The sequence below is a fragment of the Thamnophis sirtalis genome, unplaced genomic scaffold, assembly GCF_051295495.1.
Source record: "Thamnophis sirtalis isolate CommonGarterSnake01/CBP01778 unplaced genomic scaffold, rThaSir2_p1.2 scaffold_3, whole genome shotgun sequence".
NCBI lineage: Eukaryota > Metazoa > Chordata > Lepidosauria > Squamata > Natricidae > Thamnophis > Thamnophis sirtalis.
Window position 1 is genome coordinate 57023527 of NW_028261383.1, and position 72089 is coordinate 57095615.

The 72089-nt window shown below is 38.4% G+C and overlaps 2 protein-coding genes across 6 annotated transcripts in view; both read right to left on the reverse strand.

Moving 5' to 3' along the window:
• Window positions 1-6770: 6770 nt before the first annotated feature.
• On the reverse strand, window positions 6771-40903 carry LOC106555675 (protein SSUH2 homolog). 3 transcript variants are annotated; one of them, XM_087708912.1, is made up of 13 exons: window positions 40735-40903; window positions 38092-38150; window positions 33188-33289; window positions 31638-31698; window positions 28917-29046; window positions 26904-26964; window positions 22969-23093; window positions 20650-20712; window positions 18914-18999; window positions 15328-15420; window positions 13799-13904; window positions 12390-12500; window positions 6771-8185 (listed from the first exon to the last, which is right to left on the reverse strand). In XM_087708912.1, exons 1-13 carry the CDS (start codon window positions 40755-40757, stop codon window positions 8045-8047), a joined length of 1161 nt encoding a protein of 386 aa, XP_087565038.1. In that variant the 5' UTR covers window positions 40758-40903; the 3' UTR covers window positions 6771-8044. The 3 variants fall into 3 exon arrangements, with proteins under 3 accessions (XP_087565038.1, XP_087565039.1, XP_087565040.1); XM_087708913.1 differs by lacking the exon at window positions 40735-40903 and adding an exon at window positions 33873-34007; XM_087708914.1 differs by lacking the exons at window positions 38092-38150; window positions 40735-40903 and adding exons at window positions 33873-34007; window positions 38011-38075.
• A 24473-nt stretch (window positions 40904-65376) lies between these two features.
• Window positions 65377-72089, reverse strand: part of LOC106553488 (protein SSUH2 homolog) — a 50017-nt gene continuing 43304 nt past the window's right edge. For all 3 annotated transcript variants that reach the window (XM_087708916.1, XM_087708917.1, XM_087708918.1), the window contains 2 exons: window positions 69202-69309; window positions 65377-67220 (listed from right to left, as the gene is read on the reverse strand). In XM_087708916.1, coding sequence (XP_087565042.1) covers window positions 67080-67220; window positions 69202-69309 — 249 coding nt within the window. In that variant the 3' untranslated portion in view covers window positions 65377-67079. The remainder of the gene's footprint in view (window positions 67221-69201; window positions 69310-72089) is intronic.

A 72089-nucleotide genomic window follows, 5' to 3' on the forward strand; every position in this document is an offset into this window, starting at 1 on the left:
GGTTCCTGGCATCATTCAGTGCATTTGGCCATTTAGATCTAAAAATAAGCAAAAGCATTAACTTCGTATAAATTCATGTTTTCTACTCGATAAGGGACAGCAGGAGCAAAGGACAGCGGATGATAAAAGATGTATAATGACATTTGCATCTCACACAGGCAAGAATATAATTGTAGGATTTGTGATAATGTCATTAAATGTGTATCATTTTAACAATGTAACAGTTTGCTGATTTACAAGATTAAATAGCAAGATTATATCATTTTGATTTATGTAGTCTTAAGAAAGCTTCAGTGCCTATTCTCTACCTTTGATACTCATACTTTGCTAAGGTCAACTTTCCCTCTGCTCACTCACTTTCTCACTCTTCTTTTTACATCTATTCCTACTTCTTCCCTTTATTTTTTCTCCTAACTACTCCATGGTCCTCATCTGAACTATCAGTTTATATCCTTTGATTCCTTCCTTGTCATTTCTGTCCATCATGTTTCCAGCAAATTCATATCTCTCTTTCTGTCTGATTCTTCTTTAATGTGTCCAATCATGCAATACTACCCCAGCTTTAAGAAATATCTTCATCTCATTTAGTTATTTGTAAAATGTATTGATAGCCCATCTAATCACAGGGTAACTATCTTCGTCCCATTTTCCCTCTCCAGGTAGTTTCAATTTTCTTTTGCTTTTCATTTTTGATGCTTGTTATTTACTCATACCAATACCATCTCAACTTTTTATTCTCTAGGTTCAATTATGATTCTATCTAATGGCATTTCCGCATCTCTGAATTCTTCTTAATCTGCCACCACAATTCAATAATGAGTTGTAATTTCACTACATCTAAGAAACCTTCTACTAATCATTATTTTTATGCCGTAAGTTTCTGTATTCATGTTTTGAATTAGTTCTTCTGCTTATTGGACTGCATTCAAAATCTTTCTTCAGTTCAACTCTTTAAGCAGTGGATGTATTTATCATGGCTTCACTCTTGGCTTTCTGCACTTTTTCTTTACTTTCTGTCCTTATCATTACATTATTCCCTCTTCTATATAAATATGTTGGTCTAGCCTTCTATAATCCATTTCCATACCTCTAACTGCTTTCTTAGCATTTCTGTACATGCTTTATGATCTTCAATTTATTTATTTATTGTACTTAGAAATCACCCATCTCCCTCATCAAATCACTCTATAGTAATAAGGAAAAATTGAATCTCTCCTCCTCCAGAGCTCCCTTCTTCTCATTCAGGGGTGAAATCTGCTTACCTTCACTACCAGTTCGCAAATGTGAGCTTTTCTCGCCTATACCACCTCTGTGCATGCACAGGCCCTTCCATGCATTTGGAGAGCATCAAAAACAGACATGATGATGTCCAGGTGGGTGGGTGGAGCCTGCTACCAAGCATGCCTGCTATGGTAAGTAGTACAGTGAGGGGGGAATCCGCTGGAAATCCTGCTTTCTAGCTAATATAAATTGCGTGTCACAGCTGATCATTGGAAATACCGGTTCGCCTGAACAGGTAGTATTTTTTACTCTTGGTTCAGGCAAACCAGTCCAAACCAGTAGCATTTCACCCCTACTCTGATTATATATTGACAACATCAGTACCAACCCATGAATTTAAGTTTTTTCTCTTCCTTAATCCACACATTCAATTTGTAGGCAATTTGTAATGCTGTTCTCTTAACATCATGGAAAAAGTATGAGAATTACTTAAGTGTATGAAAAACCATGCTTTTTAATGCCTACCTCATCCAGCTAAAAGTAGTGAATAAACCCTTTCTCCTGTTTGTAATCCCTGGTACTGGTATTTAAGATATACAGATTCTGAAAGTGGGGGTAGTAGCTCAGAGCTGCTACTCATGGGCAATCTTATATTCCATTAAGTAGTTGATTTTTTTAAGCCACTAGCACCATCACCACCATTCACCAGTAGCAAATTTTATGAGACACAAAACACTACACTGAATCTCATTGCAATCTATTTCACTGGTTTATCTCAAAAGTATAAAAAGATAAAATGGAAAGCAGATTGGTAGCAATTGTTTTTTCTGCAGATCTAATTATCCATTGAGGTCTGTGTTTGTCCTGTTTTGCAGAGCCAAACCAGACAGTTATGGAGGTGCAGATGACAGACTCAATAATTCCTCTGTAGAACTGCATCAGCAGCTCTTTGGGCAGTTTGATCTTTCTGAGTTAGATCTACAGAAAAAATAATTGCTACCAATCTGCCTTCCATTGGATGTACTACACGAGTCAAAAAGAGGGCTTTGAAAATATCTACAGACTCCTCACATCCTGGACATAAATTGTTTCAACTTCTGCCCTCAAAACAACACTATAGGACACTACACACCAGAACAAGGACAGTTTTTTTCTTGAATGCCATCATTCTACTTAACAACTAATTCCCACAACACTGTCAAATAATTTTCTAAGACTGTATTACTATTATTCTTCTCTTCCTTGCTAGTTTCGATCTCTTCCCACTTATGACTATAGCCATGTTGCTTGTATCTTTCAATTTATATTGTGTTATTTGTTTACTGGTACAATTTGATAGCTTATTAGTAACCTTTAGTACCACTAAGTGTTGTATCTTATGATTCTTTTTTTTATGTTCAAAAGTTTTATTTCTTTTAAAACAAACATTTCATCATTCCTCAATCAGTAAGACATCGAAGTACATTTTTTATATGTCAAAATAATTCTAGTTTACCACCAAATTCTTGTCTAACCTAATGCATACTCCTCCCTCCCTCCCCCTCCCCCCCACAGCCCCTCCTCCTTCCCCCCCGACTTCCCAGAACCCGTATACGGTATGGATTTTTAACAAACACAGTCTAAAATCTATTGAAAAAAAGAAATGAAGAAATTAATGACATTCTACATTGACTCTAGCTTCTTCTTGCTGAACTAACTTTAAACAATTTAAATCATTTCTGATCTTAAGCATAGGCCAACTGGAATTTCTTGGTCCCGTATTTATTTTGTATATAGTCAATCCATTTTTTTCAGTCTCGTTTATATCTCTCATTTGAGTGATCTTTAATATATGCCGATATTTTAGCCATCTCGGCTAAGTTTGTAACTTTCAATGTCCATTCTGGAGTTGTAGCCAAGTCTTCCTTCTTCCAGTATTGCGCCACCAACAGTCTTGCTGCCGTTATTAGGTGCAGAATCAAGTTACTCTCTACCAAAATCAGTACATATACCTAATAAGAATAACTGAGGAGTAAACTTTATCCTTCTTTTAAAGATATTTTGCATAATCCACCATATTTTTATCCAGAATGCCTTAACCTTTTATGATTCTTGATGAATGTTTTTTTTATTCTCCTTATGTACACTGAGAGCATATGCACCAAAGACAAATTCCTTGTGTGTCCAATCACATTTGTCCACATTTGTCCAATAAAGTATTATACTTGGGGCAAAAAAGTGAAGCTTAAACAACAACTTCTCAGTGATATGAGCAGTGTCTGCTGTATAAACATCCTTGGATGCATTGCAGTTTGACTATACTTAACATTGTAAAGTTAAGATGGGGAAAATATATGCCCATCATCCAGTCTGTACATCTGAATTTCCTCAAAGAAAAGTGTCATTTGCTATTTTTAATCCTAGCTTAGAATTTTATGGATGCTATTGCTGCTATCAGTGATTGCATTATACATAAGTATACCCCTTATATTCTCCTGTTTTGGGATAATCAATTTTATGCAAGACAGAGAAAAACAGTTAGATATAGGAGAAAAAAAGAGATTAATTACAGAGAGAGGAGAGAAGAAAAAAAGCAATCTAAGTAAATCTAATTATGGATTGGGATATTATTATTATTGTTGTATTTTGGAAGACCAAATTCATCTTGTAAAACTTAAGAAATAAGTTTTTTATTATTATAAGAATCAATACATTGTTCAAACCTTACCACCAAAATGTGCAAAATGAAAGGAAATTATAACCGTGACTTTGTCAATAGCTATAACTCCATTGCCAGATTTGCTGCAGTTTCTCATGTAGAAATTGTATCTGAATAACCAGAGTGGCTTCTGGCATCCCAACAGCATTTCAGTAAACAATAGCATCTGGTCCTCCTAGCAGTAATGCTTTCATTAATGCACCCTTTATTATTTGTCATCATTAATATGTATGACTTATACCGTACTCTTAGGGGGACAATTTGACACCACACTTCATTTTACTGTTTATCTTTGTTTGTAGGTACCCTGGCACCAGGGCTGTGATTGACATCTGTAGGAGAGGAGAACATTATATGGTATTAGCAGACTTTGGAATTATGCACTCACATGACTTGCACATCATTCATTGAATCTTATTTAATGCTGTGGCAATGGAAAATCAACACAAATATAGGTTCAAGGGCTACTTTTTCAAGGAACATTATAAAGAGTATTGTGCAATCCAAGTTAGTCTATCCACCAAGGAGGTGAAATAAATATTGAATAGTTGCATTGATTGGTTGGTGGGTTGCAAATCCTGGCACTACTGGTTCGCTTGGGCATGTGCGACGCTTCTGCACATCTGGGTGGGTGGGCAGAGCCTCCCACTGCTGCCACTACTGGTTTGCCAAATCTGGCCCGAACCAGAAGCAACCCACCTCTAATCTCAAACAAGGTAATGTTTCTAAGCCTGTCATTCAGGCTCAGATTGATGGATTCAGCTTGTCCAGTGGATGGACTCCCATCCTGTTCATGTTGGAGCCACCATTTAAGGCAAATTCCAGGTTGAAAGGATTAGCCAGTAACATCACTGCTGCTCAGGGGATGTCTATGGGGGCTCCTTTTACATCCCCATCAGGGAACTGGAATGAATGACAGGAGCTCACCCTGCCATACAGCAGCACTCGAGTCTTGAACACAGGCTTGCTAGCCTACAACCCAATTTTTTAGCCCACTTTTACTTTTTGCCAAACTCAAGGCTGTGAACATGCTTCTTGCTCATGCTTCCTATTTTCCCCACATCAACAACCCTGTAAATTAATGGGGATGAAATGACTGGCCCCAAATCACCCAGCCATCTTTCATGACCAAGGGAAGACTTTAGCTTATGGTCATTTTCTATCCCAGCACCTTAGACACTACATGTAGTTGTTATCTGGCAACTGCATTGTTTAGTAACTGTTTACATTTATAACTGTGATGAAAAAATAACTTTATGACCACTTCTCATATTTAACACATTTAAAGGTCTATAAAACAGGTCTATAACACAAAAGAAAACCGAAATAAGATTATTAGCACAGTTCCTTTTTCACTGAGCTTTGCTTAATGACCAAGTTGCTGGTCCTACTTGTAGTAATTAAATGTCGTAAAATGTGGTTGTAAGTTGAGGACAACCTGTAATACCATTTATCATATGATTGTATTTTTAAAAAATGCAAAATTCCTATGAATTTGCCTCTTTCAAAGACTAAAAAGGCCTCTTTCTCCGATTCTGATCAAGTTATTTATGTCTTCTGTGTCAAATTATCCACATTTTATTATTGTGTGTCAAATGCTGTTAAAAATGTTACTTGTAAATGTCAGAAAAGTGCCACAAATTGTTCTTTTATGTTACTTATCAGAAATTGTATTGGATTATTGCAATTGTGAAAACTTGACATAAAAGGAAGAATATAAATGCTTTAACAGAAATAATACATTTGAATTTACCACATTGCCATCAAATATACATGGCTGTCAAATACCATAAAAAACTATACATGCCATGAAATATTATTTCACTGTGTGTTACTATGAAAAGAAGTAGCAATAATTCCCAAATGCAAGTAGTCCTTGACTTATGACCAATACTGGGGTCTGAATTTCTTTTGCTAATCAAGGCAAGTGTTCAGTGAGTTGCATCCAATTTTACAAGCTTTTTTTGCCAGTTGTAAAGTGAATCACAGCAGTTTAGTGAATCCCATGGTTGTTAAGCGAATCTGGATTCCCCCATTGACTTTACTTGTCTGAAGCAAGCAGGGAGGATATATAACCTATACCAGGATAAACATTGAGCTAGAGATATTTAAAGAGCTTCATGGTAGAGTGAGGATTTAAGCCAGGATCTCCCCAAGTACTTAAAACATTGGATATTTAAAGAGTGTATTTATTTTATTGAATCATTTTTGTATCAAATTTTGAAACCACCCATCTCACTCATATAATACTTTTCAACTAGTACATCTGCAAATGATTTTCTGGAATTAAGACCTGCAATCATAGGGTTTTTTTTTTTCTCCTTTGAAAACCTGATTAAGCAATTATGCTCACATCCTTAAACTTGTTCTAACAGTGCTATATAAATAGAACAAAACAAAGCAGCCTGTTACTTTCTGATAACATTGTCTTCTATTTATCTACTTCAGAAAAAGAGCAACATTTGGGGAAAACATTATTATTGCACCGTAAAATAATAAAGCATAAATAAAAATAACCAGACAAATAACATTTTTAAAAAGTAAGAAACAAGATGCCACGTTTTATCAAAACAGTGCTGAGATCTTTATTCATGGGATAAATGGGAGCTAACAAATAAACAGTGGAAAATGTTTGCTTTATTATAATAAATGTTCCGATATAAATCACAGCTCTTCACTGAGCTAGTGTTGACATAGAGAGGGTGTTGTGATTTATAGTTTGTTTAGTTTTAGAGTACTGCAACTGAAATACCATCTGGCCTTAAACAGAGAAAACCCACAGAGAAGATCTTTTGACATGATTCCACATGGACTTACAAAACATGTAGCCTTCTTATGGTAAGTCGGGATCTTGAAAAAATAGAATGTTTAATAAAATACAGGGATTATCAAGTACAGATTTTAAATTTACAATACAATTGGAAAGAGGGGGAAAGGAAAGGCCATATAGCCTAGAGAGTACAGAAGTACAATCCTATATATCTAGAGACACCAATTTAGGAAAGGCAACATAACATTCAATTGCCCTATTTTTTAAAAAAAGAAGATATACAGTACATATGATGGTATGTGCATTGATTTCTGAGATGCAGACACCACAATGCTGACTGGTGTAGAAGCCTGCCTATACAGCTATTTGTGGGAAAGCTTGCCTCTTACACACAACTCCGATGAGCAGCATCATTGGAACGCACAACTTATCCAGTGAATGCTCTGGGTAGAAAAATGACTGAATGGGGTTCACGAAAAGTACCATATTTTTCAGAGTATAAGACGCTCCGGAGTGTAAGACGTACCTTAGTTTTTGGAGAGGAAAATAATAAGAAGAAAAAATTCTGCCTCTGCCTACCAGCATCCATGGTATTCAGCTGACACATGGTAACAAGGTCAGCCAATGAATAGGCATAGCAACTAAGTCTAATGAGAGCTATTTGGACTCTGAAATTTGCTGTGTGAGCAACAAGGAGACAGGAAGGAGCCTGGCTTAGCCCAGAACTGAAAGTGAAGCTTCTTGTGTTTTGCTTGTATTTACTGCTACTTTGGAAAATCTGCTTTTGGTAATGTATTGTATATTATTATTATTTTGAATCCTGCTTAAACTGTTACTGTGCTTTCTGAATGTGATTGCTGCTGCAGTCTCTGACCACCCAGGTCAGCTTCAACATTTATTGCAGCCTGATTCAGCACAGCTGATTGGCGGATAGATCAGACTGCCAGAATACCCTCAATCAGCTGTTCTAGGCTGCAGGGATTGCCACAGACCATCCCTGCCTCCATATCTCACATTTTTGGCCTCTGGTGGTGGTGGTGGGGTTACATTCAGTATATAAGATGCACCCAAATTTTCATCCTCTTTTTGGAGGGAAAAAGGTGTGTCTTACACTCCGAAAAATACGGTAAATATTTGAACTACAAATATGCTATTTCAAGGTGCATTAGAACTACTAGTTTCCTTCACTTTTCATTTGATTAATGGATTAGAGACACATTCTTTTGGAGCAAATAGTAACATCCTTTCTTGCATAGTCCCTGCCCAAAAAGAATTCAGAGAGATGCTGTAGAGATTAAAAACAGGGAACAGCTTTTGTAGTTTGATAGGGGACTGTCACTAAAACTTGTTCTTTTTCACAAGATTGAGCAGCAGCATTTTGCAGGGTAGTCTTCGCTGTAGACTTTATTCTCGTTGCCAAAGACATAAAAGGAGTAAGGTTTGCCTTTCCATTCGTATTTAACTTTTGTGAGTGGCACCAGCTCAACCGTTTGTCTCTGCAAAAGGGAAAAGAAAAGAGTTATATTTCTGAGATCATTTATACCCTCTTCAAATATGAACTCTACAATTTAGGTACTAGACATAAGATTGGCAATTAACAGAAAATAAAAAAAAAGTTTATGTTTTCAGACCACTTTTGTCAAAACAACCAAGGGTTGGCTTCAAAAATTTTAGCAAGGGGTTCTCTGCCAGGTTGCTAGGTGGGTGTGGCCATGGTGGATGAGGCCTAGTCAGCCTCCTGCACCATGGTGGGGGGCATTTTTGCCCTCCCCGGGCTCCGGAGGTTTTCCTCAAGCCTCCGGGAGGGCGAAAATGGCCTCCCCGGGGTCTGGAGGCCCTATGGAAGACAGAAATGGGCCCATTTCTGGCCTTCCCAAACTTCCAGTAATCCCGTTTTTTGCCATACCCATGCCTCTGCATGAGCCCTGCACTTACCTGCATCCAAAACGGGCCATGTGGGGACTCCTGGCAGGGGAGGGGTGGACAGGGCCAGCCAGGAGTGGGATTTGGGGGTTCTCTGAACTGCACAGAATCTTAGTTAGAGGTTCTTCTGAACCCCTGTGGACCTCCAGCAGCCCAGCCATGAAAACAACAATTCTGATGTGGATATGACACCTGTTTACAACTCATCTTGTTTTCTTTGGAACATCACCTTGAGAGGACATTACTTGTTTAGAACACATTGAAATAAAAAAGCAGCAAAGTATTAGCCCAGTGTATGAGTGCTGTTCTCTGCATATTTCCTTTTCCTTAGGAAACACATACAAAATAATTGGAATTTGATGTACATGATGAGATATAGGTCATTTCATTCCCTTAGCATCCTATATCTAGCTGGAGGAAGAGGAGAAAGGGAACTAATGGTTTGCAAACTCTGTGTTAATCCCAGAACCACGCCTCCCCATCATCCCAAAACTCAGATGTACTGAAATGAAATTCAAAATTGAGGATGGAAAAGTGTGATGAAATGCTGTCCAGAGGAAGGGAGTGCATTCCAGAGGAGCAAAAGACAACACAGTTTAGATAGTTTGTGTGAGAGAAAGGGTGAAGATGGCTCCTGCCTAGTAGTTCCCAGGATATGTTTTATGGTACAGGTAGTCTGCTTTTGTTTCGCAAGATATGTGAGGAATAATAAATAAATCTGTTTAGAAGAGTCACAATTTCTTTGTTTTGGGGAACCTGACAGAAGGGGAAGAGGAGGCCAATCCTCGCAAACAAGCCATTTGTAGCCTAGTTTTTATTTTTATTTTTTTTAAGAGAAAATAGAATGGAAAGCCGCATGGTGCTCCTTAGGGGTTCTTCAAATAGTATCTCAGCAAGGCTCCTTCCTATCTTGATCCTTCACTTCTTCACATCTGGAAGCTTGGTGCCAGTTTTCAATGGTTATGGTTTTAACAGATTTTTTTTAAGCAGATTAACAGAGTTGGAAGGGACTTTGTAGGTCATCTAGTACAACCCCCCGCTCAAGCAGAAGACTCTACACCATTTCTGTCAAATAGCAGTCCAATCTCTTCTTGAAAGCCTCCAGTGATGAAGCTCCCACAACTTCTGAGGGCAAGCTGTTCCATTGATTGATTGCTCTCACTGTCAGAAAATGTATCCTTATTTCTAGGTTGAATCTCTCCTTGATCAGTTTCCATCCATTATTCATTGCCTGGCCTTCAGGTGCTTTGGAAAATAGCTTGACCCTCCCCCCCCCCTGTGTCAGGCCCTCAAATATTGGAACCCTGCTATCTTTTAATAGATATATGCATAATTTGTTTTATTATTGTTGTTTTAACTGTTGATTCGGAGCCACCCAGAGTTTGAACTAAGATGGACAGTTATATAAATGTTTTCAATAAATAATGCTGGCTGAAATCATTCCCACATTACAAGGGGAGCTTTTGTAAGCCTGTGGAAAGAAGAGAGATAGAAGAACAATCCCTAATTCCTAGACAGAGAAACCTGATGAATATATCTACAACCTCCAATTTTGCTTCCAGGAAATCAGTTCCAGTCAGTTCCCTGACCAAGCGGCTCTTTCACTATACATGGATGCAAGTATTATAAATTTAGAATCTTTGTCAGTGTGTAATCTTTGCAACATACATCAGTTGAAATATTATCTCAGAAAAACATGCTGGTGGAAAACTCTAGTTTCTTTTGTTTTGTTTTTAATTCTCATTGGTCCCCTCCTTTCCTTTCTACTTGTTGTTTAATAAAGGCAAAAATAAGAAAGAACAACAAATTTCTGTTTCCATACATAATTCACAAGCATGTAACTTAACTCTGCCAAAAACAGTTGGAACAAGTGTGCCTATTTTTGGGGGAGGGAGATGTGTTTATATCGAATGTCTCTATAATATAAACACAATTGAGAAATTAATGTAACGTTATTTAGAAGAAAGAACAGCATGCCATTGTTTTAGTCCTTCAACAATCTTTAGCTCAGACCACTACAATTTGTGAAATGAAGAATTCAAAGAACATTTGAAAATTTACATTTTGGGATATTTTCAGGAGAATAGCTTTCACAAAAATTCAGGCCAACTTGTGGATTGTGACTTTCAGGTGCATTTTAAAATAAATATCAATAATACATTAATGATGTTATCTAATTTATGTAATCAAGCACTGCTAGAAAACAACCAAGCTCAGAGAGCACCAAGGACCGCTCATATTCTGAGCGACAAATATTCTCCTTTATTGGAGAAATAATTTCTTGATGTTTAGCACTATTAAAAGTGTGTCCTTCGCACTTCAGGGAAAAGGGCTTAAATAATAACTAAACATTATTTCTGTGTTATCTAAGGCTGACTGTGCCATGAGAAAAAGATGGAAATTTCCCAATTCCCTATCAAAGTCTTACGGAAATACCATGTTTCCCTGAAAAAAAGACAGTGTCTTATTTTCTTTTGACCTCCAAAATAAGTGCCTGGCCTTATTTTCAGGGACGTCTTATTATTTTTGAGGTGCAGGAGGCGGTGAGCGTGGTCACCTCATGGCTGCTGCTTTGTTGCAATATTTTCAGGGTGGGCTTCTTTTTGGGAGAGGGCTTATCTTAGCGCATGCGCTCAAAAGTCCTATTGGGCTTATTATCCAGGGAGGTCTTATTTTGGGAAAATGAGGGTAAGTTTTCATTTTAGTTTTTTTTTTTTAAGAGGAAGTCTTTTGCCTCAAAAGTTAGCTTGGTTCTAGAGCATCATGTTGTCTTAGAATAAAATATTGGTAGTGATACATTATTTATTTTTATTTTTATTGATTGATTGCTGGACAATGACATCTTTTTGTAAAGGAGTATGGTTTTAAATGCATAGGTGGCGCAGTGGGTAGAGTCAGTACTGCAGGCCACTTCAGCTGACTGCTAGATCAGCAGTTCAGCGGTTCAAATCTCACCGGCTCAGGGTTGACTCAGCCTTCCATCCTTCCGAGGTGGGTAAAATGAGGACCCTAATTGTTGTTGGGGGCAATATGCTGACTCTGTAAACCACTTAGAGAGGGCTGAAAGCCCTGTGAAGCGGTATATAAAAATCTGCTATTGCTATTGCTAAATGCAGACTTTAAATGCAATGGACAAAATTTGCATCCAGACAGCTCCTGAAATAATTCATTGTATATGAAGTAATCTGAATAGTTCATTAGACCTGCATTATTTCTATCACTTTCCATTATATATGTCTTATTATGAAGTAAACAAATGTTGTTATTTATGTAATTTGTAGTAACTTGTGTCATTACATAAGTACATTATGCAAGTGACATAAACTGCCATAAATTGAGGCATATAATATAAAGTTAGATTATATGGATATTTGAGGGTTAAAAATACCCTATTTCTTAATGGTCCCTTAAAGTAAGATTTTGCTTTATTGTTAAATTGTAGCAGTTAAAAATAAAAAAGGATAAGAAAACTACACTTTGAAAAATGCAAAAAAAAAAAAAAATCTGATTGCAAAACATCCTGCAAAAGGAAAAGGAAAAATAATCTAACTCAGAATAATCTAAGATAAATTATTAGATAAATCTAAGAGAAATTCTTCATCAACTTGAAATATCTCCTCACACAAATGTTTTCAAATCATATTGGGGGAAGGGGGACACCAAAAAAGCTGCTTAGTAAGTCAAGAAGGTTTTTAAATAAAGTAAACATGAAAATAAGAAATGAAAATGAAAATAATGCTTCATTTTTTAAATGCAGTTGTTCTCTTTGGCACTCACCTGTTTTAAGATCCGATGCTCACCTGAAGCAAACATCATTTTGTGTTGAGCAATGCTTGACCTTGAATAGTCTTTAATGGATAATTCTGGGAACTCAATTATGGGGCGTACCTGGTATGCAGAGAAAGGCCACAGAACACACTTTTGCATTAGATTATTTAGCACTTTTGACAAAACTACTGTACATGACTGCATAGAACCATCAACTTTCTCTCGGTAAATGGTTGGAATTGTATACTAAAAAGCATACATCCATCACTAAAAATTTAAGAAAATGTAGCTGTGATTGTCTTATCTTTTTGTACAGAGGACATGAGTAGTCTAATTCAGTGTTTGTTATTTTTGGCAACTTTACATATGTTGGATAGGGAATTCTGGCAGTTGAAGTCCATACATTTTAAAGTTGCCAAGGTTGAGAAACACTGGTCTAAATGATTGCATGCAAAATTAAAGTATGCTTTTGGCCAGAAGCATGCAAATGTTTCCAGATTTAATCGTCAACATCTTCCAATCAGACTAGAAAAATTATCTCTGAAACATTGGAGCTTAGAGCTCAGAGTTGGGAATGTTGAGCTAAATGACTTACTATTATACATATGGAAAAACTCTATAATGGACTAGAGAGATCTGTTTTGGGGTGCTTTAATAGATTCTTGAACTGAACAAGGGATTGAATGACTAATAAGAGCACTTTAGCACTATGTTCTAGCATTCTAGAGCAGTCTACATTCTATCTTCCAGTATTCTTTTATAAATACAGGTAATCCTCCTTTAGCAACTGCCCTGTTTAGTGAGTAACCGGAGTGACTCTTTGCAGTTATGACAATGATGAAAAAAAATCACTTCACAACCAATCCTCACATTACAATGATGAAAAATAATTTTATGACCAATTCTCATATTTATGACCTTTTTAGGTCTGTAAAGCAAAAGAACACTGTGATAAGATCATAAGCACTTTCACAGTTTTACGTAACTGTCAGAGTGCACACAGCTTTATGATGTGAGACAACCCAGGAGCAATAACAACAAACAGAGGTTTCTAAGAAATAGTTGTTTTATCTACAAAAGAATATATACTATACATATACGTACTATAGGCAGAACTCAATCAGTAAATTAAAGCAGGGAAGATCACATGGCAAGAGAGAGATGCCCTAATAGGGCCTCTTCTTATTATACAGGCTCTTAAAGGGATAACAATAAAAAAAAACCTGCTGACTCATTCCCATCATTACATCAGTGCATCATTGCATCATCGTAGCAGCTGGTTAGCTCTTACATCACTACTCTGACAATAACAATCAATTTCCTTAACAACCAACTTGCTAGTCTCATTTATGGTTGCTGGATAAGAACCACCTATATATTCTTCCAGTAATCTTTGCATATGTATTTGTGGATCTTACCAAGTTATGTTCATCACTAAGTATTTTTCTTCCAGTTACTTCCTGCAGATGGTAAACTGGGAGTTCAGATTTGTTGTCTGCTGTGTATTCTAAAATATTGTTCACCCTATGAGGGAGAAAAAGTGATATTTGCTTGTTAGGATGTCAATTTAAAGGTGAAATTGACTTAGTACACATAAAAAAGTTTGACAAGATAAGATATAACTTTAATCTCATGTATATTTTCTAGATTTTATAGAGACATGTTGCAGATAAGTGCCTGACAGAAGTCCACTCTTGGGCTGTAATCCCCTAATTCAATTACTGGCAGTAAACCTCAATTAATTTAAAATTAGGGCAAGGGGATTGTGTCTGGGTAAATAATGTTCAGTAAACAAACATTCAGCTTGCATTTTGAATCCATTCCACAATGCATTTAGTTAAATGCCTGAATATATTTTTCTTCCAATGATTAAAAGTCAGATAAATAAAGAAAAAAATGGTATTCCAAACTCTACTGAGGCATATTCAAGGAGGTATGTTAAAATATCAGAGTGTACAGAAGTAAACCACAAGGTCTGACTTAGTATTGGAACAGTTCCCCATTTTACAAAAAGAACATTAAACAGAAATCCTAATGTTATAATTTGTTTTGATTTAAAGTGGCCTTACTTTAAGTCATAAAGGAATGCTATAAATTGGAATCTTTCCTAGTAGCAAATTACATGTGCAAAATACTCTGTAGTAAATAAACAAAATGGTTTATTAGAACATAGAATCATAGGGCTGGAAGGGACCTCAAAGGTCTTCTAGTCCAACCCTCTGCGCAAGGCTGGAAACCTCATATCATCCCAGTCACATGGTTGTCCAGTCAGCCTTCCATCCTTCCGAGGTGGGTGAAATGAGGACCCGGATTGTTGTTGGGGGCAATATGCTGACTCTGTAAACCGCTTAGAGAGGGCTGAAAGCCCTATGAAGCGGTATATAAGTCTAACTGCTATTGCTATTGCTATTGCTATTTTTTAAAACTTCCAGTGATGGAGCACAATTCTTGGAGGCAAACTATTCCTCTGATAATTGCTCAGAAAATGTCTCCTTACTTCTAGGTTGGGGCTCTCATTATCAAGCATTCACCCATTTTTCTTGTCTGCCCTCAGTTGCTTTGGAAGATAAGTATGGTAAGTCCCCTCTTCTCCGTGACAGCCCCTTAATTATTAGAAGACACTTATCTCGTGGCCCAGACATCAAAAGTTTTGTGAAATATAGTCTTAACCCTACTCTTAACAATTTTCAAAGACATAAAACTTAGATGAAGGGAGAAACTACATATGTAAGAGCTTATGAAATAGTTTTGCTTCTCCACTCTGGTAAAATATGTGTAATCCAAAATCTTATGCACCCAAGTATCCATAACAGGGGTGGTCATATTGGGGAATATATTACTGGAACAAAAAAGAGACATGTGGCCCTTAAAGGCCTTCTTTCACGTACTTTTTCCTCCAGATGACCAAAGAGATTTACAACATCCTTTCTTTTGCTTTACATCTTACCATGTGATTGAAAGTTCCGTATGATATAGCAATACGCCTTTCCAATCGCAACGGTAACACATGTCCCGCCCATTGCCACGGCATCTGAAGCAACTGTGAAAGAGAGATCAATGTTTGAATTAGACCCTATGATATTATAAGTTTTCCTCACTTGGCAAACCGTAAATTAAATATCATCAACTTCGTCATTATCACCATAATTTTATTTCACTCACAGAGTAATCTAGAATAATGCAAAACTAAATTTTCCATCCGTAATTAGATCAATGTAGAGTATAAAAGTGCAAAAGTTAAAGGTATTGGTGTCTATCACTATCTATCAATATCACAAACATCTAGAAGAGCCGAGGTGGCGCAGTGGGTAGAGTGCAGTACTGCAGGCCACTTCAGCTGACTGCTAGATCAGCAGTTCAGCGGTTCAAATCTCACCGGCTCAGGGTTGACTCAGCCTTCCATCCTTCCGAGGTGGGTAAAATGAGGACCCGGATTGTTGTTGGGGGCAATATGCTGACTCTGTAAACCGCTTAGAGAGGGCTGAAAGCCCTATGAAGCGGTATATAAAAATCTGCTATTGCTATTGCTAATATTCTTAAATAGTATGGCTCAGTGATGGGATTCAAAAAAAATTACTACCGGTTCTGCATGGTGGCCATGGCATGGTTTGGTGGGTGTGGCTTGGTGGGCGTGGCAGGGGAAGGATACTGTAAAATCTCCATTCCCTCCCCACTCCAAGGGAAGGTTACTGCAAAATCCCCATTTCCTCCAACTCAGGAGATAGAGAATAGATGGGGGCAGGGCCAGTCAGAGATGGTATTTACCGGTTTTCCAAACTACTCAAAATTTCTGCTACCAGTTCTTCAGAACTGGTCAGAACCTGCTGAATACCACCTCTGATATGGCTATTTAGAAAAGAAAAGATACAATGTAAAATATAAAGTGTGGCAAATATGATAGATTTAACTTAAAAATACTGAAAAATATAAGAAATAATAAAAGCTTAGCATTAGTAATAAAACTATGAACATTATACCTTTTTGTTGTCGATGTAAAGACTCACCTTATTTTCTATTAGAAATAAAATCAAAATCTCTAATCAGGACTTATGGGGTGTAAATGAGATTTAATTCAGTTATTTAAATTCATGTAACCCTATCACTTTCTTTTCAATCATCTTATCAAAAAGAATTCTTTTATAATTATGCTTAAAAAAAAGGACCACTTTCCATTTTAGATAGCTGCCAAAGAACTTGATAAATATGGCACACATGCTGGGTTCATACAATGGTCAATCCTGCTTGTAAAATTTTGTATTATCTATATTTCTGGAACAGAAAGAAATATTTCCTGCTAAATTTAAGGCTTTTTTCCACCTATGGCTTTTAAATTAGAATTTTTGTAAAAAAAAATGGCCTACAGATAATTTGATTTCAACTACTGCTGTCTACTCTTTCATGCAGCTGCCATATTGGTTCAGCAAATTTCCCAGGTGAAAGTTAGCCCTCCTTTAAATCATTTTCACTAGGACATGATACAATCACCCCATTTTCCCAAACCAAAGTGATAGCTTTCCCTATCTGCAACAGCAGCAGGGTGCAAAGCAGTGGTGGGATTCAAATTTTTTACTACCGGTTCTGTGGGCATGGCTTGGTGGGCGTGGCATGGCTTGGTGAGCATGGCAAGGGAAGGATACTCCATTCCCTCCCCACTCCAGGGGAAGGTTACTGCAAAATCCCCATTTCCTCCAGATCAGCTGGGACTCAGGAGGCAGAGAATAGATGGGGGCTGGGCCAGTCAGAGGTGGTAGCCCCATGTAGAGCGTGTTACAGTAGTAGATCATATATATATACATATATATATATATCGAGCTCTGTAGCTCAGTGGTTAACACATCTGCCTAAGTGGTTAACACATCTGCCTAAGAGGCAGTACAGCACAGGCTCGATTCTCAGTAAGGGTATGGCTAGCTGATGAGAGCCAAATAGCTTGAAATAGATCTATACTAGTCTCCCTTTATTTATTTATCAACACAAATATAACAAATGTAACAAAAAGGCAACAGTAAAAAATATTGGGTTTCTGTCTGGATGGTCTCTTGTGACGAGCCGAAGGACAGAGAATGGAAGTAGTGATCTTCCTCCCATATTTGGGCATACCAGGGGTTGTGACTTTAAATATATACCTTTCACCCTGGCTTGGCTGATAAGGAGTCGAGCTCTGTAGCTCAGTGGTTAACACATCTGCCTAAGAGGCAATACAGCACAGGCTCGATTCCCAGTAATGGTATGGCTAGCTGATGAGAGCTAAATAGCTTGAAATAGATCTATACTAGTCTCCCTTTATTTATTTATCAGCACAAATATAACTATAACTATAACTATAACTATAACTATAACTATAACTATAACTATAACTATAACTATAACTATAACTATAACTATAACTATAACTATAACTATAACTATAACTATAACTATAACTATAACTATAACTATAACTATAACTATAACTATAACTATAACTATATATATATATGTGTGTGTGTGTGTGTGTGTGTGTGTGTGTGTGTGTGTGTGCGCGCGCGCGCGCACGCGCGCGCGCATGCGTACATATGTACATACGTACATACGTACATATATATATAATCACCATCATCATCATTTTAATCATTATCTATCAACTGCAGGATAAGTAACTCTTCCACATATTTCCAAGCAATACCGCCCTGAGCTTTCTTTTGCCAATTGGGTCTGCAATACTTGTTGAAGCCATCTTGTTTTATTAGGTCTCTTTTGTGGATGCTTTTTATCAAGTGGGATCCATTCTATGGCTGCCTTGGTCCACCTGCCATCAGTTCTTGCTACATTATCATCTTCTTTTAATGACCCCCATAATCCCTTGTGGGGTAGAGTCGGGGAACTGAATGGAGTGGAGTTTTACTGGTCGGATCCCCTTCCTATCACCAATGCAGAGTTTTATTCAGCAGCTATAATCTCATTGTGCCCAGAGAGAGAAATATCTGCCTCTACCTAGGATCAAACTCACAGAGAGCTCCATCTCTAGACCAGCATACCACTCATCAGTTCTTGCTATATGACCAGCCCATTTCCATTTGAATTATTTTACTCTCTTGATGAAGTTGTATACTTTCATTCTCTCTCTCCCTCTCTCCCTCTCCCCCTCCCGCCTTATACCTATACCAGTGGTGGGTTCCTACTGGTTGGAACCGGTACAGCCAAACCGGTAGTGGAATGGCGGTCTTGGTCACTGGAACCAGCAGCGACTCAGGCCTGCCATGCCCCTGAACCAGTTCTCTGGTCGTCGCTGGTGCCATCTTGGTTTTTTTGTTCTGCGCATGCGAAGAAGAATTTTAATTGAATTGTGCATGCACGTGCACCGTGCATCCAGTGCATGCATGCACGCATGTGTATGAAGCATGCCCATGAGCAAATTGGCAGTAGTGCCAGCCAGAACCCACCCCTGACCTATACCTATAACTATCTATAGCTATACCCCCACATATTTATCTTTTCTGAAAGACCTAGATAAAAACGAATAGAAATGAAGTTTAGATTGAAGCAAAGCTTACCGCTTGTTTCCTGAGCCCGAACACCATGAGCAGGAAGTGTAGTCAGATGAATTGAACCCAGTGCCATTACAAGCTGAGCACTTTTTCTATATTTGAGGAAATACAGTATAACTTAAATTTATTTATTTAAGAACAGTAACATCGTCATCAACAAGTGGCTAAAGTTCCATATTATTTTTGGTGGTCTACAATAAAAGCCATTAAACCTGAGATAAGACCAGTGACATTCAAATCAGCATGAAAGATACTAAAAAGAAAACCTGTTTTAAAATGAGTATTTTAGGGCTTCTCAGAACGGTAGCCAAGAAGCCAACCCCTCAGATCAACAAGGAACAAGGCTCTGCTTTGAGAGAGAAGCTTCTTTTCAGATGGCTTACGATTCAGTGCAGGGGTGGGTTGCTGTTAGCATTACTGCCAGTTCAGTGCGCACACATGTGCACACATGTAAATAGGTCAGTTCATGCGCAGAATATTAAAAAAAATGGAAAAACAACTGTGGCAACAGGGGAACTGCTTCGGAGGCATAGCCAGCCAGTGTCGCTGCCAGTTCTGTGACCCAGGCCAACATTCCGCTACCGGTTTGCCCGAACAGATGCGAACCGGTAGCAACCACCTCTGATTCAGTGAACATACATTCTTTTTTTTAAATAAAGGACAGTCTTTAAATCAGAAAGCTTCCTTCAGATTTATTTTTCAGAAACTCTCTTTAGTCCTTTATTTAACTTTTACCATATAAATAGTGCCATTAGGACAGCCTTTCAAATATATGTGAAAAATATAAAAACTGCAAGGTCTTTTTACAATAAATTTACACATTTTGATTTTAGATATTTTTATTAATATATGCGTTTTCCTAAATTTTCTTCATTTTGCTCTCAAATTTTCCTTTGTAAACCAATATTATAGCTACAAAGAATTAAGTTTTTTAATCTTTATCCACCTTTTTCAGATTTGCCCATACTCCAGGTTGTCCTCTATTTTTTCAAGAACATACTGTATGATGACAGTAGCTCTGGTTTCTTTATAAGGTGCTGGCCATCACCTTTAAAATCCTTCATAATTTGCATTTGGTCTAAAGTTAACAGACAAATTTGCACACACAAAAATATTTCCTATAGATGCAGAACACATACTGTAGTTTGCCCCTCCAATAATGAAAGACCAGGTCTCTTAACCGTGTTTTGAAGCTTAAATACAACCATCCAAACTGAGTCAAACTGCCTAGTTACAGGTATTGACTCACAAACCATGTGTTGAGTGACCGTTCAAAGCTACAACGGCACTGAAAAAAGTAACACAACTGTTTTTCACATTTACATCCACTGCAGCATTCCCATGAACAAAATTCAGATGCATGGCCACTGGCATATATTTTTTATTGTTGCAGTGTCCCACGGGTGTGTTTGTGTCATGTGATCACATGTGAGACCTTCTGACAAACTAAGTCAAAAGAGAAGCCAGATTCACTCAACAACCCTGTTACTATCTTAACAACTGCAGTGCTTCACTTAAAAACTGTGGCAAGAAAGGTCGTAAAATGGGGCAAAACCTACTTAACCACTTAGCAATGGAAATTTGAGGCACAATTATGGTCATAAGTCGAGGACCACCTGTATTTGTATCACCTATTTTTCTGGATTTGGGATGGTCATATATTCCTTCCACTCACAATTTCTGCACAAAAGGAAGCACTGATACCTGACAGGAATATTGTAATGTTCCTTGTGCTGACTTACTGTGCCTTTTCCTTTACATGATTGGCATGTAATTGCACCACGCCCTCTGCAGTTCTGACAATTCTGAAAGTAAAGGAAAAGACACATAAGCAAATCATTCAAAAGACTCTGTTGACAGGATAACCCTACTTCACTTGAGAATTAGTGTGCCCAAGAATCAACTTTATTATTTTTTCTTAAAATAACAGTAGACCTCAGCAAGAAGACAACAGACTCCTTCCCATATTTTTTTTCTTTGACATCCATATGATTAATCCATTTTATCATGCTTTAAGCTTCCTCCAAACTATACACAATTCTAACTATGAATACGCAAATATCAAATGTTCTATGGGAGTTTTGTGGATATCTCTACCAATGTAATAAAAAGTGATCCAAAATGATTTCAGAAAGCAATTGTCCCTTGAACTATTAATTTCCCTACAGAAAAACCATAATTTCTATTTAAAATCCCACACATTACATACTAATCGAATCCCTCAAGGCTATTAATAGCAATGAAATGTTATATGGTTCATATGTTTAATTTTTTTTCTAATTGTACTATTTGTGCAAGAGTTCAAAAGACAGCATTTAGAACCCTGCAGCTTCTTACTTTACTCAGAATTTACTTGGATTTAATATTAGTTAGATTTAAGAATATTTAACAACTTATCTTTGAAAGGTGGCATTTTATTGTGATTTATTTTTTATTCTATATCTAAGTTTCCCAATTATCTCATAAGCTTTAACATTCTTATGCTTGCCTACTTTCTTTAACAAACTGCCAACAAAACCATTTCAATAATAATAATATCATATTCTAGGAGTAACTTCTTACTTAGAAGATTGCAACAGTATTCAAAATATTGAACATTTCTAAGAATACTTTAAAAGTGGGAGTAATCAGTTAAACAATAACTCGAACAGATAGCCCAAGATATATGTTGTATTTTCTAGAGCTGTTATTAGGACTCCTTTAGAAGTGGTTCATTTAGTGCAGGAGTGTCAAATTCAAGGCCTGTGGGCTGGATCCAGCCCCTGGGGTGCTTAAATCTGGGTTGTGGGGCTGGCCTGGAAATATCAAAAACTGGCCCTCAGGGCCTCTGCGCAGCCCACTTTTGGTCGGCAGAGTGCTTCTGGAGGCTGAAAACGGGCCATGCAGGGGCCTTCTGGGGCATCCAGGCAATTCATTTTTGGCCAGCAGAATGCTTCTGAAGACCAGGAAGGCTAAAAACGGGCCATGCGGGGGGCCTACTGATGCCTCCACACGACCCATTTTTAGCTGGCAGAGTGCTTCTTGAATCCCAGGACTACTGTGGAAAGAAAGAAGAGAAGGGAAAAAGCACATCTTGGGCCTTGTCAAACACCCATGCCCTTGTGACCTCTAGGCTGGAGTACTGCAACGTGCTCTACATGGGGCTGCCCTTGAAGAGTATTCGGCGACTTCAGCTTGTCCAGAATGCAGCCGCGCGAGCGATCGTGGGTGCACCTCGTTTCACCCACGTAACACCTATCCTCCGCGAGCTGCACTGGCTGCCTGTTGATCTCTGGGTGCGCTTCAAGGTGCTAGTTGTCACCTACAAAGCCCTTCATGGTATTGGATCTGGGTACGTGAGAGACCGCCTACTGCCAATTACCTCCACTAGACCAATAAGATCCCATAGATTAGGCCTCCTCCGAATTCCATCAGCCGGCCAATGTCGACTGGCAACTACCTGGAGGAGAGCCTTCTCGGTGGCTGCTCCGGCCCTCTGGAACGAACTCCCCGTGGAGATTCGTACCCTCACCACCCTCCAGACCTTCCGCATAGCCCTTAAAACCTGGCTGTTCCGACAGGCCTGGGGCTAAAGACTTCAACCCCACTCGAATGGTATGACTGTTGTGCTTTTTAACGGTGTATTGTCTTCATGTTTGTAACTTGTCTATTCCTCCCTTCCCTTGAATTGTGAGCCGCCCTGAGTCCCCCCAGGGAAAAGGGCGGCATACAAATAAAGTAAAATCTAAATCTAAATCTAAACCCACCATGTCCACACCCACCCTGGCCACACCCAGCCCCAGCTAGGCCTCCCCGCCCTCCGGGGTCAAACATAACCCTGATGTGGCCCTAAATGAAATCGAGTTTTACACTCCTGATTTACTTCAATGTTTTTCAAACTTGGGGAAGTTTGGGGAATCCTGGGAGTTGAAGTCCACACATCTTTAAGTTGCCATGTTTGAAAAACCATTGTTCTGGTGGACCATGTATTAGTAAAAACTAAGTTGGTTGCCTTATTGAACACGCTTTAGAAAAGCAACATAAACTGTCACTCTAAGAAGAGTAAGAGATATTTGTTTTACCCCCAGGGAATATGAGTGGGGCACTGGGATATGCATTTCACAGTCTGTAAACAAAGGAGGTGGATCCACAGAGATTTCCCAGGGGGTGGGCGCGGGTGCAACCTCAGCTGAGTCCACAAATCCACCTGAAAGACAAACACACAACCCTCCTCAGTCAATCAGTAACTAAATGACAAAACAGCATTATTGTGGATTGCATTCCTTTATGTATTTTGGCCTCAAAGTAGACAAACACATAGCTACAATTAATGATATATACTGCTTTAATAGTCTTCCATTAAGCAGTACATTTTTTTAAAAAAAAGTTGAATAATATACTATGTATGAATACTGTAGCAATTTTTTAAAACACATTTAAAAATACACTGCCCAGAGTCACTCTATGAGGGAGGTGAGCAGTCTCTAAATAGGACATATAAGCATAAATAAAATAATTTTTCTCAAGATCCCGTCAACAACCTCAAGATATTTGGGGGTATGATGTCTTTCCAATTTTCTCTACACACCCCACTAAACAGCAAGGACATGTTCCAGATCCTGTTAATTAAGGAAAGGTATCTAATGGGATCCAGGAAGCACAGTTTTTTCTGTCTTGATAGTTGTCCTGTGGAACACCCAACCACCTGAAACCAGATTAGCCCTGTCCCTAACCCAGGCATGGGAGTCAGGAAGTTAATGGAGCCCATTCAGTATATCATTATTTTGAAGGTATTACCACTGGTGGCCTTTATTATTTTCTTTTTCCCTCTTTGATTATGTTCATTTGTTATTTTAATTTTAACATATGTATTCTTATTTTTAAACTTATTTGCCATCCAGAGTCACCAATAAAGAATATTTGTAGTTCAGGATTGAAATGAGGGTGCTTGGTGCTCTCTGAGCCTAGTTGTTTTCTTGAAAACAACCAATTTGGGTGATGAAACATCTGCAAGAAAGCAATCAAGCTCAGAGAGCACCAAGAACCCTCACCCAAGATTATCTTGGCAAGATGGGCAGAAAGAAAGAAAGAAAGAAAGAAAGAAAGAAAGAAAGAAAGAAAGAAAGAAAGAAAGAAAGAAAGAAAGAGAAAGAGAGAAAGGGAGGGAGGGAAGGAGGGAAGGAGGAAGGAAGGAATGAAAAAAAGAAAAATAGAGGGAAGGCATAAAAAGAAAGAGAGAGAGAGAGAAGGGAGTGGAAGTGAGGGAGGGAGGGAAGGCAGAAGGAAGGAATTAAAGAAAGAAAAAGAGAGGGAAGACAGAAAAAGAAAGAGAGAGAGAGAAAGAGAAAGAAAGAAAGAAAGAAAGAAAGAAAGAAAGAAAGAAAGAAAGAAAGAAAGAAAGAATTATTTAGGTCCTTAAAGTGTAATCCTAAAAATGTTTACTGAGAAGCTCTAAAGCAGGGTTGTCAAACTCATGTCATCATGGTGGCATCACGTGATGTATCATGACTCCCCCCCCCTTTGCTCAACCAGGTGTGGGCATGGCCAGCGCATGACGCATCCGGCCCATGGACCAGGAGTTTGACAGCCCTGCTCTAAAGGATTTCCTCACCAATGACTAGGAATGGAAATGAGGCCTGAGAGCTTCACAAGTTTTGATGACTTTCATCTTATTTGGAACTGCAATGAGGACATCCTATGATGGAGATGGTAGGAGACTAGGAAGAAGATCCTATCTCAACCCTGCTGTATTCTGGTTCCCGATTTATCTAATTTTTGTTAATATTTAATGTTTAAATGTTTTGTGTTTTTGCTTTTAGGATGTGATAAACTGCCCAGAGGCACTTGGCAGTGAGATGGCTGGCGTGTAACTTTTACAAATAAATAAATAAAATTTGTCAGAAACTGATAATATAAAGTCTTGAATTCCTGTTGCATTTTTTTTTTCTAGGCCTTCTTCCCCAAACTGGAATTAAGAGATAGACAACAGATGAGGAAAGTAAGGGACCTTGTAAGGCAAGTAAGTCTGCTTGCACAACCTGCCCACAACCTCCTTGCATCACAAGAGTTTGGTAACAGATGATGCATTTCATTCTCCACCTCCCAGTTCAAATTGCTCTGACCATCTTTTAAAAATAATGTTACAGTTTGACAAAAGTATTCTTAGTGATATCCTCTAAGTATGTTAATCGAAATGATGAACAAATAATCCATAAAGCCTTTATCAGTTCAGAGAAGATAATCTTCATACTGTTTTCATTCAAGTGGAAATGTTACAATAAGGAGGGAGCCAATTAGGCAATCGGACTTTTACATTTTTGTTCTTTTTAAAATTTTCCATCTGCAGTATAAAAGGCTGCCTTCTTGAAAGGACTACAGACAATCCATAGAAGGGCTGTCAAATTCCCAGCTGATGGACCAGATGTGTCATGCACTGGCTATGCCCACGCCTGGTTTAGCAAAGGGGGGGAGTTCAGCTACGATAGGTGGGTTGTTCAGTCTGATCTAAGCCTAGCATAAATGAATGCAGTTCAGAAGTGCGTTCAGCCAATTCTGACAAGTTCTGGAGAGCCAGTAGCGGAAATTTTCAGTAGTTCAGAGAACTGGCAAATAGGCTGGCCCCGCCCCCACTGCCTCCCAGCTGCTCTTCTTTTGTTGCCCTGAACAGGAGAACGGAGCTGGAAAGCAGGTTAGTGGGGTGGGAAGGTAATGGGGTTTTTGTAGTAACCTTCCCCCAGGAATGGGGCGGGAGCTGTTGGATTTAATGATTTTGCAGCATCCTTCCCCTGCCATGCCAACAAAGCCCCGCCCACAAAGCCACAACCAGAGAACTTGTAGTAAAAAAATTTGAATCCCACCACTGATCCAGTTCTATATAAGGATTTACATTATAAGGACTAACACTGATGATGTTACCTAATTTGGGTAGTGAAATGTTTGTAAGAAAATAACCAAGCTCAGAGGTCACTAAGGACCCTTCATTTGAACCCTGAGCTGCAAATATTCTCCTTTAAAGAATTTACATGTTTGTTGATATCTCTGCTGATAGAAATGAAAGTAAAATCGTATATTGCTTCCTCAGTTGGAAAATGCCTAAAAATTGTGGCAGTTTTCCTAAACTGTATTTTTGTTTTTTTCTATTTTTCACTTTCAAGGCATTTTCAGGGTAAACAAGTCAATTCTTCAATTAAGTTGGGTATGAAAAGAAACAGCCAGTGACCTTGGATAGCTAAAACAAGCTTGCTCTAATTCCAGCCCAACCCTTTAACTCAGCCTGTGTCAAATGTAGTGTCTCGAAGCCTTGATGTCCAAAGCGCTTTCTAAAAAATATTTTTTTAGTATGATGGGAGAAAATATTAATGTGCAATGAATAATTCTACCAACCTTTTTACATGAAGAGAGACAGAGAGAAGGGGGAGGGGAGAGGGAGAGGGAGGGAGGGAGAGAGAGGGGGAGAGAGAGAGAAAGACAGACAGACAGACAGATAGACAGAATGTTTTGGTCCCATCTAGTACAGGTAGTCCTTGACTTATAACCACAACTGAGCTAAGCAAGACAATTGTTAAGTGAATTTTGCCCCATTTTACAACCTTTCTTGCCACAGTTGTTAAATGAATCTTTGCTGTTGTTAAGTTAGTAATACAGTTGTTAAGTGAATCTGGCTTCCCTGTTGAATTTCCTTGTTGGAAGATCGCAAAAAGTTATCTCATGACCTCATGATACTGACGGCAACCGTCATAAATACGTGCCAGTTGGCAAGCATCCAAAATTTGATCATGTGACCACAGAGATGCTGTAACAGTCATATGAAAAACGATCATAAGTGACTTTTTTCAATACCATTGTAACTTTGAATGGTCACTAAATAAATGGTTGTTAGTTAAGGACAACCTGTGCTTGGACCTTATTCCATTTAATGTTAATGTTAGAATGTAACCAATAGTATGACAATTTGGATTAGTATCTTTAAAAGTTCAAAGGGATTCTGGAAATTTTCCCTCATTCCCCAGTTACTCACCATAATAGCATTCACTAGCCAAATGTGTGTCTCTACTTTCTGTGAAAGTCTCCAACCGATACTGAGAACAGAAAACAGCAAATAATCCATTAACTTGAAACTGAAGTCTTAATTCTTTGAAGAGGAATGACCATCCTTGGAAAGCAAATTGGCTTCTGATGTGGAAATCTCAGCCAACAATTAGGAGAATCTGGCTCTGGACATTGTTTTGAGAAATTCTAAAACCTACCCCTAATGGTTTCAAACAAAGCAATTACTGCTTTGTTTTTAATTATTCAAGAGAGTGTAAACTTCTTTCATTCACCATGAAATAACTGCCCCCATACAATTAAATTGTTAGAAGTTTGAGGTCAAACTTGTTTACAGATATTGATTTTGGATTCTTAAATCACACATCTACACATACCAATAGATGCCCTTGGAACCTTTCTATAAATACATAATGTAAAGCAGGGATGTTCAACCTTGGCAACTTTAAAATTGTGGACTATAACTTCCAGAATTCAATGGCTGCCTGGGGAATTATGGGAGTTGAACTCCACAAGTCTTAAAGTTGCCAAGGTGGGACACTCCTAATCTAGAGAATAGCAAGACAAGTTCATTGACTTGATTATAGGAATATGTACATATTGAATCCAAAGCCCAATGGTACCATACTTCTTAGAGCCATCTTAAAGGAGCTGCATTGTTCTCTGGGATTGCACTATAGTCAAACAAATGCATGAAAATGTGCACTTGAATTCAGGTGGTCCTGCCAGGACGTGACCAGATGCTTCCAAGTAGATGAGGACGTATAATTTGGATCTGTTCTACAGTTGCCTCAAAATGTTGTCAGTATGATTTGGGAAAGAGGCATTATATGGCATTTAAAGATGTTCATACAATTTCAAAAAGTTGTTTTTTGAAAACCTTGAAATTTATTGACCATGGGCATGGAATACAACAAAATTGTTGATGTATCTTTATCCATTCTCTGCCTGTTAATTGAGTCTATATATTTTCATTATGGACAAATGAGTTGCTATTAAATATCAATTTCAAATCATTTTTTATCATTATGTCTCTTCTTTTTTATTTGTATATATTGTTTTGTATTTGAACACGTCCCTCATTTTCTCTCTCTGTTATATCATCTATATTTAAACCTATATTATCATACACTGGTGGCATTCAGCCAGTTAGGGCTAGTTCAGGTGAACCGGTTGTTAAATTGCTCCTGCCCCTTCCAGGAGTCCCCACATACCCCCTTTGACTCTCAGGTAAGTGTAGGGATGCCTACTAGGCCCAAAACTGAGTGCAAGCGGTGCACACACACCCACAGCTCGTTTTGCTCCCAGGAGGCTGCAGGGAGGCCTAATAGGCCCAAAATGCGGCACTGGGGAAGCTCCTCCCCCTGCGACCTATTTTTGCTCCCAGGGTGGTGCAGGAGACCTAGTGCTGCCTGCCACCTGGTCACACCCACAATGGCCACGCCCACCTATCCAGTCATTAGGGCAGGGAAATTAAATTATTTGAATCCCACCACTGATTATCTATATCTATATCCACACGTTTAGTATTAAGAATGGGGAAATTTCGACATTTAGATGTTTGGGCTTCCCAGTCCCAGTGAAACTAATTTGATAAACCTTCTTAAAACATTTTCTTAATTGGAAATTAATAGCACTGGCAAACCTATATACACATGTGTGGTAAAATCTTACACACAGTTACCCCAAATGTCCATTGCTAAGATGAAAACATTTTAAAGGATACATAGATTTTTCATGCTGACCTTTCTCTCTAAAGTTCAGTGTTGGTTCTCAACTGAAGGTGTACTTATATTTTTGAGTAACATTTCGTAAGTGCTAAATGGCAAACTTGAAAGTATAACAAGGATCAATGTTAGGGAATATAGATATTTAGCACCTTGACTAGGGACAGCCTAAGAGCTTTGCTGAAGCTCAGGCCAGACTTCCCACAGTTCAGTTCTCAAGAAATATAAGGTTCCCTAGATACAACTATGGTACATACTCTGTATGTGTTGAGAGGAGTTAGTTTCTGGACTTTTAAATGCTTTGCGGGGGCAGTCCTATAACAACATTTTGTTGCTGTATACTGGAGAAATGCATCTTTAATCTCTTGTTCAGAAGTGAGGAGGGTGCTGAGGAAACAAAAATAGACAATACAGAACTTCATTTGGGTTTGAAATAATTATTAGAAAGTTTTGTATCCTGATGTTCTGACCCCGGAAAATTATTGTATATAATGAAGCCATAACTACTGTTCTAAAAAAATAATAATCCTATTTTCCCCAATTTATTTCCGTCACCTAGAGAATTATAGGTTAATCTGTGAACTGGATAAAATTGTTTTGAAAGAACAATTGGATTTACTCTGTTTGCTGGTATGCTAGTCAGCAGCCAGGATCATAGTATCTGAAGAAGTAATTCCTATAATCCACACTAATCTACTGTTCACTAAAATAATTTTAGGATGCCTGGTTAGAGTGCTTCCATCTTCTAAACTAAGCAGAATAGACTAGAGCAGGGCTGGAAAACTCCTGACCTGTGGGCTGGATGTGTCACATGCTTTTCATGCCCACACCCAGTTTAGTTATGGGGAAAAAAGTCCTGATACATCATGTGATGCCGCTGTGACGATGTGAGTTTGACACCCCTGGACTAGATTGTGAGGGGTCTTTGGTGCTCTCTGAACTTGCTTGGCTGCTTTCTTGCAGATGTTTTCATTACCCAAACTAGGTAACGTTATCAGCCTAGCACTGATTTTGTTACCTAGTTAGGGTAATGAAATGTCTGCAAGAAAACAACCAAGCTCAGAGAGCATCAAGGACGTTTCACTTCAACCTGAGCTACAAGTATTCTCCTTTATTGCGATTAGAATCTTTTCAACTCTGTTTTGAAAACTAAAAGTTCAGGCACCTTTGTTTCCGAAACAAGACACTTGCCCTTGTCTTATTCAGGAAAGGATACGATTGCTTCTTCAGAATAATAAAGGAAATAATATTTTTCTTAACAAATCCTCTTCACCAAGTCTAGGTGACCCAGTTGTGGAGGCTCCTGAATTCTCCTTACAGTACTTACTTTTCTTTCAAAGCAACAAAATTACAAGTGCTTTGTAAACAGAATTTAAAGGAATGCAATATAAATATTTATTCTCTCTGCATCCTGCATACTGTAAACGCCTAGGATATCAGGCATACTTAGGTAAATGCATCAATTTTATTTTATTTTATAATATTTTATTATATGCCATCCCATCAAACACAATGCTGACATAAGTATACATGCATACATACATATTTCATGCCTCTGAAGTGCCCATCGCCTTCAAAGAGGGACTCTTAGACGGTGTATAATAAAATAGTGTAGAAAGTGGTTTTCATTTTTTTAAGTCTCACCATATATGGCACCATTGTGTTTGGTGGGATCAATGTTGAGGTGTTTCTGAATTGCACAGAATTGGGACCACATTTGTCCAATAGATTTCATGTATTCTATTACTCAAAGAATAATTATTTATATGTAAGCTTTGCCTATATAAAAGTATCCTCATTTGTAGGGGACTTACAAAAAAAGATTGTAAGAGTTAATAATATTAGCTTCAGTTAATTTTTAGTTAATTAATAATTAACTAGCTAGTTAATAATATTAATAATATTAAAATCAAGTCCTGAAGGTTTTTTTTTAAATAAAATTAAAAGGAGCACTGGAATTAACTACAGGGGTTTAAGATGAAGATTCTGTTAGGTAAGGAAAACCAAATATAAAGGGTTTTTTTTAAAAAAATAGCTTAATTGGTATCAAAACTAGACATAGCAACCAGGTAGCAAATTAAGAGAAGGGATTAATGTAAAAAATCTATAGCTGTTACCATTTTCTCAGCACTTATTTATTTTGACATATAATTATAAAAAAAGAGAACCTCTGATGTTGTGAACAGAATGACACATACCCAAGACTTTCTAGAGGGGAAGATGAGTGGGGGTTGATATGTATGTTATATTCAGTGCAGAAAACCTATCCCAGGTTGGATAACCTGCAGTGGGCTCCAAATGGAAGGAGGAATTTTTTCAGCCATATTGAAAATGGTTACATGAATTATTATTTTTCTTTCAAGGAAGTTCAGGTGATTCTGTCACTTATTCATTTCATCATGAAAGAATCAGTGCATACTCTTGGTAGCATGGATAAAGAGATTGTCTCCATGCTGATGGCATGAAAGCATGGGGTGGAAAACCAAGCTGTACAGACTAATTCTAGACCGAGGAGTGGGTTGAAGTGGTTGGGTGCAATGTATGAAGTGTCTCCTCCAGCACTACTAGGAGAAATGAAGGAAATGTGGTTATAATTGATTTGATTAATTTAGGCCTTGAAAGAAAAGAATGTAATCACCGAACAAGGGTAGATAATAGCTAAACAAGGCTGAAGAGTCATTGAACTATTTTGTGTTCTACACACACACATATACCCACAAATTTACTACAGGTGAACAATGAACGAAAAAAAAATGAAGGAAAAAATTGAGTTGGCACATAATGCATTTAGAAATAATGAGTTCAGAGGAATTGGAATAACACTGTATCTCATTTCTGGGGCCCATGCATGTGAAGAGGAGACATGTGTAGGAATAAGTTGAAGATTTTATCCAGTGTTTTTATCAATACTGTTAAAGTTAGTCATCCTTTCTATTTGAGTAAAACAGCAGAACAAAGTTAATCAAATAATATCATACTTTGAATCATTTAGATGTCGAGGTGGCTGTTGATCAAATAAGTCAGACACAAAATTGTCTCCTGAAATGCAAGAAGAGGTAGAATAATAATAAATAACATAGGAAAACTTCTTCTTTTCTTTTACATCCATTCCAAGATAATATAAGCAGTTTAAGTCACTACATAATGTTCAGGAATTGAATCTTGCAAATATAACTCATGAGTGTTTGTCCTCCAGATATACTGGAACAGTTGTAGCTAGTAGCAATGATATGATGACTGACAATTCTAGAATTGTAGGCAGCCAGAAAGCTAACCATGACAGAGATATGCAAGAATCATTATCCAGGCAAAATAGAGCTGAAACATATTTTAAGTCCAGATGATAACTGGTTGACCAGGCAGAAGCTCCCTAATTCACAGCTATGAGTAGGACAAGTACAATTGGATTTGCAAGGTTATTTTGTTATAGAGAATTTCAATAAAAGTCATATTAGTCTTTTAGGATTTGATTTCCTGGTCTGGCTTATCTAGTGAGGATGACAGGAAGTCACAAATCAATTTATCTATTGATTTATCTACTGTATTGAAAACCATGTTAAGGTTGTGTGTTGTTCTGATTGCAGTTATCTGTTTGGAAAGCTGGCAAATGGGCCAACAAAAGTATGTCAACAAAAAATGGATGTATGTGAACTACAAATAGGTATGATTATGGAATTAGGACAAGCATACTAGGAAAAATATGGTAGGAATTAGTGATTCTTCTAGTAAAATATGCCCAGTCATATTATTTTGTGGTAAAATGCCTGGCTGATCAATGAAAAGGCAATGGCTGAAGGAAATCTTGACATGTAGGATGCACAAAAATCTAATTAGTATAGAATTTTAAAATATAAAAACAATTTCCACAGTCAAACTGTTTTTTGTTAAATAAGAACATTTTCATACTCCAAAAACTAAAAAACCCTTTCCCATTAAAAAAAAAGAAAGTTACAAAGTATCCTGAAAATTACATGTTGCTTGTCAATACTGTTTAAGAATTGCAAAGCAAAATATCTAAAAATGAAACTCTTTTATATACCGTGTTTCCCCCAAAATAAGATAGAGTCTTATTTTCTTTTGACCCCTGAAATAAGCACTTGGCCTTATTTTCGGGGAGGTCTTATTATTTCTGAGGTGCAGGAGATGGCAAGCATGGTCACCTCATAGATGCTGCTGTGTTGCAATATTTTCAGGGAGGGCTTATTTGGGGAGGTCTTATTTTTGGGAAAACAGGGTATTTCAGGTTTTGATTTAAATCAAAGTCCTAGAAATGTTCCTCAAATGTTTGAACATAAAAGAGGAAAAGAAAGCCATCTTCTCATACCAGATATTGTTGTTATTATTTGTTCACAACTATGTGAAATCATAACTGCTAATCCTTTAGCTGAAGTTGGTCTTCATATGATCAAATTGTTGTTATTGTTATTAATGGTTTTATTGAAAATGAGGAATAAAAGAATAAAAAGAAAGGATAATAGTAGAGTTAATTTAAGAGGTGAATCAAGTGTGTGTAAAAAATTTTACTTACCATTCTTTCCTGAACCTCTCTTTTTAGCTATAGATCCATTGTTTATCAGTTCATAAGGAGGCGCAGAAGCTCCTTCAAAAAGAGATGAATGACTAGATGTATCTACAACAGAGAAAGATGTTATAGAAAGAAACAAATTAACAGTGTTGGAAGGGAACTTGCAGGTCATCTAGTCCAAGCCGGAGACCCTACATCTGCCTCTACCTAGGATTGAACTCACAACCTCCTGATTGTGAGGCAAGAGTTCCATCTCTAGGCCACAATAAAACCCTTCCCACTTGTTATTGACGAGCAAGCATGGAATGAGACAACTGAGTATATATCCTGAACACACACAATTTAAAGCTCTGAAAGTTATCACTAACACTTGGAATATTGTAGGAAATAAACTGACAATCAGTGAAATATTTCACACAGATGTAGCATCATCCCATAACCAAGCATATATTAAAATTCTGCTACAACATTCTGAACAGTTAAAAATTCCAAAAGTACCTTTAAGGTAGCCCCAAACAGAGAGCATTATGATTATTCAGCAGGTATATAACAGGTATTGCCATAGTCGAGGCTATTTTTTTGTTGTTGCCCATAGCCAAGGCTATTTCTTTCAAGAATGGACATAGCAAATACACCAATATAACCTGGACTTAGCTACTCCTATGCAGGGCTCCAGCCTGGTCCTTACCTAAAACATGTTCAGTCCCAAATTCAGAATCCTTTCTTTTTCCAACAGGAATCTCCTCCATCTTAACTGAATTAAAGCATAACCTAGTATTGCGAGTTTTACCAGCTCCAGCACCAATTCAAGACATCACATTTTCTGAATAATAGATGAAAAGAATAAGTCGATATATACCATCTATGTCTTATGTCATACAAATCTTTCCAAGCTTCCAGAAGTGCAAAAGAAAAACAGCCATACCATCCTACAAACTATGATACTCAAGTAACTAATCTTCCAATTCAGCTATGGAAAACAAACTCATTTCATTTCACCTCATTTTAGGCCATCTCATGAACGAGATATCCCATCACATCAAGTACATGACACCCTGTTTTGGATTGTATGGTGGTCATTGATATAAAGAGAATCACGACATAGATAATACTAGTAGTTCTTCTATTTTCTTAGTTTTAATTCCCAGAGGAACTTTCAATCTTTATCTGCTGTCTGACTTTCCTTTTCATATGACCAACCCAGCAGCATTCTGACCACTAAAAGCCACTCCTGAATTTAGCTCTAAGCAATTCATATGCAAGAGAAGCTTGAATTGAAGCTCTCTTCTCACATACCTAGCATGCCTGCTGTATTCTAAGCATTCTAAGTACCTTCTATGGTGTATGGAATATTCCACGTAACCTCTGCATATAAAGGAGTCTGAAGCTCAAATAACATGAGTACATTTGCTGTTGCTACAATCAAAGTGTTTCGAAAGGCCAAGGGAAGAGCAAATATGTAAACCTAATGTTTTCTCAACATTGAAAGTTGCAGCATTTGCAAAAGAGGACTGTATTAGAGAAACTTTCTGAAGAGCAATTAATTATATATGTGAAGTTGACCATTGCAGTTGTAGTAGAGGATAAGTCTGAGCAAGAGGAACAAACCTGCAACTGTTTGTAGTGTATTGTGCAACCAAATGTTGTTCTGTGAGACTTGGCATAATACTGAGGCTCTTGTACAGAGATATCTTTCAAAGATTTCATCTCATATTTGATCCTTGTCATAAGGATCAAAACTTTCTTTTTTCTCTATTCATTTCCAAGTCGATAATTTAATAAAAATCACCATGTGATCAGTGCAGAGTCAAAAGAAATATGTTTATTCAATCAAAAGTTGCAACTGCTCTATCATCATAAATTCTTCCTCCTGTGCAATCTTTCCTTCTTTTCATAGTCTGCTAAAATAGAAGTTTCCTTACCTTAGACTTACAGGAAACTTCCTTATTTATACTGAAACAAATGCCTCTTCATGTAGTGCTAAAACAATGGACATTTTATCTTTCCTATACACATGTTTTTCCATACATAAGATATAAGTCTTCCTTTATATGCATTTTGCTATGAGGTATATTCATTTGTTTATTCAGGAACCAGCATTACTGTCTTCTCTTTATAATCTTTTCTTATTATAAAAATATAAGAAAAATATTCCAGCTTACCCATAGACTGTATTTATATTTGTGCAAGTGTCACACATTCAATTTAATCTAGTTCAGCTGAAGCAGACAACAGATATTACAAGATTTTTCTGTTGTAAGAATATATTATACTCAATTTACAACAGGAGAGATGTTTAAAATCTCACTTTTAGTGAGCTGTGCATCAATACTTCAGGAAATTTGAGTCTTTTTCTCTTTTTATAGTTATATAAAGATAAAAATGCCTAGCAATTAAATTAGTTTGATCATCCAAGTTGGAGAAAAAAGAAGGAATTTTCTAAATTGCTACATAAGTCTAAGCAACTTCAAACAAGCCAAATAAAAAAAAGTAAAATTATCTCTTGGTTGAAAAGAAGATAAATCTGACTTCTGGAGCCTCCTATATTAGGATAATAACAGCAGGACCTTATTTCAAGCACTCACAATTGTGGATGGAAAATTGTCTCCCCAAATAGCATCTTTGGAGACAAATCAAAGACACAGAGGGATATAAAATATCTCTCTCCATTGATCTCCAAGAATAAAATTAATGTCACGATATTATTCTTAGGGTTAAAGCAGACAGTTAGGAATAAATTATTACTATGGTGACTTATCAATTAGGACTAGATGAGTAGCAATTAATTCCATTGATACTTTTCCTTAAGCAATTAAGGAAGGATCAATTAAGTATCAATCTTCTCAAAATGCAATTCCTGTGATTTAAGACTACTTAACTAATCAGTTGCCAGAATATACCTGTTGATGTAAGTATCTTCTTCAGATGGTATGGTTCAGGGATTATTTATTTATGATAAAAAAGACTCAAATACCTAACTAAAATTTATAACCTAAAATTTGGCATTAAATAAAACAGTTTAGAAATAACATAGTTGACAAATGTTACATAAAACACTCAAAATATCAAATTATTGATGTGCTACAAAAGACCTTGCTTTTCTAGCCATTATTAAAAAAAATGCCTGTTGCATTGGAAATTTCAGGATTACCATTAGTAAATTAAATCTGAATGTATTCCGAAGTATCTCTTTGGGATTTAATTTTAAATACTGTAGGCCCAATAACTTCCTGTCAAAGATTTATACAATTTGCAATACAATAAAATATGACTCATTGTTTCTAGATCAATACCATTACAGGGACAAAATCTTTCAGAAATGGGATTTTTTTTTAAAAAAAAATCTACCACAGAGCATATTTGATAGCAATATATTTGACTTTCAAATCTGCACCTCTGTAACTGTCTGGTTACCTGCAATCCAACAAGACATACACAGACTTCAGAGGATAAAGAGAACTGCAGAAAAAACAATTACTGCCAACCTGCCTTCCACTGAGGATCTGTATACTGCACAAGTCAAAAAGAGGGTGGTGAAAATATTTACAGACCCTTTGCATCCTGGACATAAATTATTTCAACTCCTACCCTAAAAACAACGCTATAGAGCACTGCACACCAAAGCAATTAGACACAAGAACAGTTTATTCCTGAACGCCATCACTCTGCTAAACAAATAATTCCCTCACCACTGTCAAACCATTCACTAAGGCTGCATTACTGTTATTTTAGTAATAGTAAATTTAGTAATAATAAATTACTAAATCTAGTCTTCTCATCATTCCTATCACCCATCTCCTCCCACTTATGACTGCAGGACTGTAACTTTGTTGCTTGTATCCTTACGATTTATATTGATATTGATTGTTTCCTGATTGCTTATTTGTACCCCATGACTATCATTAAGGGTTGTACCTTATTGACGAATGTATCTTGTCTTTTTATGTACACCAATGACAAATTCCTTGTGTGTCCAATCACACTTGGCCAATAAAGAATTCTCTTCTATTCTAAAAATGATACTATGTATTTAGTTAAATAAAAACTATTAAGATATTTAGAGAGCTGCTAAGAGTCTCTGTAATTAGTTCTAAAAGTTACAGGTAAACACGGAACATTGTCATTAATTTCTGTATTGCATTATTCCATATTTGTTTAATACAATTTCAAGACTTCTATTTCCCACATTCATTAACTTTACCATAGTCTTCACTGTAGAGGATGGAGAACAATTATAAAATGAATGTAAGGGAAGCCGACTTTGTTATTACGTTGGCTGATAAATCTCACGATAAATCTGCCATGAAAGTATGTCATGGGTTAACATATGGCTCCTTGTTGTTATTCTTTATGGTTGTTGATCTTAAAAAGAGCCTCACAGTTTTCCTTCTTTTATTTCTGTTTCTAAAGGGAATGGGGAAAACACTTCGATTTTTTTGGCCACCAACATTAAGTAGCATTATGTCCAGAGGCTCTGGAGACTAGTTTTGCAGTTACATAGGGCCTATTGGATATTGGAATGGGTACAAAGATACCAAATATCACCATTGCTTATTACATCTAGCCCAAAAAAGGGTGTTCGGTTGGATCCAGGAAATTATGCATTTGCCCCTACACTTAATAGTTCCACATTTATTGAAGGATGCTCTAAGCAGAGGTGTCATGCACAGGCCACACCCACCCCAGCTCCACAAAGGGGAAAAACATCACGAAACATCACGTGACACTGCGAGTTATCCAAATTAGGTGCAAGCAAAACAATCAGTTTGTGATTCTTCTCACAGCTAGATGGCAATCTTCAAAAAATGATGCTGGGATATTCTCACTTGCATGTTATTCCGTATGGATTTGCAGTTTCCTGGTTTGAAACTCCAGTTTGAAGCTAGCTGCTATTGTGTTGACCATACCTTGTACAGTCTTTGGCGACAGCAGATTGTCACTTCCATAGCTCACACAGCTTTTGTCTCTGGAAGAAAAAGAAAAAAGAATTCATTGGAATGTTTTTCTTGAAAAACAAGAACTAAAAAAAAAACCATGATTACAAGTAGCAACTTGCTATTCACTAAAGTCAAGAGATGGCTAGACTGATTATACATTTGGGAGGTCCCTTTAAGTTGACAATGGTTTCCTCTGGTACACAAATAAGGAAACGTGGGTTTTTCCATAGTAAAAGAAGCCAACAATTGTTCAATGTACAGTACTGCCTACTATTGCTTATTCAAATCATTGGAATTTCTCAAATAGTGTCAATTCATTCTTCATACACTGAAGGCAATTTCTTTATAGCAACCTGTGCATCTACACTGCAAAAATATATGGTTCCTATCCTGCAAGTTATTGTATGCTTTTGGAGAAATGCACTCATAGTCTCTAGTGCAGAAGTTTTTGTTTTTTTAAGCAGTTGTTGAGGCTGTATTTAGGCCAATGATACATCACTCTGATTCTCTGCAATCTGATTATCTAAGATACGTTCCTCGAACACTAGTGGAAGAATAGATTTAAGGAATTACATTTGAGAAATGCATAATGGAATAGTGATTAGTGTGCTGAGATCACTTAGATCTGAAATCAAAATCCCCCAGCATAAAAATGGATCAGCTTCTCACTTTATTAGCTTATCCAGTATCACTGATTTATAGAAACATAAGATAAGGGTGTGAGAGAAATTAGATTCTTGATGCTTAAAGTTAATAAAAAGTACAATGATCTATCTATCTATCTATCTATCTATCTATCTATCTATCTATCTATCTATCTATCTATCATCTATCTATCTATCTATCTATCTATCTATCTATCTATCTATCTATCTATCTATCTATCTATCCATCTATCTAGGTTGCCCAAATCCATAAAAACTTTGTGGCTTTCAATATGACCAATACATAAATTATATAATCACTTTTTAGTTGCTATTTTAGTTTACTAAAAGGCCTGGACCAAAACAAAATTCATAACATAAAAATAGAAGACTCATTTATTTTGGAAACACCTTAACTCTAGATCTAGGATAAGAGCCAGGTCTTAAGGATAATCTCCAGGAGACTGCTGTGGGACAGGGGCTGCCTCGCTCTCACAAGACAACAACATTTAACTAAGGAGGCATGGGATGCACCCAGTTTACCTGAATATATCTGAAGGGCAGAAACAACTGGAGGCAGGCAGTTCCTCAAGCAAACAGCCAGGCCTTGTGCGCTTAACTTTGGATGACATAGCTCAGTGTTTTTCAACCTTTTTTGTGCAAAGGCACACTTTTTTCATGAAAAAATCACGAGGCACACCACCATTAGAAAATGTTAAAAATTTTTAACTCTGTGCCTATATTGACTATAGGTAGGTGTTTTTCCCACGGCACACCTTACACTATGTCACGGCACACTAGTGTGCCGCGGCACAGTGGTTGAAAAACACTGACATAGCTATTATCTCATCTGCAAGAGCTCTAAACCATCCAGAGACCACTGTCTTGTGGTCTCATCATGACAAGCAACTGTCTGAAGTATTTTTTTTAAACTTTTCTTTTTAAAGTTTGTATTTGTTTTTATTGTTGAAACTGAATTTTTAAAATAGAGCTACTGTTTAAAAAAAGGTTCCATGCCTCATTAGACAAGAGCTTAAAACTCCATTAATTCATTCTAAGTACTGCCAAGCAGTGGTGGCATTCCAAAAATTTTACTATCAGTTCTGTGGGCTTGGCTTGGCGGATGTGGCAGGACAAGGATACTGTAAAATCTCCATTCCCTCCCCACTCCAGGGGAAGGTTACTGCAAAATCCCCATTTCCTCCTCAGCTGGGACTTGGGAGGCAGAGAATAGATGGGGGCGGGGCCAGTCAGAGGTGATATTTACTGCTTCTCTGAACTACTCAAAATTTCTGCTACCGGTTCTCCAGAACTGGTCAGAACCTGCTGAATACCATCTCTGATTGAAAGGGATAGTAGTTGTTGGCGATCTTGCAAAGAGCATTGAGGCTGAGAAAGGTGGGTGTACTTAATACTGGGTTAAGTCGCAACACTACTAACTTGGTGCATCCTTAGGCACAATGAAAGAAATCAAAATGTACATTACTGTGCACAATCATTTCCTTTGTCAATAACATCATTGTCAGTTTGGGCAGTTCGGATCATCAGGCATAAAAAGCAATCACATTGCTGAGACTGTGCCGCTATTGAAGAATGGCAGCTACACATGAAAACAAAAATCTATCTTCTTTTTCTGGGATATAGTCCAGTCTCCTTTTCAAAGTTTGAATATAATTACAAGCATGAAATTAAGTCTTAAAAATTAGATTAGCAAAATTGTTTATTATAATATATATATATATATATATATATAATTTTACTATGTAATTTCCACTTAAAACTTTCCAAATCTATTATTCCTGATCTATATTATTTCAAGTTTCTGTTGCATCTTATTCTATATCTAGTACTTACTACTTACTTATGCTACAACTTACTAAGAGACAAAGATAGAGACAGAGGTGGATAGAAATAATGCTGATATACCTGACTTAATCAATCAAACAAAACTACTTTAAAAACAACTTACCCGATAAGCAGGTCTTTCTCCATTGCTGTTTGCTAGGGGTGGGTTAGGTCAAAGGAGAGGAAAAAACATCCTTACTTTTAGAAAGCCTCTCTCCAAGACAAAGGAAGTAGATATATCCAAAGGAAACCAGGAAGGACCCAGATACAAAAGCTTTCTACTTTATTGCTACATACGGTTGAAAATGCTCTTCCCTCCTGTAGTTTTTCAACAGGATATTGTGATTGTGTAACAGTAATTCTGTATTGCACAAGTTGTTTCTTAAGTGATAGCAACTCTATACATTCTGGAGCAAAGTTCACCCGTCGGTCCTCCGTTTAATAATATGTTTTCTATTTGTAACTGGGAGGGAGGTTCTTTCTTTTTCTTACACAAAGAAGTTTGCATCACAAAACTGTTCGCATCACAAAAGACAGGAAGTAAAGAAGATAACATTATTGCAAGAAATGTTGGTGTGATTGTTGTATTGCTCACTCTTTTTTTATGAAATAGATGCCAATATCCATTCCCCCCAACAATTTTGAAACATTGTGGTTTCACAAATATTTTGGTAGCCTTCTTCACGACAATACAGAAGTGATTTGCCGTTGCCTTTTTCTGGGATGGCTTGTCTTTTCCACTTCCTGCTTTATACAGTCTTGACATTTCCTGGTGGTCTTCCATCCAAAGATTAGATAGGTATATTTTGGATTATCTTTTTGAGATTAGGGACATGAACAACATATTAGAATAGGGATGAATTAGGCAGGAGAAAATTTGGAAATTTTAGGTAGGCTCTTTCAGCTGACAAAATACTTTTATGAAATCAACTGCCTTTCTTGCATACAAAATGTAATAATTTTTTAAATTTAGACTCCTTTATGACTCCTGAAACCCTGGAGCAGTTTGCAAGAAATCCTGGATTCCTAGTCATTTGTCTTCACTTCATAGTCACATGTTAGTATAATAGATTAAGTTGTTTAGAGTTACAAAAAAAGAAACATTATAAAGTTGTAAAATACTGCTGAGGATTAAGAACATTTTGCTTTACCGAAGAGCCTTTCCGTCTTGTTTAAACTGCTCAAATCTTGCAACATTTTTCTTATGTCACCAGATCCTTGCATTTCCAATTTTGTCATACTGTATGTGACACAATGTTTGCGGTCTCGTATGACATCCAATATGTGTGTTCTCTTTGAAGGTGAAAAAAAAATGTCACTTCCATCAACTCATTGAAATCAATGACATTTTATTTGAAAATGGCTGGCTTAAACCTCATTGACACAACAGAGTCTGAGTCTTAATGTAACACTTATGGGGATTTTCCTTCACAGCTTGCAGGTTCACCATCACACCTGAATTTATTTTGCAGAAGCAACACAGTGTTAATCCACCAGAGATTTCAACACACTGAAAAATTGAAAAACATCCTGAAACCAAACTTGACTTTTTTTACAACCTTTTTTGTAAAAAATATGAAGTTACCAATCTGCTATTATTTTACAAATAAATGGAAAGTTTACATGCTGCAAATGAAAGCAACACATTCAAGCACCATCTGCACTTCTAACATTGCCTCTGAGCTCCTGTTAGACTACAGAGGTATTTGTAGAAAATAAAATATGAGTGGCTATAGGCTGGGAATTTATTTCAAAGTCCACATGCACAGAATGTAAAGGATGATAAAAAGAGACACCCTTCAAGGAGAATATGGATAATGTCTGTAGATTATGTTTCAATGGATGGAATGAAATATGTATGCATGTGGGGAGGCGGTGGCTCAGTGGCTAAGACGCTGAGTTTGTTGATCAGAAAGGTCGGCAGTTCGGCGGTTCAAATCCCTAGCACTGCGTAATGGAGTGAGCTCCTGTTACTTGTCCCAGCTTCTGCCAACCTAGCAGTTCAAAAGCACGTAAAAATGCAAGTAGAAAAATAGGGACCGCTTTTGGTGGGAAGGTAACAGCGTTCCGTGCACCTTCGGCATTTAGTCATGACCACAGAGACGTCTTTGGACAGCGCTGGCTCTTCGGCTTTGAAACGGAGATGAGCCCTGCCCTCTAGAGTCAGGGATGACTAGCACATATGTGCAGGGGGAACCTTTACCTTTATGTATGTATATCATGCCTCAGTGGCAAGCATTTTGGGAGTATGTCCTTAACATGCTCTCAAAATTTGCCACTTAAAAAAATTGGGGACTCTCTGCAATAAGACTTTGCTTGTTTTTACAAAAAAACAAGAAATCAAAACCATGCACAGTTGCACTTTAGACCTCCTAGATCTAGAATCTAGATTAATTCAGGAAGGCTGGTCAGAGTCAAGGAGAAGGAGGGGAAAAGGAGCTCCACCTCCTATAACAGGTTCCTTATGGAAGGTAAAATATCTTCTGAAGGGATGACTAAAATTACCTTCTTGCTCATTATATTTGGGCCACTGGGTGGCAATGTGAAACCAGAAAATAGGAGAAAAACCACAGAAGCCAAAGAAATGTTTTCAAACAGAGGGAAGATTTTATGTTTGTATATTTCCATTTGAAGATGTTATTATCCAGAAGTCATGAGCTGAATTAGTGGAGAGAGTTGGATACACTGCACATTTTCACCAAATTGCACTATTTGTTTTAATGTTGCACATAAAAGAGTTGCAATTGAAACAACCATAGCCCATTCCTATCTATGGTAATAACTAACAGAATTGCTTCCAATGGCTCTGGAGAGTTCTGTGAACTTTTGACAGATGACAGATGATAGATGGATAGATAGATAGATAGATAGATAGATAGATAGATAGATAGATAGATAGATAGATAGATAGATAGATAGATAGATAGAGAATGAGAGAGAGACAGACAGACAAATGATAGACAGACAGATGATAGATAGATAGATAGATAGATAGATAGATAGATAGATAGATAGATAGGTAGGTAGGTAGGTAGGTAGGTAGGTAGGTAGGTAGGTAGGTAGGTAGGTAGGTAGGTAGGTAGGCAGGCAGGCAGGCAGGCAGGCAGGCAGGCAGGCAGATAAAAGAGAAAGAGAGAGAGAGAGAGAGATGAGAGACATAGTTATAGATCATGTGCATTTTTGCCTGTTGTTCTTAATTTACTCTTTCCTGGTTTTTGCATACTTCTGCTCTATTTTTTTTAGTTAAATTTCATGTAGTTTGCTGATGTTTAATAAATAAGCGTCAAGCTTTATTTTTGCTACTTGTATGTGTATGGGGTGGGGAGGGCGGGGGAGAGATACACAGACATAGACAGAGCCAGGCAGGCAGGCAGGAAGCTTGTAGGCAGACTGAAGCCAGAAATAATCAGTCATTAATTTATTCATTTTTCTATTTAAAAGGTTTATATTGCCACCCATCTTGAGAAATACAACTCAAAATTGTTAATAGCAATAAGAAAAAACATAGGGGGACACACACCCAATGTTTTTATATAGTATATATCCACCTGACTATTGATACCAGGCACTAATACCAATATTAATTGACATCAGACTTGGGGTTTTTTTCCTGCTTAAAAACTTTAATCCCCTCTAATGGCCAGTTACCAAATAAAATAGAATATAATTCCTTATTAGCCAAGTTGATTGAACACACAAGGAATTTGTCTATAGTGCAGAGAAGCTCTGGGTGTACATACAAACAACAAAACAAGTAATAGATCATAAATAATAAGATAACAGCATAGTCATAAGTTACAAACAGCAAGTGATAAATCATAAAATACAAATAGGAGAAGGTGGTAGGAAAGATGAGAAGGTGAGAAAGATAAGATGAGAAGACAATAAAAATAATAGCAATACAGCCCTACTACATGGCTAAATATCTTTAGACATAAGACATTACTGTGGGAATTAAGTGTTTCCAGCATAACCAAAATAAATATCTTTCCCATAAAAAGTTGTTTATTTTTCTGTTACCTCCAAAATCATACAGTAAAAAGTCCATATCCCAAATTTCTCTGGACCTTTAATTTGTTTATAACTTTCTGAGATCAAAATCGTATTTATTTACTGTTTTTCTTTTCAAATTCTTTAAATTCCTAAGCTTTTAATTAATTTTTCTTTTGTTCACAGTTGGAGATAAACTCACTTAAGGAAGACTTTTCAAACCTATCATCCTGAAGGTCTCTAATAACTTTGGAATAATTGATAGGCAATTCCTGAAAGTGATTAAAACGTGAAGTTTGTAAACTGTGTGTCCTTTAAAAGGCTGCACTGTAGTAGTGAACAAGATGGCTAATCTATCATCTCCCAATACTCAAATCCACAGAAAACTACTGTTCTGTGGTCTTACCACATTGAGTACATTGGAACACATGTGGGTGATTTCCAGTCCTCTCCTTATCCAGAGAGGTTCCAAGAAACTGGTCTACTCACTCACTCAATTGGTCCTTGCACAATTGTCATTTTGTCAGTTCACTATATTTCTCTTGGCATAATGAAACAACTCGCCATGATCATCTCACAATGGCCATCTTGCCATAGCCAACTCATCATAGCCATATCTCTGGTGCCATCTCACTGTAGGAGATGGCCTTAGTGAGATTTCCATTGACAAAAAATAAAATGTCAAAGAAGCAGTGGCAGATAACATTTATCACGTTGAATTATCTCACATAGAGTTGTCTTGCGGTGAGATGGTTGTGGTGAGATAGCCATGGAATTTTACTTACACCCCTTCCTTGGAACGATGCTGTCTACATTCTGACCTGAGCTTAGGGCACAAGATAACATGTCATAATATCCTACCCAGTGGTGGGTTCGGGATCCTATTGCAACCAGTACTCTGCAACAGGGTCGGGCATCCACCATGTGCTCCCTGGAGTGTTGCGCAGGCGCTATACGCTGCGCGCATGTATGCAAATGGCCCACTAGCTTAAAAAGAGGTAAGAAACAAGGGCAGGTGGGTGGGCCCAACGGAAACCCCATTCCAGTAGGGTGGCAGATGCTCCCAGGTGCTACTGGTACACCCGTACCAGGGCGTACCTCCTGGAACCCACCACTGATCCTACCTGTTAATAACTACTTTTACTTCAACCGCAATAACACAAGGGCTATCAATAGATACAAACTAAATGTAATCCATTCAAATCTTGATTGCAGGAAAAACGATTTCAGCAGTAGAGTAGTTAATGTGTGGAACACCTACCTGATCCTGTTGTTAGTTCGTCTAACCCCCATATATTTTACCTTAAGTTGTCTACCATGGACCTTACACATTTCTTAAGAGATCCCTAAGGGGCCATACATAAGTGCACCAGTGTGTCTACCATCCCTGCCCTACTGTCATATTTATATGTACTCTTTTTATGTCTTTATAGCTATGTTTTGCTTATTTATATCCATTTATTTGTGCCATTTTTTTCATCTGTTTTCATAATCTGTTTTATATGTGGTTGTATCTCTGTTTCCATAAAGCCTTGCTATCTGTCCTTTTCATAACTATAAAATGGAAGCAGTTGTTGCAACTTTTAATAAATACAGAATGTATGAAGCATTGTGTGTGTAAGATGATCAGGCATTTAAAGAAAGTGTATTCCAAAGAAACAGGCATGTGTCCAGTCACCTGCCTAGCTCCCAGCTGGACAACATACAGTTATGCATAAAGAGATGTAAGTCCCAAGGGCCACCTGTACAGGTAGTTTTTGTTTACAACTATCCAGTTAGCAATTATTTAAAGTTAGAACAACACTGAAGAAAGTGATTTATAACAGTTGTAGCATCCCAAGTCATGTGATCATCATTTGCAACCTTTCCAGCCAGCTTGCAACAAACAGTCAATCGATTCTCTTAACGACCTCATGATTCACTTAACAACTGCAGCAATTTGCTTATCAGCTATGGCAAAAAAATAGATTGTAATATCAGATGCAATTTCCACCTTGCTTAGCAACAGAAATTCTGGTGCTAATTGTGATCTTAAGGACCTCCTGTACTGAGGGGCTTTACCCATTAAAAAGGGGCCTGTTGAAAGGTTGCCAAATGTAACATTTAGTTTAACTAGCCTGTTAGCATCTTCTCTGTCCTGAATCTGTCTAGCCACAAAGATCTGAAGAGAGAAAGTCTTTCTGAAATTACTTTTTTATCTCACACACAGCAGAAGGGCTTCTCTTTGGAATTCGTCATCACTTTTTTTTCTATTAGAAAAGGAATTAAAATTTTCTTTGTAGTCAAGAGTTAAATCATATTATTTGCACTTGTTTGTTTTATCTTTTGTATTTTTAATTGCTTGAAAATGGATGCTGCCTTGAAGGCAAAGTTTGAGTAGAAAAGAGATATAGATAAAACAATGCAGTAGGGTTATGCATGGGACCTTCAAGTTAAATATGCATATTTGGGGGAAATAATCTTCAGAGCAAGATGTAACTAACCTGGAATATGTATTATAAATTTCTTTTATAATAATGGAATTTCAAAATGACTCAAACTAGATTCTATCCATGTGTCCTCTGGGGATTTTATTTTAGAGCTAATCTTAATTGTATAAGATCTTACCATCTGAAATTTTCAGGCAAAAATAATTTTAAGGCTTTTATTTAAAAAGAACACCTGCAGAAAATGTATTATCCATATTTGCTGAAAATCTGCATGCATAGAATGGAAAACATTATAGCCACATCCGAGCAGAATCTTTTTAAATAGAAAGGAATAGAAATTCCAGAAAACGTGTTGCATTGTAGATGGCTGGTTTTATTTTGAGTGTTTTGTTTTGCTACTTTTCTTTGCATTCACCTGCCTCAGTGTTTGTGTTATAGATGGAAATTGTGGATCAGTTTGTTTCAAAAGGCATTCCAGATGGCTTGAATTGCAGAGCTATGGACCTATAATGTGGAAAAAAATCAAAAATATATTTCTTACAGAATAAAAACCATAGATAAACATTATGTGTATACAAATCCCTAGAATATGTGATATTTTAATCAAGGAGTGTTTGTGTGTGGTTTACTGATAAGGATATAGACTAGAAACTATTGTGCAAATCTAAGAGGTGGGCATTGAAGCTGGCTTTGGAGATTTATTTCGGTTGACCCCAAAATAAAAGCTAATGTATGGGGGAGAACAGGTCTGAGTCTGCAGACATCTCTAGCATCAGCTGTGCTTTTTCTTAGGATCATCTTTTAGAGATCAAACCTGAAGTACTGTACAGCCCCACTATTTCATAAGAAGGTAACACTACTTTCAATGATTCAATGACACACAGATCCATCAGTTAGAAAGCCTTTGAAAAGTACATTCAGTAACCTTTTACAGAAATCTGCAGGAAATTCTACCAAGTCCAAATACTTATCAACATTTTGCTATGAACAACTATTGTTCTAAAAACCGGAATAAAATCATCAGGAGGAGGAAGTTGACAGGACAAAGAATATAAATATAAATGCACATGTTTACATCTGCATTTATATGTATAAATGTGCATATTTTATTTGTGCATAAAGGCTGTACATACACTATATTGCCAAAAGTATTCGCTCACCCTTCCACATAATCAGACTCAGTTGTGAGCGAATACTTTTGGCAATTATAGTGTATGTACAAACAGAGAGAGATGTATGCCTATCTTTTCAGCATCTGTCTTTCTCATCAGGCACAGCTTTTATAGCAATTAGCACCATTAATTTTACAACCAGACCCAAATGAGATACAATCACAAACAACCATCAGCAAGTAATCCCATGGGTTCTGCTGTACTTTCAAAATCATATATGTCTAGTGACATAGCCAAATCTCCAAGGCCTTACAAAAAGTCAAGAAGTCACCATGATGCCAAAAAATATATTAAGACTCCAGAAAGAGTGCAGAGAAGAGCAACAAAGATTATTAGGGGATTGAGGCTAATCTGTACAATGAATAATTGCAGGAACTAGGCATGTCTAGTCTAATGAAGAGAAGGACTAGCGCAGTGGTGGGTTTCAAAAAATTTTCGAACCTACTCTGTGGGTGTGGCCTCCTTTGTGGGAGTGGCTTGCTGGCCATGTGACCTGGTGGGAGTGGCTTGCCTGCCATGTGTTTTTTTTCTCTCTCTCTCTGTCTCTACTCTCTCTCTCTCTTTCCTTCCTTTTGTCTCTCTGTCCCCTTTTCCTTTTTTTCTTTCATCTCTCTCTCACTTTTTCTTTCTTTTTTTCTTTTTTTCTTTTTTTCTTTTTTTCTTTTTTTCTTTTTTTCTTTTTTTCTTTTTTTTTTTCTTTTTTTCTTTTTTTCTTTTTTTTTTCTTTTTTTCTTTTTTTCTTTTTTTCTTTTTTTCTTTTTTTCTTTTTTTCTTTTTTTCTTTCTTCCTTCCTTTCTTCCTTTTTTTCTCTTTCTCTTTCTCTCTCTGTGTGAGTCTCTCTCTCTGTGTGTGTGTGTGTGTGTGTGTGTGTGTGTGTGTGTGTGTGTGTCAGTGGTGGGTTTCAAAAAATTTTGGAACCTCTTCTGTAGGTGTGGCATGCTTTTCGGGTCCACTGGTGGAACCTCTTCTAACTGGTTCGGTAGATTTGACGAACCGGTTCTACCGAACTGGTGCGAACTGGTAGAAACCCACTTCTGGACTAGCGGTAACAGAAGGACTAAGGGTGATAGCAGTCTTCCATCTTTGGAGGGGCTGTCACAGAGAAGACATTCCCTATTCATCTAAGCACCTGAGGGCAAAGCAAGAAGTAACTGATGGAAGATTGTCAAAGAGACAGCCAACAGAGAAATAAGGAGCAATTTCCTGAGACTGAAAGCAATTAATCACTGGTACAGCTTACTTACAGAAGTAATGGGTGCTCCATCATTGGAGGTTTTCAAGAAGACATTGGCCAGCTATTTGTCTAGAATCGAATAGGTTCTACTGCTTGAGCAGGGAGTTGGTTTAAAAGGCTTCCATGGTCCCTTCCAACTCTTTTATTCTGTTATTCGCTTAATCTAATCTGTATGGAAATGATGTTCCAAAAACATGACATAACAGAAAAGGCTCTCATTGTTTTATGATACGTGTGTTGTCAAGATTCTGGGCTGTCTTTTCTGACCTAGTGACTGCTTTCCATACAATTGAATTAAATATTGAACAAATTGATTTGTCATCTAATTTGCAGTCATGATTCTACTTACTCTTCTATTTATGACAGGTCCTGGATGAATTTAGTTCATAAATCATCATCTCTCTATATATACCACCAGTTGCTTGCGATTCATTGAATAAAGACTTATTTGGCTGAAAAGGAAATGGCATTAAGCAGATAGGAGAGGTAAGAGAAAAGTAAACTATTTAAAGTCCCATTCTGTTGAACAGTGTATTTACATTCAATTGTCTAATCTATTTTATTCCTCCAACTGAGAACAGCACCTAACACTAAAGCAAACTCAGTATTTTCATTATTAAAACAACTTTGTTAACCCAACAAAGTAAACATCAAACAGATATCAGAACCACTTACAGCATGAAAACTAAGTGTCCTCCGCTCTCTTCAAAGCTTTTGTCTCTACCTGCTTTGATTCCAGCAGAAACCAGTTCTTGTCATGCCAAAAAAACAGATTCAAGGCATTTAATCAGAATAAAATGTGACTTATTCTGTGAAATCATTTTCTTTTTCGAAACACAAAAGGCAGGTCTTTAAATCCAAGAACATAAAAGTACAAAAATGTTCTGCAAATACAAATGCCTGACAAGCAAAAGAGAAATATCCCAAGTCCTTCAAGGATAGGCATTCCCACTTAGCCTTACTTACTGTTTTTCCAGGTGTCAGAGCAGGGCTAGGTGCTAGACAATTGGCTCTTTGGATCCAAAGAGAACAAAAGATAAAGGTTCCTTCCGTACATATGTATATGCTCATCGTTCCTGACTCTAAGGGGCAGTACTAATCTCCATTTTAAACACTGTTACCTTCCCTCCAAAGGTGGTTCCTATTTTTCTACTTGCATTTTTACCTGCTTTCAAATTGCTAGGTTGGCAGAAGCTAGGGCAAGGAAGAGGAACTCACTCCGTTACATGGCACTAGGGATTCAAACTGACGAACTGCCAACCTTTCTGATTGACAAGCTCCCACCGTGTCCCATAGAAACAACAAACGTAAATAAAAGGACTTTAAGCTCAGGCATATTCAGTAAACAAGAGAAATTTAGTTCAGAATGGTTTCAAAACTTCTAGACTTTTTTAAATATAAAAGTTGCTTGTAGTTGTGTCCACATCTGCTGATTAATCTGTTTGTTTGTTTGTTTTTGCTCCTTAGTGAATTTATGACATAATGTAACATTTGTATTTCTCTCCTGAAAAAAGTTAACACCGACCCCCTTAGCAGAATGAAATATTTTAGGAAATATGACTATCCAACATCTTCTTAAAGACTTCCATGTTGGGGCATTCACAACTTCTGGAGGCAAGCTGTTCCACTGATTAATTGTTCTAACTGTCAGGAAATTTCTCCTCAGCTCTAAGTTTCTTCTCTCCTTAATTAGTTTCCACCCATTGCTTCTTGTTCTACCCCAGGTGCCTTGGATAATAGTTTGACTCCCTCTTCTTTGTGGCAACCCCTGAGACAGTGGAACACTGCTATCATGTCTCCCCTAATCCTTCTTTTCATTAAACTAGACATACCCAGTTCCTGCAACTGTTCTTCATATGTTTTAGCCTCCAATCCCCTAATCATCTTTGCTGCTCTTCTCTGCACTCTTTCTAGAGTCTCCACATCTTTTCTACATCGTGGTGACCAAACCTGAATGCAATATTACATTTCCCTGGAATATGAGAAAAGGAGAAACAGGTTTTTAAAGACAAAGAGCAGCTCCCTGCCCCCAGCAGATATTTTTGGTGCCATCTTATCTACAAAACAAAAGACCTCAGCTCCAGGACAAAGGGATTAAGACATGACCCTCCAGGACACAATAGGATTATCTAGCTCACCAAATGGCACAACCAAGCCTCTTCATTACATCACCCAGCACAGTTCAACCAAGCTTCACTCAGAAAACCTACAAGGTTAGCTATGATCCCAAGCTTCACTCAGAAAACCTACAAGGTTAGCTATGATCCCTACAGCAGCCAATAGTTTGAACAGGAACAGGAAGATCAACTTCAAAGCCCCAGAGAGGATAAAAACAACACTCACTCTCCACTCCATGTGCGCACAGGACCATGTGCTTAATGAATCTGCTCCATTAAACCAGCTTTCCAAGCAGCCTCCATGTTTCCAGTCTCTTTCTCCCCACTGGGAACTGAACCCAGATGGATATTTCTTCCAACACTCCTTTGAGAACAAATGGAAGATGGACTGTATTTTTTTTCTTATCTACCTGCTCCGATTTTAAAGTTTCCATCCAGGGCCATTTTTCCTGTTGCTTCATCAAATGACTTGCAATAACAAACCAAACATTTTTACAATGTAGTTACTACATTTGTGAAATATTCTCCTCTAAGAGGCTGACCTGGAAACCTGAATTATGGTCTTTCTTATGCATAATAACTATTTCCTTTTTTCCAGAAAAGATTATTTCTTGTTGTTTTATTACCTTATTGCTGTTAACACTTTCATATTAACTGTGGTTGTTGGACAGTTAAGCAGTATAATAGCAAAGAAATAAAAGAGTAGACTGATATATATAAGAAATAGTCTGTAATATAAAACGATGCTCATTTTATCAGTGATACAGCCCTGAACACATATTTTATTGATTTGGCTCAAAAAGAATAATAATTATATTTTATACTTGTCTCTGGAGACATTTTCTGTACCATGAAATAAAAAAAAAGGTTTTAGGTTAACAATCATGGTATAATGAGAAATTACAATTCCATCCCAAAAGGAATCTGTAGTACTAAAAGAAGCAGCAATGAAAAAAGTGATTTTCATTTTTTCCCATTTGCTACAAGTTGGGAACTATTTTGCATGGGCCCTGCCAATCCAGTTGGAAGCTCATCTCAACTCTCAGCTCAGTTTTGGGGTTAACCTTACTCTGACTTCCTGAATGATTGAAGGTTGACATATCTCAACGAAGAATAAATGATTGTCATGCTATAACTTATAGGAATCAATCCTGGAGAGGTTCTAAGGCATAACAGGTTATGCTGTTACGAATGCTACTGTGTCTCTGTCACAGCCTTCTTTTCTGTGAGTTGCCTAATTTTCTACCATTGTGTCACACAGCCCCACCCTGCTTTTAACTATCCCTGCAACTACAATAAGATATTGTCAGCAAACTAAAAACAAACAAGGGAGCCAAGGTGGCGCAGTGGTTAGAGTGCAGCACTACAGACTACTTCAGCTGACTGCTAGCTGCAGTTCAGGAGTTCAAATCTCACCGGCTCAAGGTTGATTCAGCTTTCCATCCTTTGGAGGTGGATAAAATGAGGACCCAGATTGTTGGGGGCAATATGCTGACTCTGTAAACTGCTTAGAGAAGGATGTAAAAGCACTATGAAGCTAGGTCTAAATGCTATTGCTATTGCTTCCCCAATTCAGGTAGTGATGATAAAAAAGTCATTTCCAGGAGAACCCAAGTTTGCAATCACCTGTACCAGTCCTGCCAATTGCCCCAAAAATCCAAAGCTGCATTGGACATACGGACTATCAGGGAGCATGCTTCCAATTCCTGCTTAGAAGAGTTGACACGTTTCCCATATTCCAAGTCCAGTTTGGAAATCCACCCAAACCAGTAATGAGGAGATCCTTCTCAAGAAGGGTCCAATCTACTAACTAGCCATGCCAAGCTTTTGGTATCCCAGAAAATGAGAGGCAGCAAAACCTGCTAGCCCAGTGTTGGCTAACCTTTTCGGCACCAAGGGCCAAAACGGGAGCACATGCATGCTGGAAACCAGAAGAGCAGCAGCCTGGTTTGCATGTGCACGCTGGGAATATGATCTTCTTGTTTCCGGCACGTGCATGCGCTCCGGCCACCTGGTCTTTCAGTTTCTTGCATCCATGCACATGCAAAGACCAGCTGGCCGGTGTACATGTGTGTGCTGGAAAACGGAAGAGCAGCCGCCTGGTGTGCATGCGTGCACCAGGAAGTGGATCTGGCAGTTTCTGGTGTGTGAATGTACACCAGCCAGCTAGTCTTCATGCATGCATGCAGGCCAGAAAATGGAAGGCCAGGTGGCCAGAAGAATATCTTCCCAGTGCACGCATGCACATCGGGCGGCTGCTCTTCTGGTTTCTGGTTCTCCTGCACACATAAAGATCAGCTGGCTGGTGCCCCGGAATCCGGAAGAGCAACGGGCAACAGCTCATGTGCCCAGAGAGATGGATCTGCATGCCACTTCCGGCACACATGCCATAGGTTTGCCATCAAGGATAACTCAATGAACACTTTTTGGTCTATTGACATTCAGTGACATGTTCTGGCATCCCAGAAAGGCAAACAAAAAAGCAAGATCTTCCTTCTTAAACATTTTTTGAAAAATTTAAGTTTAACACTTGGATAGGATACTTGCTACATTGGTTCAGCATAACCTGCCTCCTTGTTGAACAATTTAAAAACTTGTCCTGTCTTCTTCTCCTCCCAGTTGGCGTTGGTGTAAAAGTAGACACGTTTTGCAATAAAATTCTTTGAAGATATCCATCACATCTTGTAAACCTATGATCGCTTTCTTCAAATTTGGAAAATACTATTCAAATTGAATCAAGATTGTTTCTTGTTGCTATGTAAGAGAGGAACGAATATGAAAAGTTTGATAAAAAGGGAGCCTATGGTCAGATAGTTTTTAATTCCATGGTTCACCGCATACAACGTGACATCTAGATGTGGCTACTATGTCTCTGAAACTGGGAATGCAGGGGTGATCTGGGGCTGATGGAATCCTAAAGAATTTGCAGTCAAAGGTTTCAGAATGGTAAAGTTTGGATATTGATGGAAAGATTTACTACAGTCTGCCTGTCCAACTACTTACTACTCTTGTTATCAAAACACCTTAATGTATGTCAAGCCAAGGTACAATCCAAACACACACTTAGATATGCTTTTAAGCAAGGAATACTTAATGAGATTCACAGATCAATCACCCGATACTGATCACAGCTATTCAGAACTCAGTCATCCTTGTGTTTAATGGAATTTATTCATATTTACGAGTAAATGTGCCTCTACTTTGCCTGCTTGCTATTGGCTGCCATAGAAACAGGGAGGGTGGGAGCTCATGGTATTTGGGGGGAATAGGTACTGGAGGAGATATCGCTTAAGGAGTTTTGTTCTCACCATCTTCTGTGCATGCTGATGGCTCGTGTTTGGATTTGGTCAAGGTCAACTGTCTCTGCATACCAACTGAATGAGGCCATTCGAAGATGCATCCCACATGACACCTTTGGGAGCTGGAGATTGGACATTGGGTTGGGGTAACTGGGGGGAGGGTTTTGGGCAAACGTTTGATATGTACAATCTCACACTTTTTTTTTGCTTCAGATCTTGCTTCACTTTCACAGTTTTCATTTCATGTCCAGCAAAAGTACCTTTCTCTAATCAAATGGAGTTGGGGTTATTCTTTCTTGGATTTTGAATGAGGCACTCCTAACAGAATGGTGAAATAGCATTCTTATCCAGCCTGCTGTTTCCTAGATGCATTGAACTACAATTCTCTAAAATTCCTAGGTGGCATGAACAATGGCAATGTTTTGTGCTTAAATAAAGCTTCACAGATCTCCATATATGTGTTCAGCCTGGCAATATAATATGTTTTCTGGTTTACTATTCTCAGCCAGTTTATTTGCTTACAGTGAAACTATGAGTTTGTCCTATGAGATTTGTTTAAGTAAATATGCAAAGAATAGAAAAAATAGCTGGGTTACAACAAATGCTACAGCATTCCAGAGGAACATCTTGCTTTATTTTATATAAATGAAACTTAGCAGTTAAAGCATTCTTAAAGAGGCTTTTAATTATCTAAAGAATATTGAATAAATCAAAGATTAATAAGTGATTTCACACTACATTAATTCCAGTTTATAGCAATTCCAGTCTAATTCCAGTCATTTATTCATAGTGCTGATTTCTGCTATTCCCAATAAACCAAGTTTTTCTTTCAAATGAAGATAAATCTGAACCCTGGTTTGCCTGTTCATTCATATACTATATGTGAAGTCCCCCCACCCCCAAGAAGATACTACTTTGATTTCACAAATGTCTATAGGAGAACAAAGCCACTTATTTGCACCAAAGACAAACTCCTTATGTGTCCAATTACACTTGGTCAATAAAGAAGTCTATTCTATTCTATTCTATTCTATTCTATTCATCAACCAATAAGTAGGATGTTTAACTGGATTGTAAAGCATATACAGGTAGTCTTCGACTTACGTCATTTGAGCCCGACATTTATGTTGCTAAATGAGACATTTGTTAAGTGAGTTTTGCCCCATTGTACGACCTTTCATGCCGCAGTGGTTAAAGTGCAGCACTGCCATTATTAAATTAGTAACTTGGTTGTTAAATGAGTCTGGCTTCCGCATTGACTTCGCTTGTCAGGTCTCAAAAGGGAATCCCCTGACACTGCAATCGTCATAAATATCTCAGTCAGTTGCCAGAGGTCTGAATGAGGCCGCGATGGCTGTAAGTGTGAAAAATGGTCATAAGTCTCCTTTTTCAGCGATGTTGTAACTTTGAAAGGTCACTAAATGAACTGTTGTAAGTTGAGGACTACCTGTAATGACTTCATGGGATTCCAGAGTTGTAAAAGTGAAATGGATTATTTTGGCATATTTCTGCACTCTTTGGTGCAGACATTCAGAGTAACCCATTGGTTGCCAATCTTTTGCTTGAACACTTTCAGTGAAGGATACAGTAATTCATTGCCATACCTGCTGTTTGACTATGTTCGGGTTTCCTAATATTTCATTGGAATTTGACTTCTAAAGGAAAATATTTGTAGCTCAGCGTTGATATGAGGGGCCCTTGGTGTTCTCTGAGTTTGATTATTTTCATCAGCACTAGCACTGATGATCTTATCTTGTTTAGGTAATGAAGTCTGCAAAAAAACAACCAAACTCAGGGACCACCAGAGATCCCTAGTTTGACTTCTAACTTAAAACTATTGTTCTTCTAGAGACCAAAAAGCAATCCGTTTATGATGTTTTTCATTTGATCCTCTTGGAAACACAAGACTCTCATCTCTACCCTTAAAAATCCCCTTAACTTAAAATTTGGCCACACAAATTAGCATTTCATGTAAATTTTTAGCAACAAAAATAATAAAATGAGAATATTTTGATACCTACTGAGGGGGTGGGTTGCTACTGGCAACACTGCCCTCTTAGTCACACAAAAAATTTCGCACGGGCACCAAACGTGCATGCCATGCGCTTGCACATTTACAGCTAAAAAGATCTGTGCATGCGCAGAACATTAGAAAAGGGGGGAAATTTACATTTCTGCAATGGAAATTGTTCTGCGCATGCGCAGAAGCAAAAATCAAGATGGCACCACTGACAATAGAACCGATTCAGGTGCATGGGTGGCCAAGTTACTACCTACTTGGCCGAACAAGTCCAAACCAGTAGAAACCTACCTCTGTACCTACTTGCATCTGGAAACTCCAAAATAGTAAAGAATGGGCTGAAAAAATATCACTATGATCTTATCACTATGCCACCAAATTGCTTCTTGTGACATTTCCTATCCCGCCACCCCCATGCCAAAAAGATGAAAGACTGAGTTGTCTCCCCCACTGTTCAAAGTTTGCTAAATTCCTAGCTGTGAACAAAAGCTATCCTGAATTCAATCCGCTTCATGGTAGTTTTGAATTGGCCATCCTTAATGAAACTGAACAAGGATGATTATGTACATTTGACACCTTTAAGCAAAGCAGCTATTACATTATATGTGTGCTAGAGACTTATGCTATAGCTTAAAAAGATCAATAAACATTCTAGTTTAATTGCAAATTAACTGTCCTTCTTCCCTTCTAATATTAAACTTGTAACATTTTTCACAGGCCCTGCTTATTATGTTATACAATTGATTGTTTGCATGTTGAATGGTGGGTTAGCAAACAATTACTCAGATAACTGCACACAGGAAACATTTTCCACCAGCAAAATTACTTAGCAGGAGCAAAACTATAATTTTACTGCATGCTAACCCATGATTTACTGAATTACTGTAAACAAATTGAGGATTTGTACAACACACTGAACTGTAAAGTAACTGTGGGCTTATAGAATGCTAAGACTCCAGAAACTCCAGCTGTGTAAAATGTGCTGGCATACGCAGTTATGTCTGCTCCTAAGGGGACACATTACAGGCCCCATCATTATCGGCTCCATGCCAAGCTTGGGGTGCCTGAGTTTCAAGGGAACACTATTTTCCCCACAACAAAAACTCTGTGTGGTAGGTTGGAATGAGAGTGACTGACTGGTCCAGTCATCCCCTTATGCAGAAATCTATATTTTCATTTACAAAGCAAACATATCAAAATCGCCCACTCTGACAACCTCTCTCTAGGGACAAGGCCCCTTATTAAATATTTTCTTGCACAATCAGATGAACTCTCTATCCATTATGGGGTTGTTGTTGTTTTTTTTTCGTGACTTGTAGAATTTGCTTGTATTTGACAATCTCTTTGATTATCTTAGCTGGCTGCCTTAATATTGAATTATGGCACGGCATCATAAATTATAAATGTCCATTGACTTGATATCTATTTTTACCCTTTTTGTTCTCTCTCCAAGAAAATTGTTTATTATTCGTTATATTGTACGGCATCTATCCTGCTGGTCAGTGAGTCCAATAAGAAACTCAACTGAACTCATTACTGTATTCCCATATTGTCGGGAGAAATTTGGGCCTGCAGCCACATCCAAACACGTTTACTCAAAAAATTGCCCCTTTGGCCCCAGCAGGGATGTACTGACCATAATCTAACTGAGGTCACAGATCAGGGAATTCCTCATTTCAGTTACATAATTAGCCCAAAGACACAGGACTGCATAAGGCTGAAAAGTTTTGCAAAAGTGTCTGTGATGCAATATTTTCTGCTGGGAACATGGAAGGGTACAACAATAGCCAGCTATCATAATCTGGGAGCTGAGGCCTGGTAGAATGAAACCTCAACTTTTGATAACTTCAAATCTAAGTCCCCACCTCCCTGCCACCATTAGGTATAGACATGACTGAACCTTATCTTCCACAGGTCTAACCACAATGGTAAACTGACACCATCTATCCCTTCAAGGGTCATTTCCCAAGCAGACTTTTTTTCTTAGCTTTGGACCATCCTTGGAAGTTATATAAATATATTCCTAATCAGAAATTGAGAGCCAGTTTAATATAGCAGTTAAGGTATCAGGGTAGAAACTGGGAGATTATGAGTTCTAGTCCTGCCTTAGATTAAAATTCAGCTAGATGACTTGAGCCAGTGATTCTCCCTCAGCCCTAGGAAGCAGGCAATGGCAAGCTACATCTGAAAAAACTTACCAAGAAAATTTCAGAGACTATGAGAATTGGACAAGGTTGAACAGAAGAAAAAAGGAAGACATAGGTACCTAATTTTAAAGTGTATGTTTGGAGGAAGAGATTGTCCATTAATTTTCTTTCTGAATCAAAATAAAGATTGTTCCCATGTCCTAGAATACCTCTGCAGCCTTTTCTAATGCATTTCACATGGAATTTAGAATAACTGTTTATGTTATGGCAGATGGCATGGTTAGGAAACTTGTCGCCTAACATTTGAAAATATTGAAGTCAAAGTATTCCTGAAGTGCTCTGCTGTGGCACATTTTTAAAGCATATGTGCTGATTTGCCTTTGTTGGCTTTTTTATTATTATTGCTGTTTCCAAAATGACCACAGATCAAGCTGGACCATAGTCTGTACACCCTTACTTGAAATATGGTGAGCTATCCTTTGAAGTTTGACCACATAACAACTGGGCTGTTAACTTCACACCATAATGTGTCTTTCAAAGAATCTGAATAGAATCAAGTGATTAAACTGACTTTAGTTAGAATTTAAGCACTGGTATTAGTTCTGAGAAAACTGCTGGAATAATATGTTTGAATGTCACATCCCCCCCAAAAAAATCAAAGTGACCAAGTCAGAACCAAGGGAAAAAAACCATCTGAAAGATCTGATCTATTTATAACTGGCTCACTTTAAAAGCCTAATAATTAACCTCTAAAATAGACAAAATTGAAGAACCCGATCACCTCTAGATAATCTTGTAAGAATGGCCCTATTCAACTGTTATATTAAAGATACTGCACCTTGACAGTTCTCTTTCTCTTGCCAAGAACAGATTGTTTCCTTGATTCCGAAAGAAACAATGTGGTCCTATAGGATTTCAGAGTGAGGATAAAGGTCTGGTGGCAGCACACTTAACGTAAGTAATCATAAAATAAATTAAATTATGCCTATTTATAGAATAGGACACAAGGTTTGAAATCCCACCAACAATAATAAAGCAAAGTCATGGGAAGGCAACTGGCTGTTGAAGTGTTATTAATGCAGGCGCTTCTAAGAAGGGAAATGACAAATGCTGGTTTTGATGCAATAACTCTACCGTTTGAGAAATAATCTAGGAAGCTTTGGGCATGTCTATTGCCATTTTAAGCCAGATACCTATAACTCTACTAATTTTTATCTTTCTGCTTCAAGAAAAATCATGATCGCACTCCACCAACAAATAGCTAAAGTGCGTCTTATCATTTCATCCTAACTGTATCAGTCTTTTCAAAGAAGTTTCTCTCCAAGTATATACCAAAGGTGCTTTTTCAAGAGGCAACCGAACTTTCTGGTTTTTACAACATACGACATACAATAGCAGAGTTGGAAGGGACCTTGGAGGTCTTTTAGTCCACCCCCCTGCCTAGGCAGGAAACCCTATACCATTTCAGAGAAATGGCTATCCAACATCTTCTTAAAGACTTCCAGGGTTGGGGCATTCACAACTTCTGGAGGCAAACTGTTCCACTGAATAATTGTTCTAACTGTCAGGAAATTTCTCCTCAGTTTTAAGTTGCTTCTCTCCTTGATTAGTTTCCACCCTTTGCTTCTTGTTCTCAGGTGCATTGGAAAATAGTTTGACTCCCTCTTCTTTGTGGCAACCCCTGAGATATTGGAACACTGATATCATGTCTCCCCTAGTCCTTCTTTCTATTAAACTAGACATACCCAGTTCCTGCAATCGTTCTTCATATGTTTTAGTCTCCAGTCCCCTAGTCATCTTTGTTGCTCTTCTCTGCACACTTTCTAGAGTCTCCACATCTTTTCTACATTGTGGTGACCAAAACTGAATGCAGTATTCCACGTGTGGCCTTACCAAGGCATTATAAAGTGGTATTAACACTTCATGTCATCTTGATTCTATCCCTCTGTTTATGCAGCCTGTTGGCTTTTTTGGCAGCAACTGCACACACTGCTGGCTCATATTTAAATGGTTGTCCACTAGGACTCCAAGATCCCTTTCACAGTTACTACTGTTGAGCAAGGTACCACCTATACTGTATCTGTGCATTTCGTTTTTGTTGCCTAAATGTAGAACCTTACTTTTTCACCATTGAATTTCATTTTATTAGATAGTGCCTAATGTTCAGGTTTGTCAAGATCCTTCTGTATCTTTCGCCTATCTTCTGGAGTGTTGGCTATTCCTGCCAGCTTTGTGTCATCTGCAAATATGATGAGTTTCCATTTATTCCCTTATCTAAATAATTGATGAAGACGTTGAAGAGTACTGGGCCTAAAACAGAGCCTTGGGGTACTCCGCTGCATACTTCCCTCCATGTAGATGCAGTTCCAATGAGGACTACACGTTGGGTGCGGTTGGTCAGCCAGTTACAAATCCATCTGGTGGTGATGCTGTCTAACCCACATTCTTCTGCTTTATCTAGTAGTAGGTTATGGTCTACCTTATCAAATGCCTTACTGAAGTCCAAGTAAATTATATCAATGGCATTCCTCTGGTCCATTAATTTTGTCACCTTGTCAAAGAATGCAATAAAATTAGTCTGGCACGATCTGTTTTTGACAAACCCATGTTGGCTTTTGGCTATTACTTTGTTTGCTTCTAGGTGTTTGCTAATTCGTTGCTTGATTATCTTTTCCAGAATCTTTCCTGGTATTGAAAATCAATCTCTGGATTGCTCTTCAACTCATTACCCCTGAGGAAGTGGACAAGGCCATGGGAGCTGTGAGTGCCTCCACATGTGTGCTGGACCCGTGCCCCTCCTGGCTGGTTGCGAACAGCAGGGAGGTGACACGGGGCTGGATCCAGGCAGTAGTTATCGCCTCCCTTCGGGAGGGGTTCTTTCCCCCCGCTTTAAAGGCGGTAGTGGTGAGACCCCTCCTGAAGAAGCCATCTTTGGATCCAGCCATCTTAAATAACTATCGTCTAGTCTCCAACCTCCCAAGACTGGACTACTGCAACGTGCTCTACATGGGGCAGCCCTTGAAGAGCATTCGGAAACTTCAGCTTGTCCAGAATGCAGCCACGCAAGCGATCGTGGGTGCACCTCGGTACACCCACGTTACACCTATCCTCCGCGAGCTGCACTGGCTGCCTATTGGTCTTCGGATACGCTTCAAGGTGCTAGTCGTCACTTATAAAGCCCTTCATGGTATTGGACCTGGGTACTTGAGAGACCGCCTGCTGCCAATTACCTCCAACAGACCGATTAGATCCCACAGATTAGGCCTCCTCCGAATTCCATCCATTGGCTAATGCCGATTGGCTACCACCCGGACGAGGGCCTTCTCTGTGACTGCTCCAGCCCTCTGGAACGAGCTCCCCATGGAGATTCGGACCCTCACCACCCTCCAGGCTTTCCACAAAGCCTTAAAAACCTGGCTGTTCCGACAGGCCTGGGGCTGATGAGTTCCTGTCCCCGCTCGAATGGTGTAGCTGTTGATTGTTTTTAAAATTGTGGTGTTGTGTTGTCCGTTGTTTTTTTTGTTTTTTTCCTGTTTGCTTCCCCCCCCCCCCTGATTTGGTTTGTGAGCCGCCCTGAGTCCCTCTGGGAATAGGGCGGCATAGAAATACAATAAAATCAAAAATCAAAATCGAAATTGAGGTCAGGCTGATAGGTCTGTAGTTTTCTGGATCTGTTTTTTCCCCCTTTTTTGAAGATGGGAACCACATCAGCTCTTTTCCAGTCCTCTGGAAGTTCCCCGGTGCTCCAGGATCTCTGAAAGATATAGTTCAGTGGTTCTGAGATTCTGTCTGCCAGTTCCTTCAGAACCCTGGGGCGTAATCCATCCGGTCCTGGTTATTTGAACTCGTCTCAGGTACACAGGTGCTCACTTACCATTTTCTTCCCTATTTCAACTTGTGTTCCTAATCTGATTTTTGTGCTGCTGTTTTTGATAGGTTGGGCTGTTTTATCCCTTTGTGTAAAGACAGATGCAAAACATGAGTTAAATAGTTCTGCTTTCTCCCTATTGCTTGTCACCTTCTTGCCACTTTCTCCCAGCAATTGACCAATTGTTTCCTTAACGTTTTTCTTGTTTTTAACATGTTGGAAGAAGCTTTTTTTGTTATTTTTTACTTTTGTGGCAAGCCTTTCTTTATTGCGAGCCTTAGCTTTCCTCACTTCATTTTTACATGCTCGGACTATTTGCTGATATTCTGTCTTAGTTATGTCCCCCTCTTCCCACTTTTTATACTTATCTTTTTTGTCTTTCAATTTGTCAGAGAGTTCTTTATGCAGCATGCTGGTTTCTTTTGGGAGCTGTTATTTTTCTTCTTCATTGGTATTGTGCTAGACTGAGCTTTTGTAATCTCATTTTTCAAAATTTCCCATCTTTTCTTTGAAGATGTTGTGCTTCTCATCCAAGAAGCTTCTTTAGCTGAGGAAGATTGTTGGATGAGAAGCGAAATGTCTTCAAAGAAAAATCAGTTGCCTCTTGATAAAAAGCACCTTTGGGACAACCATGACATGGATGACTGAGAATCTCCAGACATTTAGCTATGCACTTTGGGATGAACACCTTTCAAATGGTGTGGGAGTATAAATGAATTTTCAGAAAAATTGTAGACTACAGGAATCCATTTATACTTGTTTGATATGCAAAGCAGCACAGACTCATCCCCAACAGCCTGTACCTCAGCACCTGTGCTCAACGGTGAAGGAACACAGGACACAAAACATCCTGAGAAAGCACTGCTCCAACTTCTCTTCAGAGCTGATGAAGCTTCTTGGATGAGAAGCGAAATGTCTTCAAAGAAAAACCAGAAAGTCCAGTTGCCTCTTGGAAAAGCACCTTTGGGACAACCATGACCCGGATGACTGAGAATCTCCAAAGACACTCTCCAAGTATAATCAATTAATAGAAGAGAATATATAGTGCATTCAGAAAGTATTGAGACCCCCTTCACTTTTGTCAACTTTGTTATGCTAGTTGTTAAAATTCAGTGAAGGGTTGAATACTTATGCCAATGTGATATTTCAGGGTTGTTTTTTCCTTTTTAATAAATTTACAAAAGTTTCTAAAATTCTGCTTTCACCTTGTCATTATAGGGTACTTAGATTAATGAGAAAAAATGAATTTCAATAACTGTAGAATTAAGCTGCAGCATAACAAAAGTGAATACTTTCTGAATGTACTGTATGTAGCTCGGGGTTGAATTGTGGATCCTAGTGCTCTCTGAGCTCATTGGTGCTAGTATTACGTAGTTGGATAATGAAACATCTGCAAGAAAACAATCAAGGTCAGAGATCACCAAGGACCCACAATGGAAAATTCCACTGGGAGAATTGAAAGAGTAGCATATTTTAAGGTCTCCGAAGTGGGGCGTGGGGACAATACCCAGCTGTGACTGCTCCCATGCCATCCTTCAAGACATGCAGTTCAGGTAAGACCAACTGACATTCTAATAGCAATAGCAGTAGACTTATATACCGCTTCATAGGCCTTTCAGGCCTCTCTAAGCGGTTTACAGAGAGTCAGCATATTGCCCCCAACAATCTGGGTCCTCATTTTACCCACCTCGGAAGGATGGAAGGCTGAGTCAACCCTGAGCCGGTGAGATTTGAACCGCTGACCTGCTGATCTAGCAGTAGCCTGCAGTGCTGCTTTTAACCACCTGCGCCACCTTGGCTCATTCTCATTCAGAGACACCCCCCTCCCCCAGAAATCCTCACAAGAGAACTCAACTGGATATGAGATTTTTTTTTAAGCCTAACTGCAGCATCCAAAGCAACTTCAAAACAGAAGCAGTGCTTAAGTCTAACAGATGCAGTGAAAGCAAACCTGCAGGTGACCAGATGCATGCTAGATTCAGATGTGGGGGTTCCAAGTAACACCCCTAATGAAAAAAGACTCCAAGGCTTAAAGTTCCATTTTATTAGTGATGTCATCTTGGCACATCTGGAAAAATCCAGACCGGAAAGCTTCCAGGTTTTGCCCATCCTGAAGGTCTAATGCGAAAGATGGCTACCAGGCAATCAGATTCATTCAACACTGGAATTCATCTCCTAGAATGCAGCTTAGAAGTGTTGGAAGCCCCCCCCCCCCAAGATAATGAAATATTTTGGAGAATATCAGAAAGGCAGGATGGAATATTTCCCTGAAAGAAGAAATAGAAAAAAACCTTAAGGGAGCCAGCCTGTTTCCCTGCCCCAAGCAGAAACTGAGGAGGCCAATTTATAGAAATGCAGATTTGGTAATCCATTCAGAAAGACTGAGCCAGCTAGAAACTATAGATTAGCTCAGACACACCCCATAGGATTTGCATTTCCCCTTTTGCCTATACAGCCAGCTATGACCTCAAAGGAATCTAACAACAGCCATTAGAATATTAAAGGACACGTTCTTTAAAAAATGTTTTTTTTATTTTCATACAAGTAACCGCAAGTATACCACTACATCTTAACAAGCATTATTTTATATTATCCAATATTATATCAATTCCTCTTGCCATCCATCCACATTTGCTCATCTGCTTCTACATCATGTTATACCCTATTCCACCATCGTCCTCTCTCCTTCTCCTCGCTCCACTCCTCCTCCCTCTCCTACTCTTTTCCTCCCCTCTACTTCCCTCTCTTGGAATATTAAAGGACATGTTCTTGCAGAGCAACAGGAAGCTCAAAGCCCAAAGAAGGTATAAAAACCCACCCTCTCTCAACTCCATTTTGTCAACTATCTTCGAATCACATGTGCTTGGTGGTTTTGCTTCATCAATAAAGGGAACCTTTCTTTCCAGCCCCCAGCCTCCATTTTATTTCCAGTGCCTTTCTCCTGGATTGGAACTGAACCAGATAAGATTTTTCTTCCAACAGAATGGAACAAGGTTCCTCATTCCTGACCCAATCTGCTTTATTCACACAGTAAGAGCTTCACTTCTTGTACTTTAACTAACAGAAAGTTCATTAGGACTGGAGTGAGTCCCAATTAGCCTCCTCCAAAGGAATCTTCACCATAGGAAGAAGCCAGGGGCACTCATAATTTAAAAGTATATTAGATGAGAGAAACAAGTCCTTCAATGTTTCCCCTTTGATTGCTATTATTGTCACTATCCATTTCTATTTTATTCCACTGAAACCATATTTTCTTTTTTATTCTGTTCTATAATCTATTTTTTTACAATGCTTTTTAGGATAGAGCCATTCCATCCAACATTTGCAAAAAGGATATAGCTTTATAAAATGTTCATAAAATTTTACAAGAAAATTTAAAACCTCATACCAGCATATCAGAGTATTCTTTTATTGCATATGTTTAGAATAACTGCACTTTATTAGTTCCGAATTCAGGCTAGAAAGATTATAATAGGTAGTTATTAGGATATGATTATAATAAGTTGTTATTAGGATATGATTATAACATGTAGTTATTAGGATATGATCTTTCTGTTTGTAATAATTAGTGAGAGAAAAGTGAATTAGTATTACTTATATACCGTCCTATCAAGGACATAGGATAACAGTAATCAACTGAAGAATTAAACATGAATTAAACAATTTAAAACTTTTGGCCTCTACAAAGTCTTAGTCTTTCTGTCACTTTGGATAATCCGTTTCCTGATATATATTGAAACTTTAAAAAAAAGAGTGCAACTAAGAATTAATTTTTTTTAAAAAAAATCCAAAATTATATCTGGAATTGGGTAACACTCTGTGCCAAGTGCACTAAGCCAATGAAATACAATATTCCATTAAAGGCTCAGAACATAATGAATTAATTCAGGATGAGAGAAGAAACTAAGGAAAACCAGAGATACGAAAGGAATGGAATCTCTGGCATGTTTGGCTTAAACTTTTAACATTTGTTATAACTAATATACCAACACAAGTATTTTTAATCATCAAGAACAATGAACATTCAATTGTACAAAAAATATGCAGTGTTTCAGCCCTAGAGACAATCCCCCAGGTCTTCTTTTAAAGGCTAATGCAATGGTTTATAATTCATTTGAGATACATGACTTGAAGCAGGTGAGCAGACGTAATACAGGAATGATCAATGTTTCTCTGTCAATGGATGGAAGGTATCATACAATAGTACAGCCACACTTTTTAGGATAATCCTCTGCATAGACCTTGTGCTCATTCCCGTAGACATAATAGGAATAGGATTTCCTGTGCCATTCATATTCCACTTTGGTAAGAAATACCAGCTCAATGGTTTGCCTCTGCAAAAAGATAAAAGGTATAATTATTAGGGAACGCAGTGGCTCAGTGGCTGAGCTTGTCAGTCAGAAAGGTTGGCAGTTCGGTGGTTCGAATCCCTAGCGCTGCGTTAATGGAGTGAACTCCCATTACTTGTCCCAGCTTCTGCCAACCTAGCAGTTCAAAAGCATGTAAAAATGCAAGTGTAGAAAAATAGGAACCAATTTTGTTGAGAAGGTAACAGGATTCCGTGCACCTTCGGGATTTAGTCATGCCGGCCACATGACTACAGAAACGTCTTCGGACAGCACTGGCTCTTCGACTTTGAAATGGAGATGACCACCGCGCCCCCTAGAGTCAGGAATGACTAGCACATATGTGCAAGGGGAACCTTTCCCTATAATTGTCATCTTTCAAACAGCCAGCTCTTTGAGAAACAGATTGGAAAGTATTATTTAGGGGCAATCAATTTCCACAAATCCAACTGGTGATTTTCCCTTGGGGAGAAGATTACTTTCCCTTCCCACCCTTTGTTCTTACTCTGAGCACCACATTTTTACTTTTAATCAGGTGACCACTGGGGAAGGAACCCTTGCACTCAGCAGCTAGAGAATTTTGGAAAGCAAGTTGAAAAGGGTCCATAGGTAAGAGAGATTAAGAGAGGCTCAAATTCCCACATAATTGTTGAGTGTTCTGCATTACCTTGGGCCAGTCATTTATCCTGCACTCTAAGGCAGGTTGTGGGCACAAAATGAGAGGAGATTCCCCATCACTACCATGAGCCTGCCACTTTAGGGAAGAGATAGAATAAAAATGCATGCATAGATAATGACACCTGGGTATAAAGTAACCAAACCAACAATGGCTTGCTGTTATAATTTACTTGTTTTTTTAATCTTTCTGGCTTCTTTGAACACTTGCTTGTTTATAATTTCAATGTATTAGACCAAGGCTGTCAAACTTGCATTGTCACGGCAGCGTCACGTGACATATCATGACTTTTTCCCCCTTTGCTAAACTGGGGGTAGGCATGGCCAGTGCATGATGCTCTGGCCTGCGGGTTGCGAGTTTGACACCCCTGTATTAAACTAAGTCCCCTTTGCTGTACATAACTGAATACATAGCTATTCTGACACACACACAACCCGTCGCCATCCAGGAACAAAAGCCAAAAACAAACGTAAAGAAGAATACTCAGTCCAGACTCTCGTTGGCTGCAAGCCCAAAATAAACAAAGAGATAAGCACTCTGGCAGCAACTCCTACAAACCTAGGCAGCAAATGCAAACAAACTCTGGCAGCAATCCAACTTGCCAAGTTGATTTCTCTTAATCGTGAACGTTGACTTCTGCAAAAGGGCATGGCACAAGCAGTCTCTTTTATAATCAGGAGAGGATCTTAATGAGCATCAGCTGAGCATAATCACCTCTTGTGATTACGCCGTTGTTCTTGACGCCGAGTAGCCCTTCGATGGTGTGCATCCTGGAACAACCTACAGGTGTTTTCTGGATCACTCACTCTTGTCTCCTCCCCATTGATCCAAGGCTCAGACACCACCTGGTGGCCAACCAGTCTCTCCTTGCCCTGCTCGGAGTCGGAACCCTGTCCAGGGTCCTCCACTTCCTCCAGGGCCGAATCATAAGACCCCTCGCTGTCGGAGTCTGGCGGCAGCTCCAATAGCTTCTGCCGGGCCACAACACATAGCCCTCTCAAAAATTATTTTATCATGGTGAGAAGGAATAGCTCCATGCCAAGATATTTCCCTTCGAGGGTGGAGGTTCATTCTTTGAGCTTGTGGGTTGGTTTCCGAACATGGTTTCTTCATAAGCTGGGAGAATGAGCCTCCACCCTCATTCAACAGCCGAGCTACAGACATTTGCCATCGTTGCATATTTCCCTTTCTTCTATACACCCTATCAGAAAGGCATATAAATCAGTTAATCCATAGTACCGCGATGGATCATCACATTACAAAAAGCGTTTTGCCAATCTCTGTTGCTCTCACCTGTCTCAGTATCCGTGCAGTAGATCCAAACTGAGCATGATGTTGTTCAATGGCATTTCGGGAAGCTTGATTAATAGCACAGATAGGGAAGCTTACCACTGGATGAACCTAGGAAAACAACATTTTTAGGAGATATAAAACTCTAGAACATTAAAATGAAGGGATGGGTAATGTTATTGTCCTACACCCGTGATGGCAAACCTATGGCACATGTGCCAGAGGTGGCGTACAGAGTCCCCTCTGTGGGCACGCGTGCCATCGCCAGCTGCTCTTCGCGGGTGCCGGAAAACAGCCAAAAAATGGCCAAAAAAAGGGCTTGTTTCTGGGCCATGTGGGGGGCCTTTTACACACTGAAAAATGATCCAAAAATGCTGTGAAAACGGCCCCAACAACAGCCCCAAAACTGGCATGCGCACACCAGCCAGCTGATCTTTGGGTTTCAAGCGCTCCAATGTGTACGAAGACCAGTTGGCTGGTGCACATGCATGCACACCGGACACTGGTCTTTGGGTATCTGGTGCTCCAGTGCACACACATTCACGCACATCAGTGGTGGGTTCCAGATCCTAGAATAACCAGCATGGTGCAATGGGGCCCGGCGTCCACCACACGCACATGCGCAGAGCGTGCATGTGTACTTACTGCCCCTGATGCTCTGCGACACCTCTGCGATGCTCCAGCTGCTTGGCAGAGCGTTGCATAGATGTCGTACACTCATGCCCGTAAGCCCCGATCGGCTCAAATACAGGTAAGGAGGGCGGGCAGGCGGGCCCTCCGGAGCACCGTACCGGGAAGGTACCCGGTGCTCCCAGCTAGCTGGGGCATACCAGTCGTATCCCACCACTGACGCACATGCATGCGTGTTCTGGTTTGGGCACTTGATGCTGAAAAGATTTGCCATCCCTGCCCTACACTAACAGAAACGCAACTGAACATTGAAAATAGAGCTAGATACAGCTCAGAAACAGTTTCTGTATGGACTAGACCCAGGCAAGTACAACAAACATTTACAGTCCACAGTCTTTTATTCCAAAACTTTAGATTACTGCAGTGTGCTCTATACAAGGCTGCCCTTGAAGACTACTTGGAAGCTAATGCTAGTCCTGAACATAGCAGTGCAAGTAGATATAGGTGTGTCTCAATGCACCCATGTAACACCTAAATTGTGTGAACTTCACTGATTGCCAATATATTTCCAGGTGCAATTCAAGATGCCACCACTTCCTACATAGCCCAGAGCTGAATATTTGAGGGACTGCAAGGATTTCTGCCTGCCATACAAGATGAACAGGACTGGCCAGGTCCTACCAATTAAATGGTACATCATCTGATCGTATCCAGAAGGCACTTTTCTCTTTTCCAGTCCCTGCTCTAAGAAAAAATCCCTCTCTGATGTCTTGATTCTTCCAGCTTTTAACAAAGCCTCAAAACTTGATTCTTGCCCCAGGCACTGGGTCAGGGGAACATATAAGCTCACTATAAATGTAAGCGTTTGAGAATCATGCTTTGTCACAAATAACATCTATTTTATTTTTCAAGTGTTGCTTTCGTGCTGCGATATTTTTAACACCGTTAAGTTCCCCAGAGCTGTTAGACCACCATACAAGTTAAAATAAGCAAATTAAGTAACTAAGAAAGTAAGCAGAGACAGGAGGAAAACACATCCATGGGAGTATGTGGATGGACGCTCAATGAAATAAAACAATAAATTAACCAAGAGAAAAAAAGAAAACTGGGATAAAAGCTGCCTTTGGCTTGGTATTTTTCAGATGCACTGGACAACAGTGACAGTATTTACAATATCTAATCAGGGTTGGTCATCAGGACCAGAGGTTTATTCTTCTGAGCTTTCAGACTTGTTCTGGAGCCCATCGTCAGAGAACATTCTCTCAACTGGAATATGTGCTTTGGGCTGCTCTATATGCTATATTTATGTGGTGCCTTCCTATTGGTTGATTGGTGTGTTGCTGGCCACCGATTGTACTTACAACGCAGAAAGGGAGTGCTGAGAGGCATAGTCTCAAAATCACTAGAGAAGGATATACTAAATAGTGGGCTGGATCTTCATAAACAACATTCATGAAGATATTTAGAATATGGAATAACAGAGTTGGAAGGTCTTTAGTCCAACCCCCGGCCCAAGCAGGAGATTCTACATCATTCTGGACAAATCTCTTCTTCAAAACCTCCCTTGTTGGAGTACTTCTGAAGGCAAGCTCTACCGCTGATTGTGTCAGCCATGGAAGCCATCTTTTTCTTTGGAACTTCTGGGCTGCCACATTTAGTACCTGAGAAACCAGGAGGGGGGATTTCAAGGAATCGGTGGAGAATTAGCCATAACAACATTCCTTTATCTGGGAACCAATGACAATTAGCTTGCACCTGGATGGGAGTGCCTAAGGGTTTGTCTCCAGTTGGGAAAGTGAATTGATTGGATCACGTGACATGTGGGTGCAAAGGATGGAACTTTGACTTTCTTTTGGGTGGGGAAACCCTGCAAACTTTCAGGTTCGGGTTTTCCCAGATGTGCCAATATGACTTCTCTAATAAAATGGAACTTTGAGGAATTGCTTGCCTTGGAGTATTCTTTGGTTGGGGTTCTTACTTGGAATGCTGACAGATTGATTGTTCTCATTGTCAGGAAATTTCTCCTTATTTCTAAGCTGGTTCTCTCTTTGATAAGTTTCCATCCAGTGCTGGGTAGATAGATTACTGGATAGGTTCACAGATAAGTGGAAGAAGATATATTGCCGGGATTTATTTATTTATTTTTCATTCATTCATGGATTTATATGACTGCCAGTCTCAACAAGTGGTTCTGGCAAGTGAACAAAATTAAATAAAAGTAATAATAAACATTATAAAAATTAAAATACACAGCAGCCAAG

What these genes read in the sequence shown, in the direction of transcription:
- LOC106555675 (XM_087708912.1), bottom strand. Translation starts at nt 40,757, where the DNA reads ATGGAGAAAGACCTGCTTATCGG. An exon ending in GAGAGGTTCAGGAAAGAATG is followed by an intron (nt 31,699 to 33,187) that starts GTAAGTAAAATT and finishes CTTGCATTTCAG; the next exon opens with GAGACAATTTTGTGTCTGAC. An exon ending in GGCTAGTGAATGCTATTATG is followed by an intron (nt 23,094 to 26,903) that starts GTGAGTAACTGG and finishes TTTGTCTTTCAG; the next exon opens with GTGGATTTGTGGACTCAGCT.